At 38.5% G+C, this 72,089-nt stretch overlaps 1 protein-coding gene across 1 annotated transcript; it reads right to left on the reverse strand.

Moving 5' to 3' along the window:
• Positions 1-849: 849 nt before the first annotated feature.
• On the reverse strand, positions 850-48,552 carry LOC118227634 (protein unc-13 homolog A-like). The gene is made up of 13 exons (XM_035418323.1): positions 48,494-48,552; positions 47,772-47,801; positions 46,149-46,248; positions 45,604-45,721; positions 45,311-45,434; positions 44,898-44,956; positions 44,347-44,431; positions 40,595-40,724; positions 37,329-37,418; positions 27,038-27,343; positions 18,135-18,195; positions 1,178-1,288; positions 850-927 (listed from the first exon to the last, which is right to left on the reverse strand). The coding sequence occupies exons 1-13, from the start codon at positions 48,513-48,515 to the stop codon at positions 907-909; spliced, it is 1,257 nt and encodes a 418-aa protein (XP_035274214.1). The 5' UTR covers positions 48,516-48,552; the 3' UTR covers positions 850-906.
• Between the last annotated feature and the right edge of the window lie 23,537 nt (positions 48,553-72,089).

The following is a 72,089-nucleotide window of genomic DNA, read 5'->3' on the forward strand; positions in this document are numbered from 1 at the left end:
CCGTACTAATCAGCAACAACACCTGCACCCCATCAAAGAAATACAGCATCTACCCATTTCACAAAGCGGCCTATCCATAGCCGTTCCAGGCCATACCAAGGGCATACTTATGCACAAAAATAATCACTGTGTGAGTTTGCATCTTATCTAACAAAAAACATTCTACTCTTTTAGAGGCATCAAAATATACACCAATTTTTATGGAATAATTCAAGAGTGCTGAAGGCAAAGTTTGTCAACTGGAGACGAGAAACACTGAGATCAATGCCCAGCCGAGGTGTGAACTTCATACGGCAACAAATATAAATATTGTACTTGCTCAAAGTCATTACTATGTGACTCAAACTAATGCCAAACTCGCAGCAAGGAGAGTGTGAATTTGATAGCGTCATAAATTTCGGTCCTGAAAGTACTAGAACATGAGAGTTCTCTATATCATAGATAAATCTAGTGCTGATAATTCACTTTATTTGAGTTTGTCTATCACTGCAACAGCTGCGGGGAACTGTAACGTTTCTGTAGCCTTGCATCTCCAGAGCACCGGGGAGCTTGGTGCACCTCAAGAGAGGAGAAACTTAATGAAGTTATATAATAATGTCTGTTGTTGTATTACTTGGGGGGTGACTCTTTCTCACAGTAGACTCACGCCTGAGGGTTTGCCACTCAATCACGTTTCGACAATTCAGTCAAGGGCCTTCTGTGTTGGGTTAAACCCCACTGCCAGTAACAGAACGATAGGCCTAAAGCTCCCTTCAGAGTACTTTAATGGATGACATTTGTTATTCCTTTATGTATTATCCATGTAGTAAGTTAAAAAAAATCAGACAGGACAAACAGTTTAACTAAAGAGCTGGTTTGGCAGTACAAACAGAATGTGGTTTTTGCTGTACTGAGAAGTTTTGATGATCAAAGCCTGACAGCTTGCAACTGAGACAAGGCAATAGATTAAAATAACAAGGTTAACAAATAACAAACAACAGATTATTACTCAAGGTACCATTTATCTTAAAGGCCTATGGCCTCCTAGGTTGAAGAGAGCAAAGTATAAATTCAGTAGACCTTGGGGCACTTGCCCCTTCCAAGCCCACTGAGGGTGCACGGAACCCAGATAACAGCTAAACATATGCCCGCACACACAGACCCGCACACATGCACACACATACATAAACACACGTACCAGTGATGATGGTGTTGCGTCCTTACTGTCTTCCTCTGCATCACAATAACCAGGGGATTCCAAATGCGTGTCACAGACCTTACTCCTTATGACACCAGCCAAAGAGAACAGCTGACACAAAACAGAAAGAGACAGTGGATTAATCAAACTGCGATGAGAGACAGTATGCGCAAAGGATTACTTCACAAGCAATTTGGTTTCACACAATTAAAACACCATTCACAAGTATGCAACTGTTATGTCCCAGCCCTCTTACTGGCGCCCATAGTGATATTTGGTTGCCTTACTTTTCCTTGTTCTGTTCCTTTCTTAAAATTGCCCTTTAAGAGCAGCCCTGTGATGCCATAGAGAGGATTCACTCTGCGGCAACCCTCCGTGTTCTGCTTTAGCCTTTTTGTTACTATGTCTTTCATTTTATAAATAAATTCATCTTTTATAAACATGTGATTTTTCATGCTTTATGACGTGACTCGTCAGGGACTGGCCATAACAGCCACCTTGAAAATCTTTATTTTATTTTGTTTCAAGCGTTTTTAAACCTGTTGATAATAATCGTCAACAAGGAAAGGATAGCTGGTCAGTATGACTACCCTGTGATCCACCGGCATTGTGACACAGGGACGACACAGCTCAGGAGGTAAGAGCGGTCGTCTGGCAGTCGGAGGGTTGCCGGTTTGATCCCAACCCTGGGCATGTCGAAGTGTCCCTGAGCAAGACACCTAACCTCTAACTGCTCTGGTGAATGAGAGGCATCAATTGTAAAGCGCTTTGGATAAAAGCGCTATATATATGCAGTCCATTTACCATTTACCATATACGACACGGATGCGCGGTGGATGTTTACTGTAACTGCTTTCTGCTTGTAATTAAGTCATGCAAATAAGTGAATCCATGTTCAAGTTCAAACTGCCATGTCACAACTACTGCAGATTTTCGCCTGGGTGTGGTATACAAACGGGAGACTCACAGTCAGAACCAAGTGCAGTACATACAATCTGAAAAGACCTCATGAAAAGAATTTGCCAGGTGTCTCCAGTGTAAGTGGAAACTGATACGTACGTAGGAAAGCAACAAGCACACAGAGATAGATTTGGCATTGGGCACAACTGGCAGGTTCTTGCTGTGAGATGAGTCAAAAAGACAGATCAGTTTGCCAAGCCACAGACATACATCTTGGCACTTCACATCCCTAGTCTGTGTTACAAACGTCAATCTGTGCAACTCACTGTCTGGGGAAATAATATGACTTGTTTGGGCATGGAATGTGATGATCTAACTGGGTGCTCCCTATTCAAGTGCATGAATAACATAAATATTCACAAAAATAAATCTCATTCAGTACCAATGTAGGTGGCAGATCCAGGGTTTATAGCTTACATTTAGATTCCCACCATGTCGGACAACACAACACCACAATGCCATTCAAGTCATTCATGAACTAGACAATTAGCACGCTCACTGCACTCAGCATGGAATCCCATCAAGAATTACACCAGGAGTAAGAAATACTCAACTGGACACACAAACAAGAGGCAGTACATGCAGTACAGACATCAGCTAGTGTACACATTAACATGTTCTATATATACAGAGCACATCCTGTACCTTGAAATGTTCATGGTCAGCTGGCCTGCTAAAGAGGCTGTTTCTTCTAAGGGTCCACATCTTGATCATATTAGCATGAACAGCTTTTCACACAAGCACCGAGTCTTTCCTGATTTCCTGATCTACTACAGAAGATCCCCTCAAAGCTTAGAAGTTCTTCAAACTAAGAAACAGAAGAGGCAGTCCACGTTAAGCTTCTTGCCAATCGTCTACCTTAAGTCCTTCCTCAGTGCTGCCAATGATTGGAGAGGCACAAGACAGTGCTACAGCATTCTATTCAACAGCATGATATAATCTTAAATTTTACAGTCCAAAGCCACTCTTGCTGTGCAAAAACCCTACATTAAGGCACAATTTATATAGCTTTTGAAAACTCGTCATTATGCAGCTCAGAGGACTGACTGGTGGCACTTGAGTATGAAGAGCACTGCATTGTGGGATGAATTACCATAGCAACGACTCAAGGTTCACCATGTTACCACACCTTTGCTGTTGTTGAGCAAACCCAAAATAAGTCTAAGTGGACGCTTATTATCTGAAGCATTTTTCAAATTGTGGAATTATATAAGTGTCCTCATTTTAATTAGCACTAATATATTATTTGGTTATGCAACATGAGGAAGTTATGTTCATTTGCATACAGTCAGATTGGCAGGAACCGAAAAATATTCAATTTTATGTCAATTTCTAAACATGAATTCCAGAACCATCCCCTAGATTCAATGATCACATGTTTTTGTTTAAGGGCAAAGGCAATACAATTAAACCAGACTTAAGCGGATTCAATAAAACAAAGCTTAAAGCAAACACGCTTCACATCATAGAGATTTCATCCTTTCATGCCTTCACTCCCACAATGCACGGATGCATTCTTTTGTGTCTTGTGGCACCGCATAATAATAACTTTCTTTCTTTTTTCACTAAATGCAAGGTTCTCATCTCATTCCTGCATAGCATTTAGCAATGAAAGCTGTACATCATGACACTGGACTGACAGTCACTAGAACTTTGATATATGATTTAACATTAGTTTCTATATAACACTGTAATGATAGGTCACCCTTAAGACACAGATTTTCTGCTAAGTTACATAAAATAGTTTAAAAACAATGGCTGCTACTGCAATAGGAAAGATATATATTACCAAGTAACCTCTAAGATGTTTGGGTGTCTGCTTACACCTATATAATATTGTCTATCTTTAAATCAACTGATTCACGTACATAGGAACATGTGTAGGTCTCATTAACAAAAAGAAAGGATTTATAAAAATGCACAAGCAATGACAACTGAATATAAACTTAAGTGTCTTTAAATCCTGGTAGAAAAAAACATAGGTCATGTTTGTAATGAAAACAAGTGGGGCTGGAACTTGTAGCATAAACGTTTCATCCAATTTAGTATACCTGAAAATGTGCCACTAACTGCCTGGTTCCTTCAAAAGTTTCCACGGGCATATTACACTACATTTACATTACCGGCAGACACTCTTTAGCAGCGCTTCCACCGCAGGAACTTTACCCCAGAACTAGGAACCTTTTGAGGAACTCGTTTCCACCGCAGGAACTAGGGTCTAAATTTAGTTCCGGGGGCTTTATTTTACCCCAAAAAAAGTTCCTGCTCGGGGGGTAGTACTTTCCAAAAGTACCGGAACCTTTGGGGTGGGGCGCAAGCACTGAAAATTTCTGATTGGTCGACTACTTGCAGTGTTATTTGTTTTATTTCAACTGCCATGTTTAAAAATCTACAACCGCAAACCGATTTATTTTCATAATAACTTCAAATCAAACTTGTATGTTATGCGGCGCAGTAGCCTACTTTTGGTTATAACCTGCCAACGTCTTGGAATTATAACATGTGCTCTTTTGTTCTTTTCTTGCTTTAGTATTAGTTTTATAAAATGCTAAGCATTCGTGCTGGGACAGCATATTACGTACCAAAATATTCAAACGGATTAATTCGGTTGCTGAATATTTTCTTCCGGATTTTCTTTGTTAGCCCGTTGTAATTGACTCAAAACGTTTGATACATTTGAGGATTCTTGCTTGCTGAGCAAGCTTACTCTACAGGGTTGGAGTCTTGATCGATGTGGTCACTTCTGGCACTACGATCCTTACTTCACTCTAGTGTTTCTTTTGCACCTCTACATCATGAACCTATGCACTTGTTGTACGTCGCTCTGGATAAGAGCGTCTGCTAAATGCCTATAATGTAATGTAATGTAATGATACAGTTATGTGAGGTATGCGGTAGTTCTGCATAATTCACATTGGTGATACAGTAAAAGCAAATTGGAAATCACCTTCCGCACTTTTTGTCAGGGTAAAATAACAGGTTAATTCTAGTAATCGTCCCTTTAGCTTTTTCAGACTGCCGTAATTTTACTCTGCCATTCTTCAATTCCACAAAAAGACCAGGAAGACTATGGACTAATTTATGGTGCATGGTTCGCATCTGGAGGGCACACTTCGCTGCTCGGCTAGCAGTAACTAACGAAGGAAAGCAAACGGAGGCTGTACCGCTGCTAATTTAAATTTTCACGCAAGTCCGAGTTTTCGTTCTATTCTTGTCATTTTGCGATTAGCCTATATGGAATTGACGATGAGAAAGTAATCAAACAGCAAATTGTTTACAACGTGTGCATGTTTTCTGCTGTTGTTGCCAGTTATATTGGAAATGTGAATGCATTCTGTCGCCTCGGAAGTCAAGACATGAAAGTGAATGTTCGCATGAAAACATAATGAATGTGTTTGAGAGGATATATAAAACAGTTACAATCTGACTATTGGCCTGTTATATCCTATTTGTTGCATAACAACGGTCCAAGTTCAACTACTGACGACAGTTTTGTTTGACAACGGTAAAATATGCCCAAACGGCTGCAGAAGAATATTTCAATTCCAGGTGATTAAATCGATAAAAATCAATAAATACAAAAGTAACCATATATAGTCATTGTTGGTAACCCGTTGTATATAAGTGGAATAAACCCCTCCGGGCTGTCCCGGTTATTAGAAAATAATGTAGGCTACTTCAGTGGTAGTATGGGGTTACAGAAGAAATCATAGGACAGATGGACCGACGACAACGTCGCTTTTTCATACGTCAGTGGGCTAATTTGCCTAATCTTCGCGGGACTTTAGACCGCGGTGGAAACGCAGACAACCATGGGCTGAAGGAACCTTTTAGTTCCTTGAAAAGTAGTTCCTGGGACTAAAAGTTCTGGGTACTTTTGGTGGAAACGTGGCTTTTGCCAACTCATTTATTCAGCTGGATATTCTACTGAAGCAATTCAGGTTACTGTGAGTACCTTGCTCAAGGGTACAATGGCAGGGTCCTATCTGGGAAACAAACATTTAACCATTAGGTTACAAGCCCAGTTCCCTAACCATTACAGCACACTGCCAATTACTTTATTATTAAAAACAAGTGTAAATAAATTGGTTATTTTTCTGTTGAGGTCAGAGATGGGGATAATTTTATTTCAGTCCAGCATGGAATATAACTCCAATTCATTCATGAAAATGAATTGACCCCAACTCTAGTTTAGGTTCTACAGACTAGTGAAAAATCAAAATGTAAACCAGCCTCCTAAACGTAAACTGGTGACCTCCAAACACGCATTCTGAAAAAGGTTAACATGCGACATTCTGAGCATATTTATATGGCAGGTTATCATAACAGAAGCACAATAACTCTTATACCGAGAACTGTGAAATTAATGAATGTTTATGTTTGCTTTATGTCCTAGTTAATCTCCTATAAATAGAAGCTACATTTACAAAAACATCCATGTTGAAAAAACATTTCTGTTGACCTGCTGGTGACCTGAAAGGTGAAATCCCTTTGATTGCCACATGTACCAGAGGGTGAAAGGACACAGCTGCCGTGGGCGGCGAGGGGGCCATGTTTGCTCCTGCCTGCCCTCTCTGCACAGCCAGCCTCTCTGCACAGCTGCCCTCTCTGCACAGTCAGCCTCTCTGCACAGCCTCCCTCTCTGCACAGTCAGCCTCTCTGCACAGCCTCCCTCTCTGCACAGCCGCCCTCACTGCACAGTCGCCCTCTCTGCACAGCCACCCTCTCTGCACAGTCACCCTCGCTGCACCTCTCACTAACGCCTCCAAAGCCAAGAGCTGTGGGAATAGGTAAACAGCACCACCATATCCTACTGGCCATAAGGTGGGCTTCATGTTTCTAATGGCCCTGATTGTTGAATATAAAATAGGTTTTTTATGAGTGGTGCACCACAGGTGTTGGATGAAAGCCCAGGGATAAAGATGGCTGCAGGTTAATGTAAGGGATGAGCCACAGTTATTGCACCCAACATGAAAGTTCTCAAACTGAATAAGGATGTCAGCACAACACTACTTTAGTAATATCCACAAATTAGGTGTGGGGACTGTGGTCATTTTACCTAAAAAAACAGGTTGAACAATGGTGACAGGGGGATTACTCTTAATGGTCTAAAATATCAAGGTTGAGCTAAAACTGGTGTAAAATTGAGGTCTTTTTTTCTAAACAGGCTATAGCTTGCTCTCAGATCTACACACAGTAAGTCCTTTACACTTCTGTAAATTGAACATCTACAGGTGGTCACATTTTTCTGATAGATTTGTTGATGTTGCACATCAAACAGAAAAGCCGAGCATTCCACTTTGTCCTTTGGCGCATTTAGCCTGCGCAGCTGTTCCAGCTGAATCAATCCCTGTTCATCCCCGTATTGCATCAATCCACACTGAGCCAACTGCTTGATTGAGGTGTAATCTTCCACCCCTCCTCCCACCACATGCTGGTTGAAAGGCTTTCAGCAGAAGCTATTACTCAAAGAGCGTTCCTCAGCTGCCGATCACCAGGAGTCAGCCAAAAGCACATTAATGCACATTCCCACCATGACTGACCATGCATGCAGCATAATTTCCAATTGGCAGCAAAAATGACTACATTTAAGTGGTCAGACCACCAATTACACCTCATATGAGAACTGCTATTAATAGCTTACAGTTAAATACATACAAAATGCCCACAGGCCAGTGATTATTATAACCCATTACGAGACAAACCCATCAAACCATTACTATGACACAGTTTTGACCGTATGAACACCAATTAATGGTCCACACTTCTCTTGATGATGTTTCAAATGAGTTTGGAGGCATTTGGTTGAACTTGAGCAAATAAGACACTTCTGTACAGAATTCATTCTACTTCTGCTATTAACAGTTACATCAGCACAAATAACAAATGAGCCAGTAACTTTGGCAGCCATACATGCCCAAACCATAACACTCCCACCACCATGTTTCATAGATTAAGTGAGGTGCTTTGGATCTTGGGCAGATACTTTTGGCCTTGACACTTTGCTCTTGCCATCACTCTGATACAAGTGAATCTTGGCCTCATCTGTCCACAAGACCTTTTATCCAGAACTCTGCAGGCTCTTTTAGGTACTTGTTAGCAAACTGTAACCTGGTCATTATATTTTGCAGCTAACTAGTGGTTTGCATCTTGCAGTGTAGCCTCTGCAGTTCTGTTTGTGAAGTCTTCTATGGACAGTGGTCACTGACATATCCACGCCTGCCTCCTGAAGATCTGATCTGTCAGACAGGTGTTTGAGTCTTTTTCTTCATTATGGTGAGTGGTCTTCATCTAAATGGTGTTCCAAACAGCTGATTTTGGTAAACCTACGACATGAATGTATACAACTGGAAGCTTAAAATCTGAATCTGTAGTTTCGTGAAGTCTGCATCTGACATACTGTTGTACCAGTTGCCTGAAACACAATACTTATGTGCTATGTGATTGGAAAAAGAAAATTAAATTTTTTCTTCTCCTTGAGATGATGCATCTCGATCCCCTACCAAACAGACCCTGTCAACACCAATATACAAGGCTTTTGAGACAGAAGCTGGGGTTAAATAAAAACTGTGACCCTCCCGCTGATAGCAAATTACAAAAGACCTGCTGGTGGCACATTCTGCCTGGGATACAGCAGGTCCATGTACAGTATTGGCCATTAAGTGAAGGAGGCCAAAGTTTAAATTTAATCCCAGCTTGCTTACATTAAAATAGCCAACAGTTATTGATTGAGGTATATTACTCCAGAGCAAATTAAGCATGGATGCAGATTGCATAATATTAATAGTCCATAAAATGTCTATACAATAATGTAACTCCAGTCTATCTGTTGCACCAACACCAGAAATCGAAAGTGCTCCCCTAAGCACAGCTGGAGAAAAGCAAGCCAATGGCACATTAACATAACTTCATGTACTGTATGACAAAGGAATAATTTGAATACTTTGGTTTTATTTATTCAGGGTATTTACCCATCTATTGTATCATACACAATTGATTTTTATCTCGACTTTAATGACTCAAATTATGATGCCATATCAATGCGATGTCATACATTAATATAACACTGATGCAATCACATATAATGTAATTTTTCAGCAAGTGGATTTAAGAGATTTGCTCATCCCTGCAGACACTCCACTGTTTCTGTGGTATCAGGACCCAAAAGGTAGCAGGGAAAGTTATGTTAACCTTATGACACAGTGCTGTTCTAGCTTAAAAGGAAACTACCAACAGCTTCATAAACTCAATGGCCCAGAGAAATTTGGCATCTGTGCCTTTTCTGCACATGGAGTTAGTATACGATTTGGACAAGCACACATCCTTAAGTGGAGCACATGCCTATATGTATATGTGATACGTTTAAGTGCTCTTTCCGGTCAGGCAAATCCAATTTCACTCCCTTGATGACAGAAAATGGGATAAACTGGGATCAACACACAGAAATAATTTAGAAAATACCAGACGAAAGAAGGTATACATTTAGATGCCGATAACAGGGGAACCATTTCCAAAAGATTGATACAAAAAATCTAAAAGGGTTTGAGGACACAACACCACAACACAATCCAACATGGCGGACATTATGGATCCTTGAGGCAAATTTGTTTCTCATGAGAAGACAGTGCACAAACTCCTGTGTCTCTAGGACAAATGAGGGACGGGAATAGGGCTTGTGAAGGTCAAAATGTTGTCATGCGTGCTACAGCACCATTCGATGTTCAATCTGCGCCAGTATTTTACATGTGACGGCCATTGCATTAGAGACAATCATTAGAGACAATTGAAAAGTGTTTCTTGAAAATAACAACATCCTAAGGGACAGCCAGCATAGTTTTCGCAAGGGAAAATTTGACTGAGGCTTTAAAAGGGATTAACAAAGTGAACTACAAGATATTCTTTAGGTTGAGTTCTGTTAGTAGAACCAGGGGACATGAATGGAAATTAAAAAAAGGTTAATTTTTGCACAGATAGAATCTGAGTAGTCAATGTGTGGAATAGCCTATCGAGTCATGAAACCTTGGGAGTTTTCAAGACCAGACTGCGTTAGATACTAAATTAGATACTGACCAATACTGAATACTAATAGGTAATCAAAGCATTAGGCACAATTTAGTAAGGAAAATGACAAGCATTGTTGGGCTGAATGGCCTGTTGCTGTCATTATGTTATGTTACAGCAGGAGTTCTCAGTCTTATAAAAATCTCAATAATATTCTATCCGGTATGGGTGCAGGCTTTTGTTCCAACCAAGAGGTACACTAAATGTGCAAAATATGTAGACAGCTGACATACAGTATCTCATCTAAACTTATGGGCATTAATATCGAGTTGGTCCACCCTTCTTGGAAGGTTTTATACTAGATGTTTGAGCATTGCTGCAGGGATTTGCTTCCATTCAGCTTGAAGAGCATTAATGAGGTTGAGCACTGTTTGGACAATTAGGCCTGCCTCGCACTTGGCTTTCCAATTGATCCCAGTGGTGTTGGATGGGGCTGGAGTCAGGGCTCTGTGCAGGCCAGTCAAGTTCTTCCACACCGTTCTTGACAAATTTCTATATGGACCTCACTGTGTGCCCAGGGGCACAGTCATGCTGAAATAGACAACTGCCTTCCTCAAACTTTTGGGGAAGCACAAAATCATCTAGAATGTGATTGTATGGTGTAGCATTAAGATTTGCCTTCACTGGAACTAAGGGGCCCAGCCCAAACCATGAAAAACAGTCACAGAACAAGGGGTGTCCAGATACATTTGGTCATATAGTGTAACACACCTGATTCTACTAATCAACTACTAGAGTCTAAAAACCTTGAGTAGTAAAATCAGGTATGCTACTGCTTGGTTAGAACAAAAGCCTGCACCCATATCCAGCCCTTTCTGGGTAAGATTGAGGACCCCTGATTTAAAGTATCCAAGAGTCCAGCCATCCAAACAAGCTTACTAAGGTTGGTGATTCTGGGCCATTCCTGCTCATATGATATATTATTTTGTGAGGCCCAAGTGTTCTTTACCAGAGTGTTCTTTCAGAGTGTACAGTGCGTTATGCATCTTTACAGGAGTGTTCTGATACAAAAGGAGGGGTTTGCATACTTCTCCATCTGTACTGCACCCTGTTGAGAGCTTCCCTGAAGACACTCCAAAGAAGTACAATCAGCTTTCAGGTACCAGAAACCCCCGGGGAGAGCAGCAGCTTTTTTTAGACCACTTCTTGGGCCAAACATAATCAACATGCATGAGTTGGAGTCTTTCGACCAAGTACAGAAAGGTAATGTCTTCACTTTGTGATTTGCATCGATACTTGAATTTGTAGTTAATATCATTAATTACAGAGTAGCATTAAGGTTATAGCTGAAAATTTGCACTTAATTGCTATTCAGGTGGTTGGCAGTGGTCACCTCAGAAGACTGTGTGGTAGTTTTTCTTATTTTTATTTTTTATTCAATGCCTAATCTGAACTGACAGGAGAAATCAAATATTTATTCAAAGAAAGTGAATGGTTTCCTCCGATCTTCTGGGCAGAAGCTAAGGGTCAGAAATGAGAAACTGAGTCAGCCTGTGTGCAGTTAACATTTAGAGCTTTCTTACATTGACATGCTTGTTGTCAAGTTCCCACCAACACAAGAATCGTTGAATCCCTTCTGCTGCTCACTATATTTTTTATGCACATTATCTATTACCAGTAAGGTTTATATGTATGTATAACTTTTTATCTTTTTGGATATGTTTCATGTATCAATTTATTATTAGGAGGCAAGCACCGAAGGTGTTGGATACTAGCAATTATGAGTTTTCCTCTTTGGTCAAAATAAATATAGTAATAACTGTTCAGAAAACATCTAAAATTCGAACATATTTAAAGATACAGGACAATACACAAAAAACAACAAACAACGATTGCCTAGTCTTCCGTTTCCAATAATTGTTTACCTATGGTTACTGATGGAAGCTATACTACTTGGTGGCACAGACCATTGTTATAAACTTTCTCTGCAAAGTTCTATTAAATGTAAAGGACCAGGGTTTGATTCAACTCATAGTGTACCTGTTCTAGGCTGTTACAGCTAAGGCATTAAACCATTAAAATTTAATTTAATTACCGCTAGAAATGTATTAATTAAAGGGCTTACTAGATCCTTCTTATTTCCGCTTTGTGCTTGGCACCCTTAATTGCTACTTGCAGCTACATTTTGATTGCTATTTTATTACTGTATTTATAATTTTAATGCTAGCAAGTCACTATTTTGGGTAAAATGCTAGTCAGTCAATCAAGACAATTGGTATATTGTTACATAACAACTAATCTTGACAGTATATTCTGTGCTTCTATGTCACAACAGACATTAGGTTTCCTTCATTTAAGTATGGGTCCTGAACATGAAAGCTATATGACATATGTGATGACATATGATATATATGATATAAATATGCACATTCACTCTCCACTACGTTACCACTGCACATACAATATAACCACGAGCACTTTGACCTTTAGTTCTTTGCACGGCATTTTTATTTTTACGTAACTTCAACTTCATTCAAATCTAACTGACTGCAGTAGTGGTGGTGAACATAATGCCAAGGGACACATGGCCTTGTGCTGTCCTCACGCCTGTTTGGCATAGACATTCCTTCAGTCGGCTAGTAAGGCTGAAACAAACGCAAGCAGAAGCCTTGGATGTGAGTGGAGAGAAGCAGTTAGATGGCATTATCGGATTTGAAACCTGCACATGAATAGTCATTTTGATTATGACAATGCAGACAAAAATGAGTAAAAGATAAATCATCAGGATATATCTATATGTTGCCCTCGTGGCCTCTGTGTTTCCAACATTATTCACAAAAGCCACATCAATGCTTTTCATTTTAATAATTCTTTATGATCTGATATATTTATGAGGTGTGCGGATAAAGCTTCACTACTAGGGCCAGCTATAGAATGGAGGGCAGGAAATGGACCGTAATCCAGACACAAACAATACAGAGATCATTCATCCTCTGAATATGACACTTGCTGTAGTAGAAATCCCATTGCAAGGATCACCCCCAACTTCCTGTATGTATCGCTCACCTCTAAACACAACACACAAACGCCTCTCAGTTACAGGAACTGATCGAAGGGGGGATTAATAGCCTTTTAGGCAGCTGGATTTGGTTTCTCTTTCCGTTTATACTTCACACAGTTAGCTGTTCAACTTCATTTCTGGACAAAGTTTGAGTACCACAGTGTAAAGGGTAACACTTATTCAGGGAGATGTTGGTGAAAATTCAATTTCAATTGCGACAGAGAATAGTCTATTCTGTACGTTTCTCTCCTCATATGAAAACCAGTTTTTAAAGTGCAAACCCTATTAATTATGTGAGAACAAAACAGTCAGCTGTGTAACCATTTAAATAAAAGTATCTCAGATATAAAATAGTAGAAAAGTACAGTAGCATAGAACAATTATGATCCCAGACAAATAATTACCAAAAGAGGGAAGAACCCATTTTAATACATTTTACTGGAAAACACTTCACAGAAATGTATGTTCCTCTTTCAAACTAAATGGAGGAGATAGAGCTTCCTACCTTTTGTAAATCAAACACATCATTTAAAAATGCCTGCAGTGAACATGTCGGACACGTGATAGACCAGAGCCATCTATGTTCCTCATGCACATATTCCATCAATATTTAGGCTTTATGCATTTGCGATGTATCACCCTCCTGTGGCTGCGGTGTCATTTGAAACACATGCAATGATCAAACTGTGTTAGTTCAGGCTGGTAAGCGCAATAATCTGATGAGCCAAAATGTAAGCCGAAAAAAAAAAAAAACCCAAGAAAAAAAAGAATATGGCCAATGAAACAAGAGTTGGACAGGGGACATTAGGAGACGTTTTGGATCAGTTAGACTGATTGCTGAATTAACATTTCCAGAGGACAGCCCTAATTGAATAAAGGACATTTTTGTCAATGTATCAATACTGCATTTAATTAAAAAGCAAACATTATGTCACCTGTCCCTGTAGATGTGGGGAAATTTAAAATGGTTCAATAGCATGTTTCTCAGTGGGATTCTTTTTGCTACATGACACAAAAAGAAGCAATGCCATTCATGCGTATGTACTGCACATAACTAATTTTTCAGTGTCTACTGATTGCAAAATGAATTCAAGTAAATTATGCAGGCTTTAACGGGTTAGTTCAGATGGTCTTCTAGCTTTCTGTGATGTGACAGCAATGAATTCTTTCAAATACTGAAAACAATTAGCAATAGCACTAATACATTAAGCTGAATAGTTGCATTCTTTTAGGTTATGTTATGATTAGAGGCTGATGTGGCCCAGATCCTAATTGTTTAAGTACTGTCCTGTAAGTACTGTAGGGGCTATTATCCCTGCAGTTCAGACAACTGAAACAGAATCATAATATAAGCTGAACTACAACACAGAATCCCCAAAGAACAGAACAGATAGCAGTGTGGCTTATATACCAGTAAAGTTACGCGTTAGAGTTCTAGAGTTTTTACAGAGTACATTTGACCTTACAACACATTCTTTCTGCTTTCTCACCAGACCATCTGTCCCCATTAACATATCACCATTTCACTCTCATAGAGACCTGACAAGATAAGGCATTGTGATATAACACTTACCTCTTAACTTTAAGTGGTTCATCTCTAAGGTGTAAGGGCTGTATGAAATGGAATTGAACGGTTGGCATTTCCACGCAATTGATTAAAGTGTAAAGGATAACTAGAGGTAGTTTTCAAATATTCCTCTTTTTTGTGCCTCTTGATAGACCATTGTTTCAACGGCACCTGCATACATTAGGCACACTGCAGGTTAAGTATGCTCCTTTGATGCACTTGCATGCGAGCCATGGTGGCTAATTTACACCCTACAGGACACACTGCTACAGGAGAATCAAAGATTTCTTTGAAATCTTCTTTGGGATTTCTTTTGTGAGGTTTGTGCTTTGCGGTTTTTTGTTAGGAGATTCTTCTTTGGGGCTGTGTGTGGTTTGTGTTCTGTAGTTTTTGTGAAGATCTTTTTGTTTTGTGAACTTTGTGTGTTCTTGTTTGTTTTAGTTTATAAATTATATAAATAAATGAAGCATTTTTGTAAATCTTGGGAGTGCTGGCTGTTGTGTAAGGGGATTAGCTGCTCATTTGTTGTGCTTGAACATGAATGCATATTGAATCTTTTACAAGTTTAGGAACAACATTTAAAGAACTTGCTGTTTGTGCTACAATATCTGGTTAATGTGACATTACTGGTCCAAATCAGTAGTTAAGACATTATTAGTACTCCACTTGTTAATTCTGAATTTTTATTTCATTTATTAATTTGTTTTCTTTAGCTAAAACAGCTTGTTTCCAGGGGGCATACTTAATTGCATGCCCTCCAAATGTACATTTGAAGTCATCCCACACAATGTGGGCGCTGGCTGAGCCAGTACTCTGTTGACAAAGTTCTATACAGAGTAGTTAATGGAATCGATAAAATTTGCATCATCGAATAAAGACTGATTACATTTCCAACAGTTTTCTCCCTTTAGAAATTCTTCATGTCTAAGCGGCACTGTGACTGGATGATCCAAACATAAATATTCTGCAATTAATGATTTGGCTATCCTAGGACTGACTGAAAAGGAAGTGAGAAAATAGTCAATATGCCTAGTTGGTTCTTTCCTTTGCCATGCATATCATCATACTTGGATTGTTGAGTTATCAACTAAAAAGATATCAACTAAATATAAAGAGGCCATAATCTCCTTTACTGAGGTCAATTCCCGAGATAACCTATGAACATAATCTGGTCCATCTCAGTGTAAAACGTCCTACCATTAAGGGTCTGTACAAATGCGTCTGATAAATTCTCAAAAAAATAATAGATTATCTGAATTAGGGGCACAGAGGTTAATAAGGAGTAAGCATAGGCCGTCTACCGTTATGTCCACTAATATCCATCTGTCACGCAGATCCTTTTAGTATGGATGTTGAATTGGATATTATTAAAGAGGATGATAGTTCTCTTTTATTACTAAATCAATGATTGTACAAAATAGGACCACACCAGTCATTCCATTTGTTTAATCTTTAATGGATGAATGAGTTTTATATACTGCATTTTATCTTAAGTAAATGTTTCCCTCTTTTTGTAATAATTTTTAGCACCATAACAGTTATAACTTGAAAAACTTACACAGGAGGAATGGCCGAATAAATCAAACAATATTTCATTATATTTCATAAATAAAATTGTTGTCAGCATTTGGCATTTAGTTATTCCATTATCTTTAAGAGGCAACGGTAACGGTGGGTTTTGAATTCCATAATCTACATTGCTATGTACACCACAGGTTGTACATTGATCCATATAGACAAGTCAGTGTCTTTATTTTTATAGTCTTGTGTTATTCTCAGGGAACCGAGGGATAGGAGTAGATAGATGCTGGGTTGAAACAAGATGACACCCTTCAACATCAACACATGGCCAACTGAGAGCTACAACCAGTGGTTAAAAGTCCAGGCTCAGAAAGTAAAAGTCCTGCCATGTGTTTCTTTCATCCATAAACTCCAACAGATTTCACTAATTAGTCCTACCTGCTGACTGAAGAATTGTACTAATTAGCAAATCCAGGAAATTGGAACAAAATGCAGGGGAGGACCTTTACTTTCTGAACCTAGAATTTCATACTCTGGCTACAACCATCCTGACATGCAGCTATATGGAGCCTTCTTCACAGCTATGCAAAACCTCAGCCACAGATAAACTCACTTACATCAAGAGTTATGGATATTCACTGAAAGATACACAATGACACACATCCTGCTATGGCAATTCTATGTTCAGTTCTATGTTCAAACATACAAGGGGCTTCATGTATTCAGAGTGAAATATAATCAAAGGCAACAGATATAAAACAAAGGCACAGACGTAAATAAGGCATTCACCTTGCTCTTCATAGGGAGCATCTACAGTGACTGTCAGAGATTCTGTGCACATGTCCATGTTTATGTACGATATACCTCTCTTAAGCCTGGAATTCACCTCAGGCATACTGGATGGATAATTGTCTCAAATGACCATGGTAAATCATGGTTTGTACAGTAAACTGCCACCTGATGTTTGCACATTTGATGAATTGTGAGAAAAACATGAGAACAAAAACCATTCATGCTAAAATCTGCTTTCTCAAAGACTTTCCGAATATGACCAGTGAACATTAGGTTTCACAGTATCATGGATGACCCACATTTTAATGTAATTTAAAACTTCTAGTGAGAAAACCGCAAAATAAATTAGCATAACCAAATTAAGAAAAAAAAAAAAAATATATATATATTCCATATTCCAATATATATATTTGAGTTTATCAAATTTGAAATTCAATAGTGTGAAAGGCACTTATCAATACTGCTACCAGGCCATACAGCAGGGGTCCTTAATCTTATTCAGAAAGAGCTGGTGTGGGTGGAGGCTTTTGTTCCAGCCAAGCAGTAGCAAGAACTAGAGTCTTTGTTAAAGACCTCGATTAGTAAAATCAGGTGTGTGACTGCTTAGTTGGAACAAAAGCCTGTACCCACACTGGCCCTTTCTGAATAAGATTGAGAACCCTGGCCATACAGTGACAGGAAACAGAGCCTGGTTAATGGAAAGCAGATGAGTCTTACATGGGATTTCAGAAAATCATTACAGAGCAGTGAACACAGAGCATCTACCACACATGGTCAATGGGCTCTGGCTCCAACAAGGATAGTGATCATATGGTTTAAAATCAATATGAGCGGAAACTAATGTGGGATTTCAACCCCAAATGGGAAAGGGTGGGATGTCAATAAATAATGCATCAGGAAACTTGAGAGATGCCATTTTGTCCCTGTGTGACTATATTTGAGAATGCTATTATTACTTTCAATTATACTCTCTGTAATAATAAAATGTATAGTTATATTTAAAGATTGTTTTTTGCTTATTGGGGGTACTTGGGAAATATTGAAAATGTTCTTACTCTATGAAGAACTGTGGTCCATCTTCTTGGAATACTGTTTGCAAGGGTGACAGCATTCTCCCTGAAATGACAGAACATAATAGTTAATATTTTCACCTGTTCATAAAAAAGAAATGGATTCTCTAGCCACACATGAATGCTTATACATTTGCACATTATCATTGAGGAAATCCGTGAAAATTGCCAATTTACTTACAGTATACAATTTGATTATGTGAGCTCTCCATGAGTTAAATGCAGCCAGTGTACATTTAAATAATACATAAATAACACCTTCTGAGATTACATTGCAAAATGTAATTTCTGCAGTTGCTGAAACACAGTTTTGCCAATACAGCACTTCATCGAATTGTTCAACTAATACTGTCCACCAGCACAGTTCCTACCTACAATGAAACACTTGTCTAGAACTTTGGGGCACACAAAGTACTTTTACACCCCCGGCCCATTAGTATTTTCAAGTTTAAAAAAACACAAAAAAAATTTCAGAGGAACAAGGCTTGGAACATCGTTCACCAATGTGTGTTAGGTACAAATTCCTCTACCAGCCAATAAGGTTAATCCTGTAAACATAACACAAGCAACGCTTCCAATGCTTGCTGCAATCTTAGGCTTACTGCCTTTGGCATTAATGAAGTCATGCTGTCTCCAACTGCCAATGATGGAAATAGTACATGACATAACACTACTCGCCCAGTGTTTGCACAACACACCCACTCATTCTGTCACGAAGAGAGAGAGCATTCTCCTAATCAACCAGAAGCAAAGGGCCAAACATAATTAACAGTTTTCTGAATTACATTCCCCTTATGTCTGTAGTGCTCACGATATGACCGCCGGATGCCAGAGCAAACAAATAACAATAAAAAATAAAAATAAAAAATAAAAAATAAAAAACTTGTGGAAATTGATTGGCTTAAACCACTTCAGCAGGGTGTGACGAGTGACACCATCTTCTCTTAAAGCTTCAATCGGACAGACAATCTAAGCTTCAATGTAAGCAATCGTAAAAAAAAAATCTGTGAAGTCATAACGTAGCAATAACAGTTTGGGTGTTTGCAATGCTGATCTAACACCTCCATGGCTCATTTCAGAAGAGCAGAAGTTTCTGCAGGGGATCCTGTGGTAAAAGGATGGTAAATGCAGTGAGGGGCATCTTGTGCGCAGACAGTGAGATCTCCTTTGAGCTCAGAGGCTGCATTCTCCTACCATTTTTTGGCAGGTAAAAAACAGATACTGGTGAATGCCATCCCTCCCCTATCAATCACACAGAGACATTTATCTTTCAACGTTCTTACAGTTCTTACTGAATGGCTTCGGTAGCGGAAAAAATGGTGCCAAAAAAAGTCAAGGCTGAGAAAAGATGTGGAGAAATAAATCGCAGGCTGTGTGAGAGGTCTGACAAAGCTTTTGTGGCTGTGACTTTCAGACGAAACACAGCTGTCGCCTTGTACAGCGAAAGGGTACAGAAAGTTATATCAAAAGCAAGGCATTCTGAGACTCCGCAAGCTAACACTTCACGCGAATGAAAGACGTCAGGAGCCCCTCTGTGCTATCCTCCAGACGAGAACACAGCATACTAAGAGGATCTCATAAAACAAGAATCCTTTCTGCTCTGAAAAAAGCCGAAATAGAGACTGCATACCGAGCGAGTATAAATCATGGGTGAACCAGAGGAAAGGTGGGAAACTACAGCGAGAACACCATTGCACTCAAGGAACAGTAGCAGGATTAAAATGACTAAAACTAGGAAGAACTGCTACATACCAGCAGTGTTTGAGACCATCACAAGTATCAACCATAAACTGAAATATTTAAGGTAAAAATAAAATTCATAGTTCACCTGTATGTTCACAAAGATCTTTGTGTGTATGTGTGTTTTGTGTGGATGAGCGTATACTGTATGTGCTTGTGCACATTTTAGCATGTGCATGTCTTACCGCGTATTAAAATGTCTGCTCTTGTGTTTTATGTGAGCATATGCGCGTGGCTTTGCACAGTTTCCGCTCCCTCTTGGAGAAATGAATTCAGTCGGAGCCAGGGTGTTTTGTCATGGCGCCATGACCGCGGGCCGCTGGGCGCTATTGGTATTCAGGAGATCGCGTGGCCAGGCTCCCGAGGGCCAGGGACACCTGGTCATGCCGTGGTGCACAGGTGGGTCTGGCAATGGGATTGACAGAGGCCTCCCCACGGGGCAGTGCAGAAAGGCTGCTTAACAAGTCCCACCTCCTCTCGCCTCATTTCTTCATCATAATTGAGCTCTTTCTACAGTAATGGATTCTTAACAGATGTATTCTAACAAATACAGTATCCACACAGGATATGTAAAAAAAAAAAAACACTTGTTTATTGATGAGCAGGGTATGCTGCCTTTCTTTACATGTTTCTTTTAATTTTTACATTATATTCATTCTTTCATAGGATTTCTTCATTTTGAATATTGTTATTTTGAAATTTCGCTGTTCTACTATCTAACATTCAGTGCAGTCAGTATCAGTTTAGTGCACTGCTGTCCCTACTGGTGTAACCAATCATTCTGTTCCAGAGGATGTACCCTGTGTTGTTCTGTTCTCTTGGCATTGGGCATGCAGCACGACCTGTGGTATCTAAAGTAATCCCTTTAGTCGAACAGTGCATTCCTCATTCTGGAAAAAACAGCACTCCATTTGCCACACTCTAGCTGGTACATATTTAAAAAGATGGGGTCAAAAAAGAGGTCATTTATATAGGATGGTCATTATTTTTAAGTTCACACAAAGAATAAGAAAACAGGAGGGGAACTGTCCCTGCTGTGTACAAACTAGGTCCTTCACAGCACACTACTGTGCAGTAGCATCCACATTCTTTGATGTGGTTTGGATTATACACATGACAGTATGTTATAACATAAACAGTGTTCTCACACTGCAACAAAAAAAAAAAGAAATCAACACGGACAAGTAAGAGAAGCCCAGCAATGGAGGTGCAAGCAAATTAATGGCTGCTCAGTTATGATGCCAGCAGCTTCTCAGCCAAGTAATGTCACTAAAGGAAAAAAAGTATCCTTCCATTGATCAGAGGAGCTGGTCTGACTGGATTCTCTATTTTATTTTCATTTCCATAATTTATGCAATGCATTTGTTGTACTGTATACAGTTCTATTTATAAACACGACAGACCATGCACCACAATAGAGGATTAGAAGAGTAGCCTGGATTTCTTGGGTAAATAGTTCCAGTTCAATTTATTACATACTGTTGACAGAGACCCAGGGTTCTTAAATGTTGGATCTGGCAGAGTAGATGTGAAAGTTGGCCTCTATGAGACTCAAAAGCTGGGCAGAGCTATTGCTTAGCTGGTCACAGTCCATAACAAAACAGTGCCTGTCAGGGAAAATTAACAGGATGGGGTTCCTGCTCATTTTCCACTGGTGTTCTAGGACAGCATGTCAATAGGAACCAGGATTTATTCTGCCCATTGTCTCAGTTTAGCAAGATAAATGTTCTATAATGTCTATGCTGGGATTACAAATCGAGCTGATATATCCTCTCTTCCCAAAGAAACACAAAGATCCAAAAGATGTATATGACATGCAAGATAGAATACCAGTCACCACTGGCAACCTATGAAGTGGACTGAGAGAGAGAAATGATATTTTTATTCTTCTAATGCCAAAAAAAGCATAGACGCAGATGAAGATGATGAACGGCCTGACTGCTGGAGTATTCAACAAAAGGACACTTAAGAAGACCACAAAAGGATTCCGCATTCTCAGATAAAATTGTGGCATCACAATGAATCATTCCAGGGCCTGTGCATTTGGGGAATTTCCTTTCTGGAATTCCAACTTGAATTCTTATACCAAACAGAGTGCTAAATTCCTAGAGGCTTTGCTGGAGTGCAGTCGAAGGGCAGACTGAGCCAGAGCAGTGCACGGTACTACATTGACAGGGCATCTGTGTTTGTTAATGAGACTCCTGATGGAGTGAAGATGGCAGGATCAACATAAGCAAAACTCATCTGGAAAGAAAATAGGAAAGCCAAAAGCTAACTTATCATCATGTGTCTCCAGTTTTCACCCCAATAGGCAGTTTTTAAAAAATTATGTTTCTGTGGACTCATGTGTCTGTCTGTTGTAAGGTTGGTTGTCTTTGGCTAAGGAAATACGACACCATAATGGGAATACTTTAATATTGCTTTATCAAAGAGATTAATTTTAGACTTTTTCTGCCATATGGACTGTGCTACACAGAGAAAAACAGTGGCAGCTTTGAACAAGCTGAACAGGAACATCTGTTCCACCTGACATCATGTTCCTCACAGACAAGGGGCTCAGTACTGTAAGTAACTTTTGATTACAGAATGTCTCTACGCTTCTAAATTAGGTAATAATTTACTTAACACTGATAAAGAAAATGAATACAACCACTCCGGTGGGTCGAAGACCCCACAGAATTAAACTGACAGACTGGCAGCCCTGAAATAGCATAGACGACAAGATACAGAGAGTAAGAACTAAGACAAATGCCACAGAATTTAGTTTGATAGGAGAAGGAGCATGCACAGCTGACAGCTAAAGAGTCATTTCCTGCATCAAACATTATGCATTTTAAATTAGAACCAGCCAACACACAGCTATGATGTAAGAAACAACTAATTTCCCAGGGGGTGTTTCTTCCATCACAACACTGAACTTCCCATCACTGTGCTGAATTTATTGTCTTTTCAGTCAATGGCAGTAAATAATAGTTCAACTTGTTGAACTTGTTGAACTGAATTGATCTGGAAAGGATATGCTATCTCCCCAGCAAACCGAAACCCTTTAAACCTTTTAATTGGTACTTATTACATGCAAATTAAGATTTATTTCATTACCTGATGATTAAAGTTATTCCCAAACTTCACAAATGAATGTGCACTATTAATGAACAGAACACTGTACTAGGCATTTAAATGTACAGGACTATACAGGCAGACCTGGAAAAGCATCATGCAAGGTCATTTCATTCAAGGCGAATTCATGCATTTTAACGAGCCCTGATTGCATTCAGACAGTGTATCTTTTCTTCAGTAGTTAATGATGATGAAAGGACAGCCTCGGCCTCGCTGAGGAGAGGATTTACCGACATGCATTTCCAGAATGCCACGAACAACTGCTAATGCAACATCCGAGGGGGACGCATTCACGGTCAGGCCGTGTACAAGAGACAAAAATGTTCCTTAATTAAAGCACGGGGGACAGGGACTGGGGAACAAGACCTGTGCATTCTAGCTACATTCAAGGCTTTGTCACCCTCCCAGTTATTTTAATTTATTTTATTTAACTTTATTTTCCTTTCCAGATTAAAATCTCTTTTACAGGAAAGACCAGGCCAAGAAGGCAAACACATTTAGTTTTGGGCAACATAAAAGCATACAAAAAGAACAAGGACAAGCTAAATGTGCAAAAACAGAATCAGGTGCAAAAAGCAATCGAATTACAGCTAAAAGCATTTCCAACAGAATCTGTTTCCAACCTCTTTACAACAGATTTTAATTCACTGAGTGACCATGCTGTGAAGTTTTTGTTCTGTCTGAAGGCTATTGCAGGCATTGCAGTGCCTGTGTTCATATTTTCTCTCTGAACAGGGCCTGCCTGGTCATACTGTTACAAACCAACCTACCTCCATGACCACAAAAAAACAAGTGCTACTATCTGTGCACGAGTCTCCTTGTCAATACCGGATAAATGAGGGTTGATTTCTGATATCCGTTCTTCCTACCCCTTGGGAAGACAGCTAAAGTAATCAGGCACCATTTCAAGCTCCACGGATCGAAGCTTAGACTCAGGTGTGGCTCAATCGAGCGACCTTCAAAACGTTCCAGCTTTCAACAGTCAGAATGAACCGTAGGTGAGGCCCGGTAAAACACAGCCGCCGTGAACGCGACGTGGATCTGCCTCAGTGTGCGAGTGAGTCCAAGGCATCCATGAGTGAAATATGAGCACTGACAGAGGCAGTAAATCAGCTTCATCAGCTTCTTATCACAAGCCTCCATAATGATGAGGGCCTCCCTTCGTACTAAATGCGCCATAAATATCGAGGCAAAACCGAGGGAATGTGAGGGAATCGCATGAATCTAAAAACCGCATGCTGGCGCAACACAACGAAAAGGGCTGTCACTCAACAAGGCTGCCTATATCTGTGCAGTTGGCATGGTAATTTACCATTATCAACCTGACTAAAGTGCAATAAAAAAAGTGTGAACACACCGAGTGTGTCTTAACACTGATTGATTCCCCATCTGGTCTAGCTGCAAGCAGCCACACACAAACATACAGATGAAAAGGAAGGATCAAATTATGTTGCCTAATGATGAACCTCTGAGCCAATCAGACAATGCAATGTAACTGGGGTCTGTATGTTGTAGGTAGCCTTGTTAAGTCTCATGTATCATCTGTGCAGCTCTGTTCTACATGGCCAGTTATCAGGATGGTTAACTGAATGCCTGAATCATGATTTCTTTTCTGTGTGTGTGTATTGTTTCTTTTTATTTACTAGACTTTATTTAAACATTTCCATTATTGTATATCAATTAAAAAACCCTAGGCAGATATGTGCGACAAGAAAAATGATGGACTTATTAGTATAATGAGCTAAATAAGAGATCTGTTTGACTGTGGGGAGAACTATGAGGAAGGGCATGGAGGATGTGAAATTTGTTATGAACATAGTTGAGATATGATGGAATATAATTACAAGTGTTCAAAGTAAATAGGTCCCCTAACTAAAACTAGCTAGGAGAGCAATCCCTCAAAATGAGCCGCAAGCTTTAAATCTCAAACAGGACACTTGGGAAATTTCCACACTTCACACCGGTGGTTTCTATGGCAATTTGACTAGGTCAAAGAGAGTGAAAACAAAACACAGATGGTGAACCTTCAGTTATCATTGGCCTACCAGGCCCTTTGCGATTACTGAGCTCACCAGAGCTTTTTTCTTAATGGTGTTCCAAACAGTTGATTTTGAAGAGCCTAAGGTTTGGCATACGTCTGTGACAGTTTTTTTTCTTCTTCTTATTTCTCAGCCTCATATTGGCTTCACTGACTTCGATTAGTACAACTCTGGTCCTCAGGTTGACAAACACCAATAAGAGACAATCAAAAGGCTAGAATCAAGGCTAGATACTTAAAGCCATCTTATACCTGCACTAAGTGAACACACCTGACTAATCAGAAGCACCTGTGAACTAATTTGTCCAAAACATTATGGTGCCCTGAAATGCAGGGACTGTGTAACTTGCTGTTATTTCTACATGCTGAAACTAAAACGTAAAAAAACACCCTTAAATAAAAACTGAGAATCTGTATATAGCTACATGTGAATCGTTTTATTACAAATCTACAATTGTGTAGTACAGAGCTAAATAAATAAAAAAAATATTTGACCCAAACATGGAGCTCATAATTTGAGCTAATCTTATTAAATAGACCATTGCTGCCAACTAGTAATTCTGAAATAGACAAGGTATGCATTTAGCACATCATAGCTGAAGTACTTAAGTCACCAGTTCTGAACTACCCTGCTTCCCCATGCTGTTTTTGTGAGTGTGCACATAATCATGAATCAATATGCTAAATGTGCCATAAGGAAAGTCCTTCTCTGCTCCTTATCAACCACTCACACATGCATGCAATTATTTTGTGTCCACTGGTACATTCCTCAAAAATGTACCTACAAAACGAGGGGATGTCTTTGGGTGCAGGGTTGTTTTAGTTTTTCCAGACAGAACCTGGACAGAGAACAGAGATCCTCACGGATGGTTATTCAATTGATCGCTGAAACAAGTGTAAAGCGCTTACCGAGTAGTCACGCTGTGGTTTCTTAGATATTCATGCTTAAGTGCTTTTCAGAGATTTGAATTGCAGCATTCATTTCTATGTATTGCACTTCTTCACAGGCAAAACCAAAACATATTACAACTCTGATTGGGTTTTCCTGCATCTATATGACCTGACACTGAAAATACTTTGCAGCAGGATAAGATCTCCTCTATTTCTCACTCCTGTGACTGTTAACCCAGGAGTCAGAGCAATCAGAAGAGCACCCAGTGCCTGTGAAAGACCTGACCACAGCCATAAGTGTTTTCAGCTTTGAAGCCACAAGAGAAAGTGGAGCTGAGTCATTTCTCCCAGGCAAACAAAGAAATCACCAGGCAGAATAAAACCCACACACTTTTCTCAAAAGGGTTTTTGAGCAATCTCTTTTTTTGAAAAAGAGTTTTCCCCTGAGTCTAACCAAGCAATACTCAGTGATCGCTTCTGGGCCTCTGGATCAAACCAGTCATGTCATGTCATCAGCAACACATAGGCATTTGGCATTTGGTCACAACTGTCCACAAGTCCTTTTTTTACCTCTGCAGGCTCTTTTAGGTACTACTTAGCAAAATGTAACCTAGTCATACTGTGTTTGTGGCTAACTAGTGGTTTGTGTCTTGCAGTGCAGCCCGTGTAGTTCTGATTGTGAGTGAAGCCCTCCTGAATCCCTCCTACCTGCCTGACAAGAGTGATCATACAGCATTGAAATCATATTATTTTTGCTGTTGAATATCAACACATACACCTCCACAAATGTCCAACCCTAATGTTCCTAGTGTTTCAACGCACTGTGCGCGGCTTTCTTGTTTTAATCATCTCTTTTACCACAGCACCACTGATGATGTGATGATTAGGAGAGGCTGGATTTCATATCTGCCCGAGTGGAACAGTACAATACAGTACAAAATTGAATTATCATAATAAAACAGAGCTCTGGGCCACTAAGCCAGCTCTATGGGTGAGCTTACTCAGTACAGCTTTAATTCCCATGAAACATGGCTCTACTGTAAATTTGAGCCACATTACAATAAAGTGTACTAAAACCACATGCCACGGATTCATTACTCACACTTTGACCTGGCTTGGAGCCTCATGGCTGATGAAGTCAGCATCCTCCTCGCTTCTCTCCAGAGGTCTAGAGGTTGGGCTGGAGCCAGAGGAGGCAGGGCTGCAGCAGGTGGAGTCATCCCTCTGGCTGCAGGGCACAGTGGAGTCAGAAGGCCATGTGCTGTGGTCGCTGCTGCTGGATGGTGTCATAGTCTCCATGTTCAAGTCAGAGCCAGGCAGAACACTACTTTCACAGGCATCCGATAGCCCGATATCATGTATCACCTGACTGCAGGCTGTGGTCAAACAGGCCCCGCTGTTCACTAAACTACAGACAGATAAAGAAAGAGAGACAGAAAGTGAGAGAGAATAAAAAATGGAAATTGTAAAATGGAGGGAACAGTTGAATCAATTTATTTATATAGAACGATTCATGCATAAGATGCAATACAAAGTGCTTAACATAAAATCAGCCTGAAGTGCAGGACATAAAAAACCAGTTGTATGTTAGAAGGACATAACAATAAAAGATGAATAAAATAAACAAGATAAACACAATAGAACAAAGGCCGATAAATAAATAAATACAATTACTGAAATAAATAAGATGATTACGTGAAACTAGCTCAACTAAAAGCCAAGCTAAAAAGGTTCATTTTCAGTTTCTCTTAAAAATGTCCACACATTTTCAATATGATGAACAAGGTGATCAGCTGGCTTACTTTGTGACTCAGAACATGCAGCCAAACACAATACTGGTATTTTATGGAGAGGCAAAACCTCTTCATAGTTAGAAACATGTAAAGGAAGGTAGCAGGTGAGGGAGATGAACAAGAAGCACGATACTGTTTTTTCCTCTGCCAGTTGGCCCCTTATGGTGCACAGCTCAGTTCCTTTCCCTGTAAACACGATTCCAGTGATTCATGGCCTCCCTAACTACAGAGGAAAGGTGTCACTTCCAATGAGGGAAGTGTGCCTCAGGAAAGATGGGAAAAATAGTCCAAACACCACCTGAGAGGAAGGGAAACTAAATATCTGAAACAGTCCCTTTAAAACTGTCAGAAAGCTTTTTTAAAGAAGTATTTTACAGAGTAATAGCAAAACGAAGCAAGTCAAATGGCAGTATGTATCACACCTTTGCAACTAATGCGGAAATGTTTGGTGATTAAAATGTTGGGGGGATTAAAATGCTGTATGTAAGCGCCTTTTTTACTTTGTTGCACTCTTTTTGTTGCTTTCTTCCTATTTGCATTTATATTTGGAAACTGAATATTGCAGACTACTCCATTTCTAAAAATATCTTGACTATTAATATCCACATTTTTACACTGGCTGGTAGATAAGAAAATGCTTTGAATTATATTCTTCATTTATATATTCTTAATATAGCTGCTCCTCAAGATTCCATAATTATTACCTAAACATTCACCACGAGAAATAATATTTCTCAAATATTTTATGGTTCATTCAGACCCAAATTAGACCATCCGAAGCTTCAAACTCAATGGGTCATTTAAAAATAGGAGGTTCATAAGAAAAAGCCTTGGTTAACAATAGCTTCAAGTCTTCCTCTGGAGTGATGATATCAGCCCTCCACAAGCACCCAGAATGATCTGTTTAAGGGCAGTGTTCCCATTGAGCACTCCACAAACGGCATGATTTTAGAGCAAAAATGATGAATCTGCTTCACCTCCAGGTCCATGACGAATACTGGCTTGTGGAAAGCCCATTTATGGTTATCATTTTAAAATGTTTTTCTGAAACGAATGAAAATTCAGTGAGTTTTTTTTAAATGAGTTTTTAAAATTAAATTCCACTGAACATATTTGAGTCCATGACCTTTATACATAAACTTTACTGCAGCTCCAGGAGAGAGCTACACTGTTTAAAAGATCACCCATGACCACTATTGGACACACAGCAGGGGAAATTGTGGTTTTCCTAAAGGTATGCAACAAATTTGTGCTGACAAAGCAATAATCTGCAAATTGTGAATCCCATGGGTCTTCCGAAGACAACACGGCCAGTGTGAACCTTCGAGCCTCATTCCTGGCCCACTAGGCATTTGAGAGAGGTCAAAAAGCCTTTTGATCTTCTGCAGCCCCCCTGCCATCAGATTATGTAAACTCGGACTCTCCACCAGTGCACATAGGTAATGCTTACTGTAAGGTGCCAGCCACTTTAAAAGGTAATATCGATTATTCAGCCAGATTCAGGCGCTGTGAAGCTTAACGATTTGGAACAGAGACTTCAATACAGAGTAAACAAGAAATCTAAAAAAAGAAATTCAGTGCAGGAGAGCATACAGCACAATCCATCTTGAGAACCTCAGGACATTTGGTTCTTGAGTGATGTACTAGTCACACACCTCAGGCACTTGCTCGACATAAAAATGCAACAATATGTGTGTCCAACCAATGTATTTTGATAGAAGGGTTAAACAAAATCTTCAGTTTCAGGGTAACACAAAGTTTGGCATACACCTGAGTCAGTTCACTTGAGGTAACAACAGTGGGATATCTGAGTCAGCTATGCCATTCCGCTTGTGATCTCTCTTTGGCTATATCTTCAAAAGATCATCTGAATTACACACTAAACAGACCGTTCTGCAACCTGTGGGCACCTGGCCCCTCCCCCACTGATTTCCTGTACTTCACGTAATGCATCCTGTTTGTTCTCACTGTGCTCAGGGTAGCAGATGCCCAACCCATCGTCCAACACAGAGTGAAGACATTTCACAGTGCACCATGGCTCCTCTAACCCTCTTAGCTATCCTCCGTTTGGGGATTCCTTTAAGGACAATAATGTTAGAGGTATAGCTGAGTAAAGCTATACCTAAAGGTAAAGGTTAGTTGTGTAGTGGTATTTACTTTGTTTATAATACCAATGGCTGGATTGTTTGTTAGCTTTATGCTTATGTATTATATAGGGATAGATATTATATGCCCTCCTGGTGATATTGCACTTTTATATTCCTGAGACTAACAGTGATGTTCTCCACTTTTTTCAGTCACTCTGCCATAAGAACATCTGCTAAATGACTATAATACAATGTAATGCAATGAGGCATCACGCTACCCATAGATTTACATGTTAAATGATCATTAGCGCTTGAAACATTGTGTACCATTATATTTCTGTTACATATTCTTTCTGTTGTTCTATATTCAATGTTAAAATAACAGGTATAATTATTATTGCTTGGTTGGCAAACTAAGAACACATGAAGCACTCTGAGCTTGTTATTTGGACATACTCTAAAAATATGAGACACCAACTTATGTACAGGTTGTTTTTCCAAATAAATAATGTTTGAACAATGTTTAATGCTTCAAAATTTAAGGGCATTTCAATGACCATTTTCCCATTTAAAGGCAAACTCTCCCAGCATTGTCCCTGAAAAAAAAATAGACACAGGAACAGTATTTAAATTCAGGGGACTTTCAAGATGTTTCAAGAGGGACAGTAAATAACATTCAGTGGGCGCAATACAGAACCCACCCACTCACCTCCAGTCAATCAGAACCGGATCTCTGGTGAGCATAGCCTTATATGGAGTGAGCGTGCAAGTCCCACACAACCAAAATTGCTTAATTATTGCTGAGCAACTCTAAATGTGAGTCAGTCAATAAAGGGGGAGCTGGAATGAAAAACAGCACGCAAGGTGGATCCCTGGAGCCAGGGTTGAGACACACGATGGTTAACTGAGAACTTGTGTGCTTGTGTGCTGTCAAACTGTACATGCTCTTTCTGCTCTCAACAGAAATCCTTCTTGTCAGCTCTGTTTTTTCTGGTCTTTGACCACATGGCATATACTGCGTGACTGTTTCTTTTCTTTTTTTTTTACATGGACACAGCTATTTCACCATAAATATAAACTGTATGCCATCTTTTCATTCTTTATTAAAACCGATATCAAGGCTTGCATAGTGGTTCGAAAGTAAACTTCCAGCACAGTGAAAGTCAACACCCAACCCTCAGACAAGTTTTCAGAACTTTACGCTCTCCCGTACTGTTAGACCTGAAGAGGCTTAATTCACAGGAAGGATATGTCTTCTCTACTTTGTAAATGCACCTGAGGCAGACCCAGCCAAATCAAAACGTGGAATTCAGGCGAGATTATAAAATAATATTTCGATCACATTTGTCACATAGCTAATTAGGTTTAATAACATCCTTGTGGCTACAGTATTAGCAGGACTAAGCACATTAAATATAATTGTCATTTTCCCAATAAATCAAGTACAACCTGCTTTAATGCTCAGCAACTGAAAATGTCTCACATTTGCAGCAGAATAACCCATTTACTCTTTATCTTACAATATGTAATTCAAGCGCACCTGATTAAACAATTACAACAAAAGGGAGAAACAACAGTTAAAGTACCCAATATTGTTAAGTGCCACAATAAATTATAATTTCATTACTGCAACCCTGAAGATAAAATATAATAATCTTGTTAGTACTTAAATTATTTTTCTCTCTTACTCCCCTGACACCTGAATCCAGTGAATCTCGCTGTGCAGATGAAGGTCTTATGCAAATCCTTTTCTAAACCAGCAGGTCTTGTCATAATTATGACAGAATTTTAATCTAACTTTGCACTTGTTTGCATAATTTCATACCATACGACATACGAAGTGCAAAAACAAATGCAGGACACCAACAACACAGCAGGCACCTTTTCCCTCTCCACAAGATCTTTTTGAGGAGACAATGTAGCTATTTTAAAGGCTTCACCAAATCTTTCACAATAAAAAGTGACATGGTTACCTTTTGTTACATGTTTACAATGTACTACACATATTGCAGAGCAAGCGCCAGTATCAATTTTCTCCACACATCCCCCAATTCTAATCCAGTCCATACAATAACATTTTTATGTGAATCTCCACAGCATGCATAGGTGATTTGCATTAGATATTAGTCATATTTTTTTATTGAGATGCTGATGTTTATTTAAATTACAATTGAAACCAAGTATTCTCATTCCATATTGTCCTCAAGTTACCACATAGCGCACAGCTTTACTCTTTACGGTGAATTTACCTGCCTAGATGCTAAGTGCTGCCTAATGAGTGTGTACTCATACCTGACATTGGATGGTAGTTTTGTGACTAGAGCTGAAAGAAACTAAATATTTCCCTTAAGAGGAATCAGTAGCTGCGAAAAGTGATTTAATGGGAGAGAAGTCAAGTCATGTTTATTTCTAAAGCACATTTAAAATGAGTATTGTCAACCAAGTGCTGTATAATTAATACATACATAGATGGGTAAAACAGAGGAGAAACTAATGATACACAATAATATAGCACAGTACTATAATAATATACAAAAATACAACAAAAACAACATTGACAAATCTCATGTAGAACTAAATGCAAGGAAAAAAAGATGGGAAGTGAGCAGAAATTTAAAAGTGTCTATGGAGGGTGTAAATCTAATAAAGAGAGGCAGTCTGTTCCAGAGTCTCGGCGTGGCCACAGCAAAGGCCCCATCACCCTTTAGCTCTAACCAAGACCAAGGAACAGAAAGAAGCAATTGGGTGGAGGACCTCAGTTAACTGGGTGTGGAACAGGGGTGAAGAAGATCAGAGATATCGGGAGGGGAATCAATTCTAAAACAAACAGGGCGCCAGTGCAGGGAAGCAAGAATAGGAGTGATGTGGTCTCTTTTCTTCATACCAGTTAAAAGCCTTGCAGCGGCAATTCGTACTAGCTACAGGTGGCGGAGGGATGTCTGGCTAAGACCAAGGTACAGGGAGTTACAATAGTCAAGGCAGGATTAGATGAATTGACTGAAGGCATGAATGACTATTTCCAGGTTATGAAATCAGAGGAAGGGCTTAGCTTTGGCTAAGGCTCTGAGTTGAAAGAAACTGGCTTGAACAACAGAATTAATTTGCCTATCAAATTTAGGGGCGGAATCAAAAATGACACTAATGTTTTTGCCATGGGATTTGGCAAGGTGGGATAGGGGCCTTAGGTCACAAGAGAAAAATCTAAGAGAGTGAGACGGGCCGATAAGGATTACCTCAGTCTTATTTTCATTTGACTGGAGAAAGTTTTCCACCATCCAGTCTTTGATGTCAGCAAGACAATCAGATGGGTTCTTAAAAGAACACTTGCCATAGGATTTCAATGGGAGGTACAGCTGAGTATCATCCAGATATCATCTGGTCTGCTTGTTATTAATGTGTTAACATCAGCCTGCCCAGGGACAACAGATGGAAATTAGCGATCTAGCTAAATCTGGCACATTTACATCATATAATAGTGATGTTGATCAATGTGTATTGTCCCTGTCAATAAATAAATACATAAATAAATAAATAATAATAAAACCAAGGAGGAGCATGTATATGGAGAAACAAATAGGCCCTAAGATTGAACCATGGGGGACTCCACAGAGAAAGGGAGCAGAGGAGGACGAGAAGCTCTTGATTTTGAGAGAAAGTTCTATACTTTAAGTAGGTAGTGATCAACAATAGGGCAGTGCTTTGAATGCCAACCAAATGCTTAATCTGTTTGATTAGGATATCATGGTGTCAAAAGCAGCGGTAAGTTTCAACAGAACTAAAAGTACAATCTCCAGAGTCAACTGTGAACAGAAAGTCATTTGACACTTTAAGAAGGATACTACAAAGGGTTCTGAAGCCAGACTGGAACTTTACAAAGATGTTATTTTGGTTTTAAAATCACACCAGTTGAGAAAAGCCGCGTTTCCACCAAAATTACCCGGAACTTTCAGTCCCAGGAACTACTTTACCAGGAACTAAAAGGTTCCTTCAGCCAATGGTTGTCTGCGTTTCCACCAGGGTCTAAAGTACCGCGAAGATTAGGCAAATTAGCCCACTGACGTTGTCGTCGGTCCATCTGTCAAATGTTTTTTTCTGTAACCCCATACTACCACCGACGTAGCCTACATTATTTTCTAATAACCAGGACAGCCCGGAGGGGTTTATTCCACTTATATACAACGGGTTACCAACAATGACTATATATGGTTACTTTTGTATTTATTGATTTTCATATATCCTCTCAAACACATTCATTAACAGCAGAAAACATGCACACGTTGTAAACAATTTGCTGTTTTATTACTTTCTCGTCGTCAATTCCATATAGGCTAATCGCAAAATGACAAGAATAGAACGAAAACTCGGACTTGCGTGAAAATGTAAATTAGTAGTGGTACAGCCACCGTTTGCTTTCCTTGGAAGTTACTGCTAGCCGAGCAGCGAAGTGTGCCCTCCAGATGCGAACCATGCACCATAAATGAGTCCATAGTCTTCCTGGTCTTTTCGTGGAATTGAAAAATGGCAGTAAAATTGAGTAAAATTACGGCAGTCTGAAAAAGCTAAAGGGAAGATTACTAGAATTAACCTGTTATTTTACCCGGATAAAAAGTGCGGAAGGTGATTTCCAGTTTGCTTGTACTGTATCACCAATGTTAATTATGCAGAACTACCGCATACCTCACATAACTGTATCAAACGTTTTGAGTCAATTACAACGGGCTAACAAAGAAAATCCGGAAGAAAATATTCAGCAACCGAATTAATCCGTTTGAATGTTTTGGTAGCCTACGTAATATGCTGTCCCAGAACGAATGCTTAGCATTGTATAAAACGAATACTAAAGCAAGAAAAGAACAGAAGAGCACACGTTATAATTCCAAAACGTTATAACCAAGAAGTAGGCTACTGCGCCGCATAACATACAAGTTTGATTTGAAGTTATTATGAAAATAAATTGGTTTGCCGCTGCATATTTTCAAACATGGCGGGTAATGGCGGAAAATAAATACAACACAAATGCTACGAGTACTCGACCAATCAGAAATGTTCAGCGCTGCAAGCTCCACCCAAAAGGTTCCTGTACTTTCGGAAAGTACTACCCCCCGAGCAGGAACGTTTTGGGGGGTAAAACAAAGCCCCCAGAACTAAATTTAGACCCTAGTTCCTGCGGTGGAAACGCACTGAGTTCCTCAAAAGGTTCCTAGTTCCGGGGTATAGTTCCTGCGGTGGAAACGCGGCTAAAGATGCTTTTTTCCAGGACTTTAGACAAAAAGGCAGATTGAGGCAGTTTGGAGGATTGTTGAGGCAAAAAAAGAGAGACAGGCTCAAAGACTGCAGTGTGCATAAGAGAGCTGGAAGCATAATGCGCAGTAGGGGAGAATTGCGATCTAATGCCATCAATCTTCACAATTAAGAAATTTTAAAAAATCATCACAAATAGTACAGGAAACATCAGGGCTGACATTGACAGACATTATTAATTCCGTTAAACAAAACTTTAGGCCAATGACAATATTGAAGATAATATCAGACATATACTGTGCTCTCGCTGCTTTAACACATTTTGGGAACTTAACCAGTCTCTCAGAATATCACAGGACACTTGCAGCCTATTCTTTTTCCATTTGCACTCAGATTTTCTGCAATCCTCCCTAAGAGCTCAGTTACCATCATTTAGCCAGTGCTGAGCTTTTTTTTTAAGCCATCTGATTTTAAGAAGGGCTACAGAGGCAAGAATAGTTAAGCAAGAGGAATTAAATAAGTTACCCAACTCCTCTGTGCTCAAAGGAAAAGAAGGAGCCACATTAGTGCGGGTGCTGGGAGCAGCTATGTACCCATCTGGGAAATGCCTGGCAGATTAAGTGTTAATATAGCAAATTCAATGACCTGGAATGTGGGCCTCGGGAACTAAACAAGGCACACTGACATCACACAGACATCAAACATAACGGGTCTATGATGCTAGAGGCAAATATTGCAAATCACATTACAATAAAGGAGATCCAATGAGAACACACGATCAAGTGTGTGACCCTGCACATGCATAAGGCCATTAACTGACTGAACTAGTCAACCAGGTGTAAAAATTCTTTAACCAATGGCTTAGCGGGGCAACAGATATGATATTAAAATCACCAAAAATCAAAATTCTATAAGATCTGGACATGACTGAAGACAAAATAATCAGAGAAATCCGAAATACTAGCTTGTTCAATTAGGAAGTCTGTACACAAGGAGACAAATCACCAGATATGATAGTTCCAGTTTAAACAGTCGCATTTCGAAACTACAGTACCAGCAGTCCTGAGGGAGCTGAAAACAAGACCAGGTCAAAAACCTAGTAAATGGCTGGACCTCTCCGGCCGACCAATGGTGTAACTTCATAACTCGGCCGACTAATGGTGAAACTTCATCTCTCAGTCACTCAGACAGTCAGAGACATTCACGTTTGTAGGGCTGACCCCACTGTTGCAGTCCAGCCAAAAATAGTCAGTAGGAGAAGGTTTAGAAAGTGGGCTCAAACATTGAACCAGCTCAAAGTCATAAAGAGAAAGTCCAAATCATGGGAAACAAAGAAATAATCATTCAGAATAAATTTCAGAACATCAGAATTACAGAAAAACACACATTAACAACTTGATTATAATCAACGATTAGAAGAAGCTTAGCAAAAGGTAGGCACAGTTTATTTAGTCTCTACAAAACAGTCACCTGGATTCTGCATGGTGGCCCACATTTGCTGAATAGCAGAATAAAGCAGGAGGATTAGACAGGAGTAAGGTAGAGTCTTCAGTCAAATGAATCCTGTCACTGTTTCAATACAGTGCTTCGACATACCGCCTTAAACATGCAATATTTCAATTATTAAATATGGAGCCTCTTCTAAGAATGAAAATACATTGTTAGGTTTTAGACATGCAGGCTGAATGTACTGATTCCAGCCTTCATGGTAGCCTGCCTGCCTGTCTGCCTGAAAGAGCATATCTGCCCAGTAGAACCTAAGGGCAACCCCCAATCCCAATAGGGAAATAAGCTGAGAGAACCAGGGGAGGGGGCGGGGGAAAACAAAGTCATCAAACAGCAATCAATGGAGTGCTAAGGTAAATTTTAAGCTTGTGCCTGATAATTGTTTTTCAGGATGACAAATTGCTTACTGTGAGCACTGCACACAGAAAGGAGCGCCACACAGAACTGATAGTTCTTATACGTAGTTTTATATTGCGTCATTTTTTGCACTGTGACACAAGAATGCCTCTGTCTCAGGAACAAGGCATACCTCAGTTAAGTACAAAAAGTCCTTCAAGTAATGGTGTTTTAAAAGAAACTGTTAAATCTGTGTCTGTACTTATACAATAACAGGGTTACTTGTTATATTTATTTTTTACACAATTTTGACTGACTCTTTTAGGTAGTGAAAAGAATGGAACTGAAACAGTGTTGAACACAAAATATTGGATGCCTGCCTAGCACTTCTTCCACCTGCTTTTGCATATTTCAAATTGCAAGAACTTACCTGTCAATCAGGTGCGGAGGTGGGAGGTCTGAGCAGTGCTGTTCCCTATCACCCTTGTGGTCACAGTCCAGGTCTGTTTCCTTTTCACTCCTGTCCAGAAATCAGAGTTGAATTCAATGAAAAGTTGGGAAAATATCTCAGTACCATTTTGTCCTTCTGCCTTTGTGAATGAAGACTGGTGGGGGCGGGGGGGTAATCTAACCAAGTTTTAAGCTGGTCCAACTGGTCTAAAGGTCAAGTTGGCAACAAGATCGTTGAGATAGCGTCCATGCTGGAAAACCAGTCATCAAGTTTTGTACAGACATTTTGATCATCACCAAATTCCAACTGGAGCCAACACTGGTTCCAGCTAGATTCCATCACCAAAATCTCATAGGAAGGTCTTCCAGGGATTATTTACCTAAATACAATGGCCAAATGTTTTTGATAAATGACTTGTGTATTCTCAGGATTGAAAAAATTGCATTCACATAGATACAGGAGAGGACAGAGAGGAAAAAAGCTCAGCAACTCTTTCAGTGATAAAGTCCTGCGACCGCTTTTAACTAAAAATGCCATTTTAATGCACTGTATCTTCTAACTTAAAACAGCAAGCTCTGCAAATCTTAATTGGACCAAATTTCACATTTAGCAAAGCAAATCATTTTTCTCATAAACTACAGTTAAAATTACAATATTTGAACACAAGACCTCCTTGCCTTGGAAATATGGTCAGTAGTAAATAAAATATTGCTACTTTTTACTTCAATTCATTTTTACTGCATATTGCAGATATCAGTCCATTGACCTAGCACAGCAGCAGTTCAGCCATAGAATCATCCCAGAACAACAGAACAGTGATTCACACGTGATTCACAAGCCACTGAAGAATGAAAACATTGGTTTACCCAACGTGGAAACTACTCACAAAATGTGCATTCAGTACAGCATAATAAATGGATAAGAAAACCAGTCTTACACAAATCAACCATAAATTTTAGACCAGCAGATGGTAAATTATGTGAACACAGGCAGATTTGCAATCAGATGCAAGCTGTGCAGAGGCAATAGCTTTTAATGAAAAGAAAGTGAGAGGGCTAAATATCAAATGTGAAATCCACTGAACCACAATGCACAAGTTATTGATGAGAGCAGTGCTGGGAGTAGAATAGTTTCTGTAATTGAGTTCCAGTATTTATGCAATAAATGAAGCACTCCTGAGTTGTCTCCTGAGGAATGCACTTGATCAGGTCTAGCTATCAATGCCGGTTTGGATTTTGCTCAGAGGTACCATCAATACTGCCGGAGAAAAGCAAAGAAGCTGTAAGGCTAGGAACAGAAAAGCTGGAATCTGGCCTGAGCTGAAGGGGCTCTGCCCCTGATCATTTGGCACAATTTGTACCATAGACTCTGCCTCTCAAGAGTTTCTCTGAAATAAATTACTATCGAGTTTCTTGGGCAAACTGCTAGCATGAGAAATGCATTGTGAAAAGATGCTTAATTGACAAGGCACTCAGAGAGTGGGAAAAAGGCACCATTGGATATCATATGAGATCATTGGAACAGGAACAGACATGTCACACTGTGCATTGAGATCATTTTTCAGCCTTTTTCTAGTTGGTTGGGATATTTTTGCCTGCTCTTTCTTCTATTCTTTTTTAATACCACGTCTGGTAATGGGTACATAGGTACATAGGTGGACTTACGTCTACCACATTTAGTACTTTGCTGGGTTTTTTTTTCAAGCTATACTGAGCTCACTCCTCTGGTCCCTGAAGTCTGTGTACTGCTGCCTCCTTTCCCTCAAGCGGCCTGGCAGTACAGTGTTGCCTCGGCCAACCAAGAACGAACACGCCTTCTCGGCTTCATGCATGCCAGAAAAATGCTTCTATTCAAGAATCCCACTGGCTACATCCCTGGACACATACTACACACATCAGAATCAATTACCTTCTCTAAGAACCATGGAATATACAGAATTTTCCTCAGTGCTCTGCACCACTTCCTTACAAGTATGAAATGCCCTTGATTTGAGTTCCATGTGGGATCAGTTTCTTTTTGTCATCTGTGTACAACACGAGCTCAAGAGCAACACTCGCTCAAAACCCACTCTAGCCATAGCTCTATCAATCATGTTATTTTACTGTCTGAGCAACACAGAAGAGTGGGCTTTTTCAATAACTTCATCCCTTGGCAAGCTATTTATACAGGCTGTCCTGGACAGGAGGCACTGCGGCACACTTCTCACGTCCACACATAAACCTAAAGGACCTACGCTAACATATTGTTCAACACACGTGTATTCCTAAGTTGACAAATTCAAGAGTAGACTACAGCATCCCAGTTAATAGATGGACTCCTAAATTATTTTTCCAGTTAATACACATTAATTTTCAGGAGCAAATGCTCCTAAAATGGGAGCACTGTACAGTCCTGAATCAGTGAACCTAGTATTTAAATGAACGTCCTGAAGAGGGGGCCCACATATGTTAGCTTCTGTTGCTCTGAAGCACTGATAACATGTGGCGGAAATCACACAAGAACGGTCCCCAGAAAGATCATGCGTGAACCTCAGCACAAGAATATTTAGCTGTTTTCCGGATATAAAATGATGCTAAACATGGCACACAAGTTTCAGGAGGTTACACACCAAGGGACCACAGTCAAAATAGCTGCCATGACTCTTCGAGGCTACTTTTTTTTCCAGATGCTATGGTGGCTTTGATCTGAAATCTCCACCTCTACTTTCAGAATGCCTGGCTCTCTGTCTGTGCAGAGTATGGCATGGGATAAAAGCCCCATGCTGCTATGTGTGAAGCCAGGGCTTTTTTAATATAGTGAGGCTTTGGTTGGCCCTTCACCTTGACTTCCACAACATGTGCACAATGTGAGTGGGGCTCACCCTTAGCCATGAGACTGCGTGTCATAGCAGGGTGCCCCTCTTAGCCTCTTCAAAGGCTGCTGCAGGTGGGGGGCTCTGCTGTGAACAGGAAGCAATCCCACACAGGTTCCTGTAACCACGCTGTACTGCATTTTATCAGGTACGCACGCCTACTATGTGGCTTCCGGAAGCAAAAACAACTTCACTGAGGCTTTTGATGTGCAGCCTATGAAGATAAAAGTGGCTTTATAGAATAAGAAAGAAAGCAACAGAACCTGTTTCCCATATCCATACATTTCCTCAAGTTCTAATTCCATGTGCAGTTATTTTTTTGTTTTGGGGAGGGGGGGGGGGGGGGTGGGGGGGGGTGGGGGGGGGAGTTGTTTGTGTGCTGTCGACAGTGTACCTGGTAGTGATGTCTGTGTCCGTGAGTCCCGGTGGTGCAAGTGACTCCCCAAGTCCAGCAGCAATGAGTAAATTCTTGGGGTCCACCTGGTAGTCACTATCCTGGTCTTCAGTGGGAATCTCCTCAGCAACTGCAGATGGACAAGTCAGGAGGGGCAGTTACCACTTGAAATGCCTCAAGAGTGCTCTTCAGAACTTGAGGAAACTGCGTTAAGATATTAAGCCAAATTATGAAAGAACAGTCATTAACCTGATCACTTAATGCAGGCACTTCAGTTTGCCAGAGTGGTCCTAAAACAATTCTTATCACATTAAGCCATTATCAGATTATGCTATTATCAAATCTTCCTACAAATCCCTGATTGCTCAACTAGCAGCAAGTCTTGGAAAAGCTGAAGGGCGACACACATGAGTACACACATGTGAAACATGAGACAGCTACACCCTGTGGATGCCATTACTTGGGCCATGGGTCGAATGACTTCCCTGCTTGCAGACAGATTAGGAAAGAGGTTGGCTACTTTCCTTATTGCATCTCTCCCTGTAATATCCCCCACATGTATTCACCGATGGAGTCCTAGGACGAACGCCATACTGTACTTGAAACCACAAGATCTGATCCAATCACATTTCCAAAGATCCCCCCAATACACATTCACGCACGCACGCACGCACGCGCGCACGCACACACGTTTTCTGTGACCTTTATTCTAAATGTTTTCAGATCTACAGCCAAATGTTTAATGTATGCAGTAATATTTTCTACCAGTGCAATAAAAAAGGATGCTTTCAGTCATTCCAAAGAAACACGTGCTAAATAGCGCTTACAATCTGCATGCATTTCCTGAAACCTGCTGAAATGAAGCCAACTTGCCTCACTCAATGAGGGGGCATAACAGCAGTGAATTTGAAAAAACCATACCGTTCACACCAGTGTGCTATCAGAGCATGCCCCATTATGTATCTTCTTCATGGTCCATGTTACAATAGTATATGTCCAAGTGATGTTTCTTTAAAAAAAGATCCATCCAGTTTTTTTGTTGCCTTTACCGTCTGAAAAATGGGATGCCAAAAATCAGGTCTGCAGGAAGTGCCTCTCCGCCAGCCGTAACCCATGGGGTTTGGTCCTAAGAGGATTCCACACAATGGCTGTCTCCACAGCCTCAGCGAGTGTCAGCTGTTACTGTGCCACAGGGTGAGAGAACATCTAGACCTCAAATCTGGGAAGCTCAGGTCAAACCTCCTCTGGGAACAAACCAAGCATCTAATATTCATCCCCACTACACTCTCCAAACAGATGTGATGCCTTCCGGCAGAAAAAGACTGCAAAAATGTCTCACACACACACACACACACACTAGCACATACGTATATACACACATGTATATATGAGATTAAAGTGTGGACTCTCAGCTATAATGTGTGTACCATGTAGGAATTGCAGCCCTTTTTATGCATAGTCCCCCTATTTTGGGGAACCAAAAGTAAGTAGGCAATAGACTGCTCTGTTCTTTCTTGGCAAACTGTGTGTTGTGGCATCATTAGTTCATGCACAAGAAAGCTAAGAGTTGATTATAGGTGTAGACATTGCATTTGGAGTTGCTGTAGTCTCTCAACATGAGGACCAAAGTAAGTGCCAATGGCAGTAAAACAGGCCATTATGTGCATCTGAATAAATCCAAAATATCGGTTGTGTCAAAATCAACTGTTTGGTACATTGTTAAGAAGCAAGAATGCACTGTACCCAGCAATAGCAAACAAGCTGGTAGACCACGAAAGACCAGTAGTGGATACTTTACTGTAGAATACTTTAAATTATGAACATAAACAAACCCTTTGCAATTGAACAGATCAAGAACACTCTCCAGGATGTATGCATAGATGTTTCAAAGACTAAAATAAAGGGAATACTACACTAGCATAACCTCAGAGGGTGCACTGCAAGATCCAAACCTCAGAGGGTAAGCCGCAAGAACAGAATGGCCAGGTTAGAGTTTGCTAGAAAATACATTCAAAAACTAGAGCTCTGGAACAAACTCTCATGGACACAGGAGATTACTATTAACCAAAGTGTACCAAAGTGATGGAAACAGTGAAGTGTGGAGAAAGAAAGAAAATTATTATTTAAATTCCTAAATTACCTTTGCACCATAACCAAAACAGTTTTTCATGTGAAAGTTATATTCCGGACATGCTAATATTATACTAGCAAAATAGGCTTTTCACCTTTTTCACTGCTGACATTCTGGATGCATTATAGCCTATGCTAATGTATAATTGACCATTCTTATTTTAATTCCTAAATTACATTTCTACAAGTTTGTCTTTCTAGACCATGTACAATTTCTTAAAGCGTGTTTTTAAATAAATAAAAAGATTTTACATGCTCCTCAGAGTGATTGTCACACCTCCTTTGCCTTTCTCAAAAGCCACGGAAAAGCATACGGACATGAGTTTAATGTTTGTTATTTGAAACACAACTTTTAAAAATTCCAGTTATGAATGGTTGAAAGAACAAACAAAAAGCTTTTAGGTTTTGTGAATAAGGCTCAGTGTTTACTTCCTAAAGGGATTACACCTGCACATTTCACTTTGGAATAACATAAGTAATTTTCTGGAGCCTACCCCATAGTATTTGCAAGCGTGAATAGGCGGACTAGCAACAGCAGCTGTCCCTTTGGACCGCGAGGCTAAAAGCATCACCCTTCCTCCCAGCTTAAAATTCATTCATTTTGTGGATCTCAAATCCAATTCATTTTCAGGACATTTCACTTCATTTGATTACAAATCTAAAACTATGGAGTACAGAGCCAAATATGGTCCCGAACATTATGAAGCTCACTGTGTGTGTGTGTGTGTGTATGTATAAATATATATATATATATGGCTCTGTACTCCACAATCTTACATTTGAAGTAAAATAATTAATGTGGTTGCAGTGCAGTTCCTCAACTTTTATTAAAGGGTATTTTAATACATTTTGTACCATGTAGAAATTAAATCACTTTTCATACACAGTCCCTCCATTTCAGGGTACAGTACCATTACATCTGGGATGGAAAGCTTCACAGGTGTTTCTGAATAGTCAGGTGTGTTCAGCTGCTTCTTTAGTGCCAGTATAAGATAGCTTTCAGTGAGCTCCATAATGTTCTTAAGAATTCATGGTCAATAATTGAAGAAAATGAATTAATACAGTGTGATCATAATGAAATCATCAATGAATGCTCTGTGGGTATAGTATAAAAGAATCAAGCCCTTCCTAGCTGGAAAGCATTTTTTTATCACTGGCAATTACACAGGATTTCCCCATCATTGTCCAGTAACAAACAATACCAGCAAGATGTGGAAAAACACCAAGCTATTTAATGGAGCACACACAGTACAACAGAGACATCTACTGGTGGACCAGTGCTTGACATTAATGGTTAGAACTCAAAAAATTGTTTTTTATGTTGGTAAATTAAGAATTATTGATGACTCTTTGACTCTGTACACTCTGTCTGCTTCAACATTCAGGCACTTTTAACTTACAGCCAAATATAAATACAGACAGAGACAAAGAAATGTAAAAATATATCAAACTGCTCCTTAATGATGTTTAATATTAATTGATTAATTGGTGTATATGCATACCTTTATGGCCAATTTTCTTTTCTTTATAAAAGAGCCAAAGATGCTGACTTCTATCGCTACTTTATTCCACTATATAAAAATTCCAAGTGAAAAAAGCGTAGTGTTTTTTTATGTACTTACAGCATACTAAGGAGCCAACAGTGCCATTTTCATAATTGTCAGAGGTAATTGTGCTCTGTGGGTGCTGGCCATCTTCTCCAGATACCTAAGCAAAGCGCACCATGTTGAGTTTGGGTTTAGACAATCATTAGGAAGTGCACAGAGAGTGTGATCTGGACATGAAAAAAGTCAAACTGATATTGTATGTCGTTGTAACTAGTTAAGGTATCAAAATAGATATAAGTAAATAACTGTTCACTTTTTATTTAATTTCTTGTCTGTCTAACTTGATGAAACAGCAAATCTCTGAACTGTTGTAAGAACACAAAGCCGGTCTCTGCTAAGGTGTCATTTTGTGGTGTATGTAGGGTATGGTGCACAAGGTATGTGTGTGTAAACACAGTCAAACTTCAACACGAAATCAACTTTGAAATAGAGTGCTTTAAATTCTAAGAGTATTTGTTCCCTATTGGACTCAAACAAACTTTTCCAATAATTCTGAATTTCAGAAAAGCTTTTATTGACTTCCAAGAGGCAAGAATTTATTTGATACCACAGAAAACTGTACCTACCACCTCAGGTATGCCTTCAGACCTCTGCATTGGCCCCTGGGGTTTATCTTCTGGGATTTCTGAAAGACAATCAATGATCACATAAGGTTTTATTGCATGCCAAGTTTTTCTTGCTTGAATCAGGTGTTTCTCTAAACGTAGTATCTCTTACTTTTACTTCTGCAAACTAGTTGTTTATGCAAATATATACTGACTGCCATCTGTACACCTGTACATGAATAGTAAATAGTACTTGCTACTAGGATTTGTTAATGTTTCAATTTTAAGGTGTATACAGCCACCCAGCTGAACATAGGTGAGAGCTGGAGAAATACAATGATTCACCTACAAAGTACTATTCCAGAAGAATCAGTAATTCTGACCATGGTAGTACTATTGAAGCAAACAGCAACTGCACTGTATCACAATCATACCTGTTAGCATTTCATCGTAGATATCTAACATAATCTTGTGGTGCGCTGGACTGTCAACACCACAAACCTCAATCCCCTTCATGATGACATCACTGTGTAAAGGCCACCACTGTCCTGGCCCTTCCTGGTAAAATTAAATATTTGGAAAAATAAAGAAAAGAAAATAAGACAGGAAAGTGTAATCACAGCAAGCAAGTGTGATAACTGTATGTTGCTTCTTCTGAGTCTAAACACAAGTAGCTGCACTGGGGTCAAACTGTAAGGACATAGACTCTTCAAGGAGCTTACAGCACCTGAGTCCGATGCTGTACAGCACTCAAAGGGATGCATACGGAACCCAGAAGCACATCCCATATCAGTCGTTTGTCCCACACCTCCACAAAGATGCTTTTTTCCAGGTCATTAATTTCACTGTAAAGGGACATGAAAGGTTACCTCTGTTCAGTGTGGCCCATTTTAATCAATTGTGAGAATAGTTTTTTGAAATTGCATCTCAAATTATAGATCTGCCACTTATTCCCTCACCTCTAAATGAAAACAATTTATTTTTATACATTTGTGTTTTTATATTTACTTAAGGTGAGTAGCCATTATAGTATAAGTGGAACAAAATTTGTGTGATTCTCTATAAGATAATATTATTTATTTACTTATGTTTGGGGTTGGAACTGTTCTCAGCTTTTCCTGATGTAGCATTATCATGCCAGCTGTGCGTACATATCCAGAAAACTATGCCTGACTTGTTTGCATGTGTAGGTGCATGAGTGTGTGTGTGCGTTCGCGCGTACATGTGTGTAGTTTCTCTGAAGTGCACACAGGTTTCGGAGGATATACTTACAGTATGTAATTCTGTTCCCAAGATGGTTCATTGCCTCTTAGTGGTACTGTAGTAGTCTTTAAATTCCTGACTTTTACTGTCACATATGCATTGAATTCGTCTAAGAAGAAAAAATGAATTTAATCATATATTAAATTCATCAGCATTTTGATTCCAATTGACTGGCTCCAAACACTACACATGCAAATCTGCATTTCTGAAGATGCCTACAAGCTGTTGCTCAATACTTGCTTTGTCATTATTGAACTGTTTGATGCTACACACAATGAAGCAATCTGTGGACAAGCTGACTTTATAGGAGCGCCAACTGTCTATGTCCCCTCTTTCTCTATCTGAAATTTGTGCACTTCTTCATATTCTCATGCCACAGTAAGGGGTTTCCTTTTTTTGGTTTGAGTGATTTATGACAGTCATCACAAAAAATATGCTCAGCAACCACTTGGAGCAGCTACTTCAATACTGTGAGGGTTCCCAACTCTCCTGGTCTGGCCATGAATCTCCTGGCATCAGCATCGATCTTCAAGTGACAACTGCAAGCCATCTGGGAATACTTTCATACGTTGGCAAAATAAAGGAATAATGGATGCACATAATACATGGAGATGTTAACTCCTTGCTAGAATGTACCTACATTAATCTTACTGCAATTTTATTCCCTTCAGGCTAAGTTTTTTTGTTCATAGCACCTCCACCCGAATTTCTCAAAAGTGTACCTTCATTATTTGTTTCACTGCAACCAGACACCTAAAACATGGGCTAGTGGCTACAGTTCAGAAAAGACACATTTCTGCCGTTTCATTTTATATAAAGTTGAAAAAAGACAAGTACTGATAACGCACCCACAACCCAAAAAGTAACATGTAAGAATACATCCATGACACTATCAAATGAGTGTGGGGTTTGTTATGCTTATATAATACTGTACTCTTGAATCACAGCACACAGAAACACTTGTTATATTGCAGGTTCAACTAAACTGGTAATGAAATGATTCATGACCCTCTCTCTAAGACTGGGACACTGTATTGATCTACAGTACCTGCGGTTTTCATATCTTGCCTAAGTATTGTAATTGCATGACTACACTGATGTGATTGATTTTGAGAGATGGGTAATTAACTGATGACACAACAGATGTTTAATAGTGAATGATTTTTGTTGTTGGTATGCTCTATTTGAAATAATTTCTTTATTTAATATATAATAAATATTCACTTTATGCATGATTACAAATAAGGCATTAAGTAAAAATGCTTCTATTTGCTGCAATTATTCATTTTTACAATTCATATAAAATACTATCATTAAATAAGCATCTGCGCATGGATGCCTTTCAAACAAAATTCTATAAATTGCAGTCACATGTTCTGCTCTTAACGATACACAGCTTTTGCATTAAAATCACCCTTTACATGATAGATATTTACGACCATTAAAATTCTGAAATACTTCCTTTAACAAAAGCTAACTTATTGTAATCATAGAGCGTGCATTTTGAGCTGTGAACTTAATATGCAATATCTCATTCATATCCTGCAGATCTACGATATGAAGAAAAACTGAAATAGCCCTTATACACAGCATGATTTTGTCAACTGGGAACCATGTGGAGTTAAAACTCACCGGGTGGGCCGTGCAGTTCTCCCCTTTTGACTGTACAAAAAAATACATATATTAGGACCAAAAATACCATGGTTTTGACTAACAAGTGAATCAAATCACACCAATGTGACCTGTTAAATGTAGAAATGACATGACAACACGTGTCTGTAAAAGGCCTGCAATGTAATGTATCTTCCCATTGTAATTATATACCGTTAAAATATTCAACAGTAAAATGTATTGCTGAACAAGATTTCAATTTACATAGATTTGTGTCAGAACAAGAACTTCGACTTTGAAAAAAGGAACGCTTGTTATTACAAAATGCTTCATACAGACTTATATAAAAAAGCGAACATAGTCAGAATTTCGTCAAATATAGTTCAAAATCAATACGGTCTGTCTGATTGCTGGTTTCAGCAAATACAATACTTAAGTACTTCAATAAAATACCAGAATATTATCAATTCACATATTACACTAATCTTCAAATATCACGCACCAAAGGTACCAACCAGAAATAGTGAAACAATCGAGCTGATAACCAAAATCAAAGCAAATTCTGTGTACAGTTGTTAAATGTAAAGACCTGCCTATTTTGAAAATACGCGAACTAGCCTAGTTTACGCTTCATTACACAATTAGTCTTGGTTCAAACGTTTCTAGCTGTCAAACAGCCAACTGAACCATACACATTGACAAAAGCATAGGCTATGTATTTTGTATAGTAATTTTATCTTCACCTTTAATGTAGAGTAAGTACATTTTTCCCAAAAGGCCAATGAAGTCTAGGTCCCTTTGCTTTTCATCCGTCAGGAGGTAACATTGCTATGTGGCAGCAACAGGCTCGAGAACATAGTTTTACTGTATGCAAATAGTGCGCTTGAACGGCACAATGCCCAATTAAGGAGGCACAGGAACAAGCTTCCAAATAGTATACGAAGTGCAGTTTATTATATATAGAGTTGCTTAAAGGTCCTGGAAACTGTATTTAAATTGTGGGTTTAGGCCTATTCCCCAGAAGTGACACGTGAAGTCTTCTTTATTATTTAATATTAAGTTTTTAACCCAACTACAACTAATCCTTCATTATAATTAAATTGTAATAAACACTATTAGACCATCGTGGTCCCTTCATTAATATTAATTTAGGCAAGAGACATGCGGCGAAACCCGGGGTGCGTTTTGAAGCTCGACTTCCTTGTCTTTGAGAGACGTTACTCATTAGCGCCAGTGCGGTTGGCTCCAGCAGTATACTCTAAGTGTTTCAGCCACCCGTAACAATGAAAAGCAATGGTAACAACATGATCAAAATACTAAGTCAATAATTTTTTCTTACAAGAAATATAGTCGCAATAGGTGTTTTTTCATCGTCCAATGTCCCCCCATGTGTCAATTTGTTAAGTTATTGCGTTATTTAGACAAGACTGCAATATTTCGTGGATGAATCTGAGACACTGCTGACTGTAGGCTAGCCAATCTATAATTCTCACCAGTTTAGAAGGCTACCGGACTTCATGTCCCTACTGCGCAGTCTCACGCTCCAAGTGCATGTCTGTTTTCCACCGTAAAAAACATTTGTGAAACTAAAATGCTTTATACCACACTGTAGACAAGATCTTGGCGAAGAAATATATGTAAATATCTCGTTGTTCAAACTAATTATTCAATCTAGGTTTAGCTGTCTAGCGATGTCAGAAAACATTTTATAGGGCCTCTTTGCCAGCATAATTTACACAAACCAGCATTTCACGATCAGACGATGTCAAGACGGTTGGTTACAATTTGACTAACATTTCATTTCACCAATACAAAATCCCTTCTGGGGATTTAATAGCTTTCTCTACTCTGTTTTTGTATATTTCCTTGTTGAATTATCTGTAAAAAGTGAGCCCAGGTGCCAATTTTATTTTGTTTATGTGTGGAGCGCCCATTGTCATCGCAGTGCAGGCAGAACGTTCGACCTCCCAAGGCCTACTTACTGTCCAGATCCATTGCGTCATATCCGATACCTGGTGCTCACACGGTTTACACTTGAAAGAACCCACCATGCGCACTAGCTCCTTTCAGTGAGTCAGATCATTTGGCTCAGCTCACCAATAACAGCCGGCTCTTTCGGATCCCAAACGGCTCTTCGCTCAGTTGAATTTCCGGTTTTTTTGAAAATCAGCCAAAGTTAGCAATATTATGACCTATGATTGGTGTTTGTGCACGTCTATCACTTAAATTGTCCAATGAAATCGTCTGTACCTACTAATAACCAAATAAGTTAGCTTGCATCATGTTTGTTATAAAAACTATTTAAATAAATGTAAAACAACAAGACGCTATTAGACGTGCATTGAAAGTAGGGAATTTTTATATATTGAAAAATTGCACAATAAACACAATGCATAGTTGAACAATTCAAAACAAATCACTCTCATAAAATAGAACATAATATTGTGTCACAACAAAGAAAAATAAATAACAATGTGCAAAACTGCAGCATCCAAACTCAATTAAACTTTAACCCCGCCCACTGCTAATCTGCCTTTAGCCAAAGGGGGAAAGCAAGCCAATCGTGGCACAGGCTTTTCTTTTTTCTGCTCTTTTTTTTTTTTTTTTCATTTAAAATAGAAATCATTTAAAAATATTTCTGGGTCATTAGCAAAAAATACACAGATTTCTGTTTCCTGGACCTTTAATGTAAATTTAAAGCAGTATTTCTAATGGGAACAACATGCTTGGTTGTACATACACTACATTTCCAAAAGTATGTGGACACCCCTTCTAATTAGTGGTTTCAGCTATTTCAGCCACACCCATTGATAACAGGTGTATAAAATCAAGCATACAGCCGTGCCATCTCAATTGACAAACATTGACAGTAGAATGGGTCATACTGAAGAGCTCAATGACTTTCAATGTGGCACTGTCATAGGATCCCACCTTTCCAACAAGTCAGTTCATCAAATTTCTGCCCTACTGGAGCTGCCCCAGTCAACTGCAAGTGCTGTTATTCTGAAGTGGAAACATCTAGGAGCAACAACAGCTCAGCCATGACAGGGTAAGGCTTGCAAGTGCACAGAACTGGACCACCAAGCACTGAAGCGTGTAGCACATAAAAATCATCTGTCCTCGGTTGCAACAGTCACTACAGAGGTCCAAATCTCTGGAAACAGCATCAGCACAAGAACTGTTCATCAATAGTTTCATGGAATGGGTTTCCTTGGCCGAGCAGCCATACACAAGCCTCAAATCACCATGCACAATGCCAAGTGTCTGCTGGAGTGGTGTAAAGCACACCTCCATTGGACTCTGGAGCTGTGGGAATGTGTTCCCTGGAGTGATGAATCACACTTCACTGTCAGCCAGTCTGGCAGACATGCATAATGCCTACTGTACTGGACCAAATAGTGGCAACTGTAAAGTTTGGTGGAGGAGGAATAATGGTCTGGGGCTGTTTTTCATGGTTTGGGGTAGGTCCCTCAGTTCCAGTGAAGGAAAATCTTAATGCTACAGCAAACAATAACATTCTACAGAATAGTGCCAACTTTGTGACAACACTTTGGGGAAGGCCCTTTCCTGTTTCAGCATGACAATGACCCTCGTGCACAAAGCAAGGTCCATAAAGAAATGGTTTGCTGAGTTTGGTGGGGAAGAACTTGACTGGCCCTCACAGAGCCCTGACCTCTTCCCCATCAAACATGTTTGGGATGAATTGGAATGCCGACTGCAAGCCAGGCCTTATGTCCAACATCAGTGCTCAACCTTGCCAATGCTCAACCAATGCTCTTGCGGCTGAATGGAAGTGAATCCCCCGCAGCCATGTTCCAAAATCTGCTGGAAAGCCTTCCCAGAAGAGTGGAGGCTGTTACAGCAGCAAAGGGGGTTTCAACTCCATATTATTGCCCATGGAATAAGGTGGTCAAGTATATATGGGTGTGATGTTCAGGTGTCCACATACGTGTACTGCACTCTTGATATGCCTAGATCTGGCCCTTTTTGTAATTTGTTGAGAAGGTAAATTCAGGTTTTCAGCTCCTGGTTCAGACTCTGGATCTCTCCTGACTGACTAGACAGCTTGAGCATGTATCCAATGTAAGACTGAGATGAGCACTGTGGAGCCTATTCAGGATGTGCCTGTGCAATTTTGCACTTAAGTTCACTATGTGTGCATATCATGGGACTGAACTGGCCCCAATGTCTCACATGGGATACACCCTTAAACTCTTTATCCATTCACCCTTTCACTTACCTAAACTTACTAACTCTAAATATGCTTAAACTTCTGAGTACATAATTTTGTAGTGGGTGAAAGCTGGCACGAGGTGTATGAGGAAAATAATTTCCACAGAGATAGCCCATTTTGTGATTTGAGTATCACAAGCAGAGGTAAGAGGAGGTGTACAGTAGGGGTGGGACTGTAAGGTTTTGACGGCTTGCATACATCCTTGGCAAATTTATGGAAAGTAGACATTTTCAGAATGTACTTACAAATGTTAAAATGGGGCAGAGGCATATCAGATGCAGACCATTTGCATACTGTTTATTATGCTATAATGTGTATTTCAGAACACCTACAACCTGAAGTTTGGTGGTTGGCGGCAGTGTAGTATATTGGGTAAGGAACTGGTCTTGTAACCTAAAGTTCACAGGTTCAATTCCTGGGTACCCATCCTGCATCACCTCAGCATATATCCAGCTGTATAAATCGATGCAATGTATATGCTATTTAAAAGTTGTGTAAGTCGTTCTGAATAAGACCGCCTGCTAAATGCCTGTAATGTAATGTAACATATTATGCAAGTGTCTGCTTTGCAGTATAAGAGAGATTAATTTCTAAGTCATCTCTGCATACAATTTGCCCTGCTTTAAAATTAAAATGAAACATCAAAATATAATTTCATTTTGAAAGGAAATGAGGAAACTCATTACACACTATTTACAGTGTACCTTGTCAGCCTTTGCATATGAAATTACAGTTCATAAATCCATGTGTCATATGGCATCACCCAAAACCATGTTTAATACAGGAGAATTAATAGGCCCTTACTAATTTATTCCAACAATTTGTCTCACCGTTTGATATTCAGTTATGTGCAACAATAATTTGCTAGCTGCATTTAGAATTTATTGGCAAAAATATTTAACATTAACCTCATGTAATAAGGCCTAGAGTGTTCATATTGCATGTGTATTACATCTATTACTTACTTTAGATTTGTGTGCAGGAGAGCACATGCTGGAAAATTGCAAAGGGTAGTTTTTCAAATACTCTCCACTCTTTGCCTCCTCTTTTCAATGTCCAGTAATTCACCTTATGTATATTCTGTATGTTGTCCCAGAAAAAAAAAAAACAATCACGACTATGTTTTGGAAACAACAACTCTTTGTTAAGCAACAGAAAACCAGGCTTCTCTATTCAGCATCCTCTCACCAGCTAGCTGACCCATCTCTTTGAACACTGGTCAGCGGCTCCCTGTGGTCCTCAGTCTTCTTCATCTCCTGATAGAGGAAAGACCTTCCCAAAACAATCAGGAAGGTAGATGTTTAATAAAAAAACACTTTCACAGGTCTTGACTTGCACCTTGACAGCAGTACTTATGTTCAACAATCAGCTATGCATATTATTTTCTCTTATCTCATTTGTCCTATCATATAAAAGCATGGTGGGATAAAAATAAAAAATAAAAAACTTCACATCTTTATGTTTGGCAAGGTTACAGTTACATCTAGTGGCTCTATTAAGAATTGCAGTAACACATTATGGACCAGTTTCACAGATACAGATTAGGCCTAGTACTAGACTAAATTAATTTAATCACTAAACTTAATCTGTGTCCGTGATTCCAGTTGTAATGTTTCGCATTGTGCCGTCCACACATACTATACTCAACAATAACAGCAAAAATACTACTGCTACTACTGTACTACCACTACTACCGTTACTACTGTTACTACTAGTACTACAATGACTACTACTACTACGACTACTACTACTACTACTACTACTACTAATAATAATAATAATAATAATAAACGTTATAAAGCATAGGACAAAATGCTATGCAACATGCACTAGGGAAAAAACTAGAAAAAATAAAAGAAAATTTATAAAGATACAATATATACAATTCTATATAAAAAAGACATTTTAGTAAAATGCACAATAAAAACAGGGAAAACACAAGACTAAACAGGAATATTTTCATTCGTACACTAATGCATGCCCACATCAAAGTCTTGTTTCCTACACATTACAGCCTGTTTGTGCATTAGAATATCTGTTCAGCAGATGGCAGTGTTGACCAGAGACTATACAGCTTCCACCTGGAAGGTCCTTCTTTAAGGTCCTTCTTGTTTACTCAAAAAATATCTGTTTTCCAAAAGATAAACCCACCACATTATGATCATACTATAGGTTGTAAAAAATAAAGCACTTCAACCAACAATTCTCTGAAGATATAAGGCGAGATGAAAACATGGTCACTGAATGTAATTTTACACAAACACACTTGCACGCACACACACGCGCACACACGCGCACACACACACATGCACGCAGGCACACACAGACATACACACACACACACGCATGCATACACGCACCCGCACACACACACACACACACACACTGGGCATGACATTTGAAGCAAATCTATAATTCCTGCATGTCCACTTATTTTCAATATTTGTAACTGATATAACAGCATATTTGTGAATAGAAGCAGGTCAAGTGACAAAAATGTATAATTGCTTTTATTTTATTTCATATGAGGTGAAATTTAATGACAGGTAGACCATGAATCAACAGTCGCACCGTTGAGAAGTACACTCTGTTGCTGGAAAGAATTAATGTCAACCTTTCTTCAGGTTTTATCTTTTATATAGTTATAGAAATGGACATTGCGTAAAAAAAAAAAAAATGTAATTGATATAATTTTATAGAAAAGAAAGCAGAACAATTGAAAATATTATTTATTGTATGGGAGTATTGTTGCCAGCACACACAAAAAAAACACACATAACAAAATGAATTTGTGAAAGAGGACAGTCTTCAAGATATCTCCTCAACCTAAATCAGTTCAGGGGCATAGTTTACTAACAAATAAACCAAACAAATGACAAAGCAAATGTGAATTCAGACTTGTAGGATAATACTATAACCTATAATACAAATATTCCTGGTATATTCTTGGCATATTTCAAAGGCAGGCTGGCAAAAACAGGCTTGTTTTTGAAGTTCAGTAAAATGTAACTGGCTTTGACTCTGTAGACCCAAAATGCATAAAGTTTTAAGATTACATCACAGCTCTCATGGTTGATAATGACCTAACACTTCTCCCTGCTTGTACACTTCTCCCTGCTTGTACTTTATCTCTCCACAGTGTAGAGCACTACCTATACAAACAGTTGAAAAATAGGCACTGCACTGCCACCAGCAAGTAAAATATTAACATTGGCTGTCTCTGTCCTTAGAAGTGGTTGGTTAGTTATCTTTGCAATTTAGATCTTATTGATTCTTTGAAATACTGTCCATTAACTGCATGGACTCTTTCTGCGGAAAAGTTGTGAAAGATTTCAGACAGATCATTCAAAAGAGTTCTCTAATTTTAATGAAGATACTTTGTATAGTCAAGTTCTTGACATTTCATATTGTTTTGACATATTTTTGACAAATGTTATATACCTCAGTTTCACTTCAATGATTTCTCCAAAGATGTTTAAAAGAATTAGCAGAATTTCACTCATAATTTATGTTAAATATTTTTATGTATGTGGAATAAACCTGCTGAAGCATAAGGACACTGTGATTGAACATTATTATAGTTTACATATTTGCCACTAGACAAGGGTTTTATAGTACATCAGTATTCAGCAAGGATTGATATAAACATTTAAACAGTTGTCCTATGATGTATGTAGTGCACCTAAACACAGTTAGTAGTTGGTTTGTTTTCTGCAATTACTACACATTATTCACATTTTACTTGAGAGATCACTCTGAGCTTTATTTATGTTTCAGGAAGACCAGTCTGGTATTTTCAGTTATAGCCTTTGATCAGCAGATGAGAATAAAAAATGGGATTTCTAATAGTTCAAAATCTTTGCCAGTGTTGTGTACCCTAATTATGTTTAATTTTTTTATTTATTCAAAATATTTTACCTAACCCGAGCATTCCCAGACATTAAGTTAGAGTTAATGTTGCAGTTAATGTTCATGTTATGTTCTATGATGTTATTACTGGCCTTCAAAATGCAATGTAGAACTGAATAATTAATTTTGAAATATTCTTGTTTAAAAGGATTAACCTGTTTAGCTTACTATGTTGCTGTCAGGTGAAGGATGCTGATATCTGAAATAAAACTTAGTGGCAGTGAACCCCACTCTTCATGCACATTGGAACTTTCAGTTTAATGTGTACGCTTATGCAATCACATACATGAAAAATAAAATGAAAGATAAAAACATAATAGTTTGTTTATACATTATACATGCTAAAACCATTAAGACTAGAAAAATTACAACAAACACTACCCCTGTTTTTAACTCCTTTTCAGAGAGATCATGCCATGCAAAGAACTTGATGTGAAAAGGGTAGACAGCACAGTACATCAATTAATACATAAAACAGAATATCCATACAAGTAAAAAATAGCAGTCTGTTCTATTCTTGAGGCTTACCAGTGGTTTGCATCTTGCAGTAAACTTCCTGAGGTTATGCTGGTGTGATCTTTTCTTCATGGTAGTCTTTTACACATCTATGCCTATATCCTGGAGAGTTTTCTTGATCTGTTTGACAGTTGAAAAGGGTTTTTTCATCAGAATTGGAAGTAGTCTTTGTTCATCCACTACAGTGGGCTTCCATGGTCTACCAGGTCGTCTGCTATTGCTCTGCTCAAGTGTTAATTATTGCTTCCTAACAATGTATCAAACTGTTGATTTTGACACACCCAGTGTTTTGGCTACATCTCTGATTCATTTGTTCAGATTCTCTGGGCTCATGATAGCCTGCTTTACTGGCATTGACATTGACATCTTTGGTCCTCGTGTTGAAAGACAGCAAAAACAGACTCCAAATGCAATTTCCATGCCTAGAATCAACTCGAGACCTTTTGTTAGCTTTCTTCTGCATGAACTAATTATGCAAAGATACACAACTTGCCAAGAAACCACTGAACAGCCAGTTGTCCAATTACTTTTGCTCCCCTAAAATGGGGCAGTGTGTATAAAAAGGGCAGTAATTCCTACACAGTCACCCAATATGAATGTAAATGACTTCAAATTAAAGCAGTCACTCTGCACTTTAACCTCATATTCATTGTTTTATTTCATATCCAATGTGCTGGAGTGCAGAGCCAAAACAACAAAAATATGTCTCTGTCCAACATTGTATATATTGTATGTACACACACACATTCATGCACAGTACAGGGTTAAATCAACTCTGACATAAATATATTGATAGAGCATATTTGTTCCCTCTTGTTCCCTTATAAACACATTATTAGAGTTAAAAGAACACTGAGGAAATTACTTTGCAAATGCACAGACCATGAGCTAACACACACACATACACACACAATGCATACATGCATATACACACATACGTGTGCATATACACACATGCACGCTCATAAGCACACACCAGCTGGCTGACAGGTGGGCCCAGAAGGGGGGGGGGGGGCGGGGGCTCTCACAAGGTGCAGGTACAAGATGAACTTGGGGAGGTTTATTAAAGGAAATCGCACCATGTCACACACCATCAAAAGGCCAAACAAAAACACTGCTGCTGGAAGATTTGTCTGGAGTTTGGAGAGCGCGGAGCCATTGTGTCGAACAGCAGGGGACAAAGAAACAAGACCATCCATGCAGAACTGAGCAGCTGTGGCTAAGTCTCTGTGCGGGGAGGAAGAGGAGGGAGAATAAGAAAGAAACGGCCATCAGAAATGATCTCAGTCATGCCTGATATAAACAGGCAGATTAAAAAGAAATTCCATCCATCTTGCATAATCCTTCGACACAAATGCACTCTTAATTTACTCATCAGAATGGAGTGACTGTTAATGGAGATTAGAGACAGCTGTTTCTCATTTCGGCTCTTTTTGGGGCTATTAGCAGTGGCCTCTTTTAACAATAGAGTGCAGTTAATTGGAGCCAGTTTGCTGTGAATAGGTTAGAAAGCTACTGCATAAAGTTATGACATGCATTATGATCAGTTATTGTTGGGATGTCTTGCGGTTTTACCATTATCTAGCACTGGTAGGGTGCTGTGCCAACTGTTGCATGTCTTGCCATGAGTGACTTTTCTGGTAGAATTCAACCACAAAACATGAATTGAATGTACATTTTTATACCTTTTTATCTTTCATATCTTCAGTGATCAATTCAATGAGTACATTTTAACATTTTATTTTCAGTGCCCACCCATCTCAATATGTCCTATAGGAAGTTTAAAAACGGCTGCCCCCAGTTGGACTTAATCTTCTGTTACTCAGAATTTAGAGAAATACATCACCAGATCTTTGGAGAAAACACCACAGAACCCTACTGCAGGCTGAAAATGTCAGTGTTTCCGCTTCTGTGAGCATTTGCTCAGTGTTTTTGTGTCTGGCTGCTTGCTGCAGTCCCGTGTTTGATTGCCTCTCTTTGTATGCCTGTGTGAGATGTTGTTTGTATATTCTGTCTATTTAAGGAGATATTCAGCAGACTGCCGATACTGGAAAAACATTATATAGAGAAAATGTCAGTACAGTGAACTGTGTTCAACTACCTTTTTAATAAGGTTCCCATGGCTACATTGTTCATATATGCACATCTCCATACTCTAGGAACACACTGACCCTTTTCTGTACTTCGAATTAATTTAGCCACAGCAAATATACCAACAAAATATTCAGCGTGACATAAACTAACAGATAATTCAACTTATTAAACTCGATTTAAATATTCAAGTCTGTAAGTCAAGTATAGGCAACATATCAACATTTCATCAGAGTTAACTCTTAACACATACAACTAACCACTTTCATCAAGTGTCATCAAGTACTTGTTAACACATCCCAATAAATGTTTTAACAAAAATAAACTAAACTTATTGCTATTTATTTATTTCTAACAGCATCCCTACCAGGCCCTGAAAACCCTGCATACAGTATAACTATTATTTTTTTGTTTTGCTTTACTATTAGAAGGAACATAATTTTAAGGTTCCCATCTCTGCAGGGGAATTAAATTTCCATCTGTCACAGATATGTTGAATGCTGAATAAATCCTGGCTAGATTTATTGTGGAATAATTTTCATTCTTGGCAGAATGTTGTTCATGTTTAACCCCAGGTATTAAAGTGTCATCCTCTTGATGGAAGCAGCCCTTGCATTTGATGAGTTGGTCTGGCTGGTCTCTCTGGATGTTTTTGGCTGGGAGGTGCTAATCGTTTGGCAGGTTTTGCTCCTGGCACTTTGGACCTTCTGGCAGTGTCTCAGTGCATCTCCTCAAGGCTGTGCCTGAGGAAACACCTGTCAGCGCTTTATAAATTCCTTTAATTGCTTCCATGATTTCTGTGGACATTATGTGTAATTAGTGCAATGATCACCTGGAAGATGCCCCTGTGTTGTGAGGCAGGTGTTTTATGATTCTGTGGAAACTTACTTGCCCCAAGCTAGGAGTACGTTACCAACAAGAGATGTGGCACCCAATTTGCACACTCCACACATGAGGTAAGGAGGAAAAAATCTTTATGAATCCAGTAGCTTTTAGCCTTGAAAGGGAAGTATTTTGAGTATAGTCAGAACATGGCATGTTTTTTGAGGAAAGGAACATACCTGTTCTTTGATGCATGTTCAAAGGTCACCTAGCTAATGGTCTGATATTGCAGCGAATATGGTTCTGTCACTGAAAAGAAAATCAATTTCCTTAATTCTTAAAACAGTTATGCCCCTCAGTCTACATCCGTGGAACTTTCTTTGCACTTATTCATCTCAGCCAATGAAACTACTCAACTGATTCAAGGAAATTCACATTTTTTCTCTTGGTCGACCAACATTTAATGACAGTAAACCAGTCATACTCAAATACTCAATACAAACATTCTTTATGGTCTAATCTTTTTGCTCAAGTACAGCAGTTTTGTAGCTTTTCTCTCTCATGGCACGTTTCAGTTTTCATAGGTAAGGGCAAACAGGGGTGGTGTACCTGTTATTAAATTCAGGCCTGTGATTTTCAGCCTTCCCGACAGACAGTGGTCTGTGCACTGGGCACTAACTGCTAGGCTTAATCAATAAAAATGTCAGCCCTAAATGTTACACAAGGTCAGAGAGTTCCTAAACGAGGTCTTTGAGAAAACGCACTACCCTCCTCTCCCAATCTTCAATCTATTGCTATCGGAAAGCAGTCCGAGGTCAGTGTGCTCCTGTGCTTACAGTTAATTTACAACCAGGTGTCAATGCAGTTTGGCTTTCTCCAACTTTCGTTCATTTATTTTTCACCTGCCAACTAAGGATAGTTTCCTTTTTTTTTTTTTTGGAAAGTAAGTTTTCTTGTTCATCAACTCCAGGGGAAAGTTTTCTGGAGTTATTCTGGTCTGACCAGAGCAATTATGTGACCGTCATCCTCCTAATTCGTCTGGAATGAGTTGATTCCTGCTGCTGCAGGCAGAAGCGGCTGATTTAATGCCGTCCCTGAGAACCCGAGACACACTGTGTGTCTCCGCACAAGGCTTTGGCAAAGCAGAAAAAACCTGCAGTAATGTAGTGATTCTGTCATTTCCAGGGTTGTCACTCAGCAGTTATGACCATGTTTGGTCAAGCTTGCCACTATTTTCTTTGAGAATTTGACACTCCAGACTTTCATGAACAAAGAAGGCATTTCTGTACTAAAAAGAGTAGTTCTACTTCTTGGATAAATTAATATATTTTTCAAACAATATCTCCAAGCAATATCCCTTTACTTTGCTTTCTAATATATTGCTGTTTGACTGCCAACAACACATCTTCCCTTCCCGGCATTAATGAGAGGACTCTTCTGTGTATAATCTAGTGTACATCATGTAAATATGTCTTCTCTTTACATGAGCACCAAACTACAACCATTTAGCATATAAACCATGTGATATTTCAAAAATATTTCTGCAAAACCATTTTAAAAACATTAAAGTGGATGCCAGGCAGCTGTGGATATGGATCTCAAATGCAAAACCAAATCATGATTTATAGCATAATTCAAGGCAGCTTAATTTGTTTGATAAGAAAAGTGCATACTTGTTGATAGACTGTTATTGCTTCCTGCTCCTATCTGCCTCATGTTAAGTGACTTTAAAATGTCAGAATGAAAAGTTATTTTACTTAGAAAAAGCACTTTATTTATTATTTATTTATTAATTTATTTAAAAGGGACAACACACAGTAATTAATATTTCCGCAGTTGCGTCAAATGGTACAGTGCCAGAGTTAGCTCAAGAGCTAATTTTCATCTGCTTGCTCAGTTTGTTTAAGGAAGCTTTACTAAAATAGCACAACCTGTTTACAAAGATTTCCTATCAGTGTAGTTTCTGAGGACCAGCTGTTGTGATATATGCATATGAGTGTGTGTACAGCAGAGGCATATCTCTTACTGATGACTGCTAGCCTATAGGTAAGTAGCATAATATTAGAAGGAACTAATATTAACCCACCCAATTACTGGCAAGATGAAGCCTACTGTGTCCAACCTAGTGTCCACACCTAGTCCCAGTTGGTTAATGGCATAGCCTAAGCCCAAACAGGCAGTACCTCGGTAATAAGGCCCAGGTTATGCTTGTGGCAAACACTATCGCCATTTGATCCATACAGAGGGCTATTACAAATGTGCTTGTTTTGCCTGATTCTTCTCCACCTTTCTGTTATTTTACAGCAAACACTGCATACACAAAGAAAGAAAATGTTTGCATTGATAAATTGATGATGGCCATAAAGCAATATACAAGTTTGCCTATTTCTGAGCAACCGCTAATGGCTGTATTCCGTCTATTTGCTGTTCCCGGATCAAATACTTTAATCAGATTAATATCAGTTGAAACATGACATTTACAACTTCTCGCCATAAAGCCACATAGGTTAATCAATAGTGCCATATGATTTGACGTCAACTTTTCCGCATTGCACTCAGCTGGGGAGGAATGGTTACGTTCAAACAAATCAAGATGTTTGGCCTCTGATTCTTGCAATGGAGGACCACTGTGTGAACATCATTGATTACTCTGGGCTTTGTATTGATCTGATCACTTAAGACAAACACTGGAAAAGAAGTCTTAGCACCCAATGATGTTCTGTGCTATTCTTTCATTTTATTATGGAGGTAATACAAAATTTAGTTTAAATTATTTGAAATACTGATTGAGCAAGTTCGGAAAAAAATTGTCTTTGCATCTAAAGATTTTACTGTAAAAAACTTTATCTATTTTTTGTTTTTTATTGTGAGCATTTGTGACTATAAAGATGGAATATTCAAGCTAGTCCAACTGCTCAATCAATATTTTATGCGATCAAATTGAAAATTTGTTTAATGCAACTTTGCCTCTGAATTAAATGAAAGCAAATAACAGCACTAGTGCTTGGTCTTCAGGGTGCACATTTTGATTTAATGGCACCTATAACGTGATTGCTGTTCTCAGGTCATTTTTTTTCAGTTAGAGACCAAGCACTGTTACAGACCATTAATTTAAGTTTAAATTTCCAAAGCATCTTGTCATTTCTGGTTTGAGTTCTGGTTTCACAACACCTACTGTAGGTACAGTACATAGTGTTATCTAACAATTTACAGACAAAATCAAAACATCCAAAAAAGTGTGAAAATGTAAATAAATATACTGTATAAATTTTATATTATTTTATTAAATACACTTTTCAGCTTTAGGCATATAAAATGTCCATCAGCATACAGCACCATTTCACTGATGAATGCAGCCTGCTAAAGTATTTGAATCTTTCAGCTTCATCTTAACTAAAAATGTTGAGTTTGGATACTTCCTGAATTTAGTAACTGAATTCTTTACATTTACGCAACAAATAGTAGAGCAATCCATTTCTATTTAAAATAATCTTTCAATAAATATATTTTTTTCAGTTTTATTTTTCTATATTTCAATTTGAGTACTGTATGTAGGTTATTGGAACTGAAGATATGTAATGCTTCCATTCTGACCCCTTTGTCCTTGCATATTTGAGTGATTTACCATGGCTATCAGTGGCCCCCTCCTCGCCTCTGTTCAGACCATTGGTCAGAATGATGTTTTGAGTGGGCGAGCGTGGCCCTGCCCGATAAATCCTGCTGGTGCCTCTTTTTATGTGCTGGAGGCGAACGCAGAGCCAGGGGTCAAGGTCAGAGAGGTCACCGGTCCCTTCTCTGTAGCCTGGAGGTCTGGCAGCCTGTGCCGCTCATTATGGCGTTATTAATCGGCTCAGGAGCCAAACCATTCTAGGATAATGAAAGACCCAGTGAAATCCGATTCTGAGGACTCGTTGTACGTCCATACTTCTGGGCCGTTTCAGGTTTCTCTGTTGGCAGTTTCTCTGGAGCAGACCAAAGCCTGGCATGCAGATCGCATGAGATGATTCTGAACATCCTCGGGGTCGGAAACTAGAGCACTTCAGACACTAAACAAATGATATTATTTATTTGCTTACCCTAGGCAACTGGCGTATTTTATTAAATACTTGTATATTATACATTTGGACCATTACATATTTTCAGTAGTTATAATTGAAAACCATACACAATGCTATTAAGAACAGCAGTAGATTTGCACATGAGGCCCAGGATTTAAAGCTGCCTCATAGTAGTTGTATTCCAGTTCCCAAAACTCTCGTCCACATCTTTACAGGGTCTGTCGAATAAGGCCAAGTGACAATTTACTCCTATATTGACTGGTCAATATGTGAGTAAATTGGGCCAATGCAGTATTTTTATTATAGGACACTATAACTCATGAACTACCACAACAGCTCATTTTTAATAAAGACATGCTTCACGATCTGATCATAATTAATATTCTCTCACTAAAGTCTGCTGTTATCAATTCATTTGAGCAAGATGTTTTTGACAACATTTCCATAACATAGCAAATAAGCAGATGGCTACAGAAGCCACCATGCACAAATATTAGACTGAAGAAAGGACGTTGATAAATATGCAAGAATAATGATTTAACATTTTAATATGCAGTTCTCACTTATACAAATGAATGTGCCCATTTCAAATGATCAGTACCAGGCATAAATTCTTAAAATATGATAAATGTTGAAAGAAGATTGTTATTGATTAGGTTTCCTCTCAATCAATGGCTTTGAGTGGTAGGTGAAGAACAATAAAGCTGCTAAATAAAGTCCAGGCATGCACCGAAGCTTTCATGACAGTGCAGAGGAGGGCAGGGATGAAAATACTTTCTAATTATGCGACTGAGTGAAGAAAGGAAGCGAATGTGGATGTTGAAAAGCAGCAATGTCCGTCGCTGCCCAGCGGCCGAAGTGCTTACTATTCTGTGACCAGAATGCGGCCCCTTTTCACAGAGAGCTGAGCAGAGTGAATAAGATGGCGGCCAAGGCATTAAGGTCCGTGCCATCATTTATCATTACCACCGCAGATGAAAAGGCTTTTGGCATGTCAGCCTTAGAGTCAGATATTTTTATTCAATAAAAACACACAAATGATTTTTCATTTTGGGTCAAGGATGCTGAGGAAGATGAAGAGTAGTATATGATTTTGGGCCTCTTTGGCGAAAAATATGAGACATTAATGGGTGTTTTCATTTGTTGAAAAATAAAGTGTTCCAACTGAAAATTTTAATCTATTTCAGCCTCAAGGACTATTCAATTTCTCATCTGCTAACCCAGACCTTTGTATTATTTTGCAGTATGAAGCAACGCTATTCACACATTGTTTCCTTTAAATGCAAACTTATGCTTAGGACAAGGATGTGGACAATCAAATGTCCTGGATATATTTCACAGGTGAAAAGGGCTTGATCTGGAACCATTTGCTGAATATCATGATATTCTTTTTGCACCTATAAAATGGTTTTTAATAATACTATTTTAGCACGCTATTATTAATTATAATTGCTGTAAATACATACTTTTTTTACTTGTTTGCTGAGAGAAAAAACTGTTTTTGCTTTATCCAATATTGTTGACATTCTGCAAAGTCATGGTTATGTCAGGCATAATTTGTTAAATGATTTACACAGTGACTGAAAAAATACATGCGATCATGAACATATTGCATGTGTAATGTATGTGTATATGTATGTGTACGGTGGAACTGCTATAGTAATCATACGATGTGCGTGTCCTGAGTTTCCACCGAAGCTGGTGACTAGCTTGTCTGCATGTCTTTGAGTGTCCTGGAGGCTTTACGCAGATGTGATGCAGAGGAAGTGGTAGAAGGCAGTGCTCCTGTAATCAATCTCAAGCAGTTCTAATTGATCCAGGGCCTCCCACAACTGTGACTGCGGAGCGAGGCCTAGCCATCTGCATAGGAGCCGTCCTGGGGACCGCATCCAGGCCGGGGCTCCTGCGCATCCTGCGACGTCCACGCTACGGAAAGCAACAAGGTAGGAGCTTAATATCTCATTTCATTCGAGCCGTTATGTTTGATCTCCGCTCACGAGTGATAATCTGCTGTGATGATGATGAACCTGTAACCTGTCTACATGTGGATGGATTCTGTCTTAGCCACTCCTCTGTGGACGTACACACAAACAAGCAGACATGAACACACATAGAGCAGTGTGCATATACACACATTTGTACTCAGAGAAACACACACATGTATCCCAACCTGCGTGCACACACACATCCACAGATGCATACATACAGACACATACATGCACACCCACACACACACACACACACACACACACACACACGCAGTGCAAGACTGTGGCTGTGTGCGGATCAATAGACTCCCTCTGGCCCTTGCCTGAATCACTGCAGTTCTCTGCTGGCCATTGTTATTGCCAATGTTTCTTCTGCAAAATCTGCTTCTGAATGAGGGCAATGGGTTTGAATCCTTTTCTTTAGGAAATTCGCCTTTTTATTTTACCAGATCAAAGGGGCCATGTTGATGGTTCATTTTCTTTCTATAATAATCAGGATATTAAACAAATGGACCAGGCCAGAGTAAATTGGAAAGTGAAAATAATTGTATTGCATCTGAAATGTAGTTTAAGTTTCAGTTTTGATGTTAATGTTTTTATTATGGTATAGTACTTCAGAATATCTTATGAAGTGATTTTGATGAAAATGTTGGTGTGAATATACATACACTGAAATACAAATATCAAAATATCACCATTGTATAAAAATCAAAACACATTCAATAGCAGTTAATATAACTAAATTTGCATTGGACTTGAAAGTCACAATCCAATTAAGTTCATATATTAATTAATTAGTAAACATTGACTTATTCAAATGACAGTTAAACTAAAATAAGCACGTCTTTTTTAAATATATCAGCTTTCATGGTCATTTAAAAAATATATATTTTACTAGAGACAAATGCTTTGTTTGAAATTGTTTACATTTTATTAGAAACATAAAAATGTCCTCTCATTAAAGGTAATGAAACTTTGTATTCTGTATTATAATGAGAAAGAACTGTAGAATGATACTATACTGTATTAAGTAGTATATAGTGGTAATTAATATATATGAAACACATTATAAAGCAGTGTTTTGTGTTTCAATATATTATTACATTAAACTGAACCAATGTGTACATTTTTTGGAATAGTTCTCGCAAATGTCCATATACATTATTCAGAAATAATAGTATGTTCGATTTCCCTGGCTATCCTTGTGTGCATTTGTCTAAATGCTATGTTTTCTCATATTTTAACTGGCTGTGTATGGTTTTGCTTTGCTATCATACATTGTTCCTATTCTTGTGATGTGATTATTGCTGTTGATTTATGTAAGGATTATTACTGCTGATTTTTGTAAGGAGAATTGTAGTGATTATGAGAAATCGATATAGCAGAGTTGTTTCATTGTAAAATGCAAAGCCTAATGATGCTAAACATTTTATTTAATATTAAATTAGAAAATTTAAACAAGCATTATTTGGAATGATAATAATTGTTTATATAGATAGGAAATCACACCTGTAAATCTTTGACAGATAAATAGTATTTATTTTCATTTAGTTATTAGCCAGGTAAATCTCGTAGAGATTAAGTATCTCTTTTGCAAGACAAATAGCAGCATTATGATAAAACATATAAGTTACAGACACTATAAATGTTAAAAAAATTTTTTTTTTTTTTTTAAAACAACTGAAATATACAAGTAAAACGCACCAATGGTAAAAACAACACACAACATTATTCAAAATACATTCAAATCACATGTAATAAAATTGGGCCAGAGGTTAAAAGGAACTAAGTTATGTATTAAGAAACAAAGGCAACTTGCAATTGACTCTGTTTCTAAGCCTTTCAGTTCATCAAGTATGACAATTACCTTTTGTGGTAGAAACTTAACTCCACTCAACCAAGCAACAACAAACACAACCATACAAAAATATGGTTGGAGCTGTATGCTTTATTTTAATCTATTTTTTTTATCATATTAAAAAACAATCAAACCACATAATATGAGATGAATGAATGCGTAATATAAGTGAACTTTTTACTCGCAGAAGCAAAGGAGTGGGAACATGTCAAGTCCCAAGGAAACAATGTTTAATCTATCATTTTTTTGAGTGCCCTCACCAATCCCGGTATATCCTGGTTTATTTTGTTGGAAGCAGTTTCTTGAGCATCACTGTGGAGAGCATCTTAAAGTGGCAGATGGTGATATACCAGGGTGCTGACACAGAACCTGATCCAACTATTATTACCTTATCAGCAAAGACTAGTTCTCCCCAGATACTTAACAACATTGATTGAAGTTCACAGCCAAAATGGTGCTGGGCTGTGTACAGTACCGTATGCAGTGTGTAGTGTGTAGTGTGTGTGTGTGCGTGTGTGTGCCTGCGTGAGTGTGTGTGTGTGTGTGTGCGTGAGTGAGTGTGTGTGTGCCTGTGTGAGTGTGTGTGTGTGTGTGTATGTGTGTGAGTGCCTGTATGAGTGTATGTGTGTGTGAGTGTGTGTGTCTGTGAGTGTGCATGTGTGCATACGTGTGTGTGTATACTGTGCATGTATGTAATGGAAAGCCCTTTACAGACTGCCCCAAAGTATTATATATTTATAAAAGTTACATGATTTATCTGAAGAACATTGAAAAAATGCATTTGCATTTTCCTCATCAAGCAACATTGGACATGACATGAATATCTTTCAGTAAATATTTTGCATGTTGCAAACATATATAAAGCAGGGGAAGCAGCATCTTAGCCATCCTCTCACATCAACACAAACACATGAACCTTCCATGTAGCTTTTGACCACAGTGTATACAGATACTTTCCACACACCAAGCAGATTCCTTAAATATTTGCTTTTTGCTGAACTGAAAATAATCATGTCATGATGGCTTCAAATCTATCGGAGGACAACATTTTCCATATGTAAATATTACAGATTTAATTGTTATCATTAACTTAGGGTCTGTTGTTTGCTACCTAAAAGACAGGAGTGTTTCAAAATCTATAGAATGTATTTCCAGTTAATTTTGTTTTTTTTGGGTATTCTTGTGATAAAACTTAAAACAATATTATAGTATTGTTATGATTTGGAAAACCAAAACAGTATTATTCCCTATAGTTGCAAAAGGGTCAGTGGGAAGTTTTCAACCGCAAATATTACTAATAATTATTTTCAAATTGAAACCACTGTACTTATTTTTATATTTGCAGATACTCAGGGCAGATTTCACTATGAGAATACAATTTAGTATATTTGTGCATATTGTTTTCCATTCTTCCATTCCATTCCATCTTTTTTCCTGCTTCAGGGATATCTATTCAAAAGAATGCAATAAGTCATAAAAAACAAAAAACAACAACAATAATAATAATAACAATACAAAATATAATTAAATAGATCATTTTTGTTTCGTAATCAAACACAGACAGACTACAAAACAGTTTTTCCGTAACTTTATCTTTCTGTACACTCTATCTGTTTAAAGGTCAAAAGAAAAAGAGAGATTGTTATTTCAAAGATGTTTTCAAACTTTAGGAACATAGTAGTAATTTATAGCACAGATCAACATATTGTTCCTTATAAATATTTAGTGTATGCTAAATAAATATAATACAAGTCATGATAATAGTAATGATAACATGTACTTATGTTTTGTTAAAATAACTAATAGAATTTGATAAAATTTGATTATTTATCTATTTACTGTTTATTATTAGTTAGTAATCTACTATATATTTTCTGAAATGTGTAATACAATATATTGGCAAATACCTCAGAATGTGAATAGTATGTCAAGAGAAAATTGGTGAACCAGCAATCTGCATATTATATGGATACAAGAGGAGGTTAACAGGTATTTCTAAATTTAAAAAATAATTTTTCTGTTTAAGCACAATTCCAGCGACCTGGCATTTACGACAGCACTCAAATGATGTAATTTAGAGTTTTATTTTTGAAATATAGGAGCGTGATATTATTTAGGAGTGCATCATAACTTGTCAAGTGCGAAGAGTGGGCAGAGGACTTTTTTTGGACTGTCCCTTCATCCCTCATTAGAACTTCAAAGTGTTTCCACAGAGGAATCGTTTGTCCCACTCCGAGTCTGAAGCACAATGGAAGAATGGTCTGATTTCATGCTGTCCTGTGGCCCGTGCGTCTCATTGTCCTGCACGTGCCAGGGAAAGGGGGCCCATGACCGAGGGTGTTCCCTCCACCTCGCGTGACAAATTCACTTGTCACATTGTGCGTGCACACCTCAAAAAAAAAAAAAAAAAAGGGGCAGGGGGTTGTTTTGGTACTAAAGGAAGGTCTGCTTTGACTGCTCTGTTGATGCTGATACACACTCCTAATGTGCTACAGAAGGACATAAACTCTGCAGTTTTGTTGCTGTTACAAAGTTTTTCATCAGATGGAGAGTTTGTATGGCAAGGTGCCATTTGAATAGAGTATTGTTCAAGTACTTATGGGTCCACTTGACAAGGGCTCTCGCTGTAAATACTGCAATTTGACTCCAGCTGGTATAGTGTCGCTTTGACAGCAGCCAAATAGCACTGCACCACAAAAAAGAAAGGAAAAAAATCAATATTGGGTGCTTGTTCATGGTGACCCCCTTTTCTCCATCCGGATAATTTATACAAGAAAACCTTCAGTTTACTGAAAAAAGAGGAACCCATATTGCACTCATTTAAGAGCTGCTTGATACCTCTTTTCTGAAATGCTGACATTTTTTTTTAAAAGGCCCAAAGCAAGTGCTGTTACTTGTTTGTGGAATTAGCTTCTCATTAGCATTGTAACTGGAATATTAAATTTGACTCGCATCTTCGTGACAGCTTCTTAAATATTTCATACAAACTTTTTTGCTCAAAGTTATACCATCATATACGTTAGCATGTGCATAACATTATGCACACATTGTGTTTTTGGGGGATATATCAATGATTGTTTTAATATGATAAAAACATTTGAAGGTTTTTAATAATAATTAAAGTTAAATAAAGCCTCTGAAGCTTTAACTAATTTATATTAGATCAATTTTTTATTAAAACCGTCATCAAAGAGCTTGTGTTTTAATGTTTATCTTTATCTATGTCTTTATTCTGCTTTTTGCCATTGTTAAAGATACAATGTTATAGATATGACTTTGATCCAAAAATATTTCACAACAACTTAAATTGTGTATGTACATGTTCTCAGCAACTAGAATATTAATAGCCATAATATTCTGAATTTGTCACTGTTTTAGTATTGATTTTATTTTTTATTTTTAAAAACATATCAATGATTAATATGTGCCCAGAAAGGACATATTTAATTTAGAATGGTCTAAGAGCGTTTTATCAAATTTTCTTCAATTGTGTAATCTTATAGGGAAAATATTTTTTTCACATTCCAATGAGGTGGAAATAATATATTGAACAGAGGAAAAGTGATTTTATACGTTTATGCATGGCTGATTAAACCATGCATTGGAGGAACATTGAGGAAATCTGTGTTGATTGAGATAAATTAACAAAACAGTAGCATTATGTTTGCATATCATTATATATGAATAAAAAGACGACGCCAGCATAGATTATTGATTTTAGATGCTCCCGAGGTTCTGAAATAGACATCAAGACAAAGACCGAAAGGCATGCAAGGAAATAACAGTGATGGGATGATGACCACACCAGCGAAAGTGTTGAATAAAACTGGTTAAAGATGTTTGTTCTGTTGTGGGTGCACGTCAGTTGATTTGGCAGTATATACACATTAAAAAGGTATTGCTTACTTCGTTGTTTACTGACACAAAAATATTATTGCATTTCAGCTTGTTTGTCAGTATTTGTAATGCAGGTACATTTCAAGTACTTTAGATATACTTTCAATGTACCTGCATTACAAATACTATCTACAGTACTTGAAATACAATAAACCAGATATTGCTTAGAGTTATATGTATATTTAAAGGTAATGTATATCTAAGTCATATCTAAATTACTTGGAATATAATGAACCAGATGTTGAATTATATGCTGGGCTAATAATATAGTTGCTGAAGTAAGTCTACGTATTGTACATAGCATATTAACCTACTCTACCTTCAAATCATTCAGTCTGCATCATACAAATATTTTGAAAACTCAATTTATAATTTCAGTTGTCATACAATAAAATAATTTTTAACGTGGAAAACAAAATGGAATAAATTTTCTGTGGGTTTTTTTGTGCCAATAAAAGGGATAAAACAGCTAAATTTGTTTGCTTGAAGTCATACTGAATGCATTTCATTTAGCAATGCTAGCAATGCAGCATGCTCTTTCATGTGTATTCACATGTAAAGTGTACAGGCAATAATTATGGAATCAGAATTATAATTAAATATTTTAGAAGACATTTATTAATTAAATAAATTAGGAAGAGCCAGAAAATATGACGGTTTTAAAAATTGATTTTTATTTATATTTTCTTTAGCAATGGCAACCTTGTATGCAATGATCTTATGCACTGCATCTTAAGCAATGTAGTTCCACACAGGATACAGTAGAAGAATACATAGGAAGGAGCCAGGATGTTTTATCTAAATACAATAAGACTGACTAGTTAACCTTGTTTTTGTTTATTTTATTTTAAGGAAGCTTTCTGAAACTGAAAGACAACCACCAATAAGTGGAAGCAAGCCGAATAGTGCTGTTGTCCATTCACTTATAGAGCTTAATTCCTGTTGTGTCACAGGAACATTCATCTT

This window comes from Anguilla anguilla, chromosome 5, assembly GCF_013347855.1.
Source record: "Anguilla anguilla isolate fAngAng1 chromosome 5, fAngAng1.pri, whole genome shotgun sequence".
NCBI lineage: Eukaryota > Metazoa > Chordata > Actinopteri > Anguilliformes > Anguillidae > Anguilla > Anguilla anguilla.

Excerpts from the sequence above, each read along its gene's own strand:
- LOC118227634 (XM_035418323.1), bottom strand. The coding sequence starts at position 48,515 with ATGTACTTACTCTACATTAAAG. Across the intron at positions 45,722-46,148 it reads TGGGAACAGAATTACATACT|TGAAATTAATGACCTGGAAA; the intron begins GTAAGTATATCC and ends GTCCCTTTACAG. Across the intron at positions 44,957-45,310 it reads CTACGATGAAATGCTAACAG|AAATCCCAGAAGATAAACCC; the intron begins GTATGATTGTGA and ends ATTGTCTTTCAG.